At 54.0% G+C, this 71072-nt stretch overlaps 2 protein-coding genes across 2 annotated transcripts; one reads left to right on the top strand and one right to left on the bottom strand.

Annotated features, from left to right (window-relative positions):
• Positions 1-21937: 21937 nt before the first annotated feature.
• Positions 21938-55132, top strand: LOC119104084 (protein FAM102B). Its single transcript, XM_037227761.1, has 11 exons — positions 21938-22149; positions 24737-24941; positions 31874-31994; positions 37455-37645; positions 38737-38864; positions 41777-41969; positions 46004-46191; positions 47064-47168; positions 53265-53958; positions 54397-54560; positions 55122-55132. The coding sequence occupies exons 2-11, from the start codon at positions 24796-24798 to the stop codon at positions 55130-55132; spliced, it is 1941 nt and encodes a 646-aa protein (XP_037083656.1). The 5' UTR covers positions 21938-22149; positions 24737-24795.
• A 2278-nt stretch (positions 55133-57410) lies between these two features.
• Positions 57411-61199, bottom strand: LOC119104080 (histone deacetylase 8). The gene is made up of 6 exons (XM_037227758.1): positions 60987-61199; positions 60315-60456; positions 59776-59882; positions 59184-59273; positions 58502-58604; positions 57411-57429 (listed from the first exon to the last, which is right to left on the bottom strand). The coding sequence occupies exons 1-6, from the start codon at positions 61168-61170 to the stop codon at positions 57426-57428; spliced, it is 630 nt and encodes a 209-aa protein (XP_037083653.1). The 5' UTR covers positions 61171-61199; the 3' UTR covers positions 57411-57425.
• Between the last annotated feature and the right edge of the window lie 9873 nt (positions 61200-71072).

Genomic DNA, 71072 nt, shown 5'->3' with positions numbered 1-71072 from the left:
TGCGTAGATGAAAGATAAGGGGGACATTGCCAATGAGACACAGTACGTAAGAAGCGATAGATAGATTCAAATACCGGCCATTTGCTTAAGCCTAAATCAAACTTGGCATTAGTTAAGGAAAGCGTCCCTTGTGTGCACATCTCCTTTAATGCACAAAGCTGACGCGCGTTGCCAGCATGAGTGGAGCTGGACTGATTAGAATGTTAGTTGGTATGACCGCCGTCAAACCTCCCATACCATTGTTTTACCAATGATTACCGGACAAGGACACGCGAACACCCACCATGCTTTGCTCACGAGCCCTCCGAAGACCAGAGACGCTCAGCCACGGTCTGATGCTCTGTCTCTGGTGTAGCGGGGCGGGTACACAGCGGCACGTCATCCCGTCGGCCGACCGGCCATCCCACGAGGCGGCCGGGCGCGCGCCGACAAAAACAGACGTCCCCCACGGACCGCGGCGGGGCGACATTATTTACAAGGGGCCGCTGGTAATGTTCGCGGCGGGAGCTGCCGTGTTGTTTCTGCGTTTCTTTCCCGGCGTGTTCGCCTCTCGGCGCCCGTGTAGCCGGCCTGGCAAGCGCGGCCGGCGCGGCGGGCGGCGCCGGCCGACAGCCAGAAGCCGCTCCGTGCCCCGCCGCGTTGATTAAGATTCAACATTTCATTGTGCCGTAGCTCATGAGGCCGGGCTGCGTTCAGCGGCAGGGGGCGGGCGGTAGACGGGTGCGGTGCCCCGGCCTCGCCAGCTTCACCTGACACGCGGGGAGGGGGGTGAGGGTGAGGTTCCCATGCCCCCTGGGCGATGTGATGGGCCTTTAAGCTTCCAGCCATCACTTTGTTTTACGAAGCTTCAGCGCCGACCACCTGCCATCCAGCCCAGAACGACGGTCGGACCAATATGGGCGTGCGTATCTATTTCGCGGACGTTAGTGTACTTATGGGATATCCTCGCTGCTCGGACTCGTTCCAGGCAACAGACAAAAGCCGAGAGCGGCCAATATGGCACAGGACTGACACGCTTGCGCCCGGCAATGCCTCTGTATGTGCAATGTGATGCTTTACGCACCTGGCAATCCTATTCTCCCCAAGAATTATATATGATAATAATAGTTTAGATATAATAGTTTAATATAATAGTTTAGATATAATACTTAGGATGTAATAATAGATGCATCCCCTAATAATAATAATTTAGTACTGCAATGGTTAGTGGAAGTAACGTGCAGTTTCTCGTCCCCACATCCTACGCGCACGTGTCCCCATGGAGCTTGAAGTGCGTGCCACTGCTTGTATCTGACAGCGGCTCTGGGAAAACATAGCCAGTCAATCAATGGTGCCACGTACCATTGCCTATGGTGGCCTGCAGGAGCGTCCGGACGGAGACTCAAACCGCATGACGATCAAACAGCGGCTGTGTTCCAGCATCACGCGGTTTCAGAGGAGCCCTGGCGGCCGCGCTCAGCGGCGCCCCCGGGCCCGGCTCCGGTGCCGCGGCCGGCTGGGGCCAGGCGACGTTACAGCGCCTGCGTGCTATCACACCACATTGTCGTTCATGTCTGATTTAGCCTCGGATGGTTACACTTCAGGACATTTGCTGTTGTTAGTAGTGCTTGGCCTTCTGTCGTTCTTATCAAAAATGTGTAAAAAGTAATATTCACAGGCTCCGGCACATCGCAAGGAATGAAATGTTCGGGACGGCGGTACCGGGTGGCGCGGGACATTACCGCGTTATATGAAAGACACCAAGTAAAAGCTGTGGGCCCCCGCAATTTCCTCGGAGCATTCGCCGTCACCAATTAAAACAGAATAACCCAGATATATCGTTTCGTGTTTTAACCATAGAATGCGGTATTGCGATTCACGCTGAAGGTTTGCTCATTCCTAGGGCGGTTTTTTACTAAACGCTTACCAGCACAGATCCACATACACATTCACACATTCACAATTGCACGTTCACACAGTTTCACACAGATTATCTGATGCTGGTCCGCGTCCTGGTGGCACTTAAGCGTAATCCGCGCGTGTCTCCCGAAGCTGGGGCCGAGCGCCCGGTACTCGTCAGCGACTGGCAGTTACTACCCAATTCATTACGCTTAGTGGGACCGCGCCGCCAAGGTTAGCCACGTTATACTTACACGCGCGGCCCCTCTAATCATCGTCGTCTGGCCCGGCGCTGGCAAGAATGCATCACGCCGCTCAATCAATCAGCGGCCGCAAAAACCCTTTGTGTGCTCCCATGCAGCGGCATTCCCGGTAAGCGTCGAACCTTGGAATTATCGGCGGCGTAGCGCGCTACGAACAGACGGCATCCGCCATATATTACCGCCGACGCCGTCCGATTTAGGACGTAATCACGTGCTGTGCGCGGCCCGGACACGTATTCATTAGCGGCCGGCCGAGACACGGACGTGCTCGAGATCGGCGGAGGTGAAGGGTGCCGCGCTTACGGCCGGTGGGGCCGCCCGCAAAGAGACGGAGACGTGCCGCGGCAGAGTGCTCCTCCGTCCACCGAAGTCACGGCGGTTGGAGCGAATCGCTGCTGCTGTTGCTGTAATTCAGTGTGATCCAAACACTGTCGTGCTCGGTTTTCGAGGAAGTAGATGACGTGTAAATGGTGGTCTTGTGAGCATAGCGGGAAGCTACAATTCCAAAGTATTGGGCGGGGGATATGATCATGAATGCATTTATGCCATGCGTGCAGCATGCACTGTGTGATGAAGCAACAGCTTCATCATACAGTGTCCGCCTCACCGCGTCAAGCCACTTGGTGTGCTTCTGTTCCCCGCCCATATCTCGCCCGTTCTTTCACAATACCCGCGTGAGAAACTGCGCCGCTCCCGGCACAGTACCCGGATGCATCGCTGAGCGTTTTGTACCATCACCTCCAGTTCCGCGGTTTCTCGAGACCTCGCCGAACAGCGCGCGCCGGCCGCTAAACAAACCGTCTCGGCCGGCCGGCGGCGTGTCGGCACGATCGCTCATGCCGTGAACGGTCGGCCTAACCACCGGCCGGGGGCGCACTACTCCCGAATAATGAGACGAGCCGCCTTCACTCACAGCCGTCAATTATTGGCGGCCGACTGCGCGCCTTACCTGCCAGGCCCGCCTGAGAACATTCCCGGCATCGCTGACGAGCGCGGGAGGGATGCCCGGTTCGGTGGCGGCAGGAAGCCAAGAGCGCAGGCTGGCCGTGGGCTGTGCTTGGCGGTTTGGGTTTCAGTTCTGGTTAAAATTGGCCTTGATGGACAGATGATTCATCCGAGCTCCATATAAGGTGCTGCGATGCATTGTTCTGTGCCTCCTCTGCACGAGCTACGAACAAGGTTGACACCAGAGGAGGCTATCACCTTTGCTGTCATTTGGCTCGGGTGGAACTGTCCAGTTAAAAAAACACACACACAAACAGAGGAGTTCTGAGTCATTAAGGCATCTGCCTCCAAAGCTAATATTCCAAGTAACACCTGGTTGCAGCTGTCAGAATCTCCAAGTCAAATGTATGGCAACTGTGATCCAAGCTTTATCAAGTGTCTGAGCCTTACCAACAGCTTTTCAAGAGCTTTTAGGGATGGTACGATGAGTTTTTTGCAGCATTTTAAACAGCACAAAAATAGGCAACTTCGAATGCAGCAAACGGTATGCCAGCATGACAGCTTGCCAAAACAGTATGACAGAAACAAGAAAACCATGGTTCCCCTGTAACAAAACAGCCATAGAATGAAGTCTCCCCTTCGTGTTTTTAGTTTCGTGCTTTTATCTGCTAAAGGTATTAGATGTAGCCAGACATTTTAGGACAAAAGCAAGGGGTTTAGTGTGCTGCCGCCACCATTGCCTTATTTGCCTGACTATATGTATATACATATACATATATAGTCATATATATATATATATATATATATGTATATATATATATATACATATGTATATCACATGTTGAGGCATGCAAGTATTTTCCTGAACACTTACTCGGAATTATTCGTGCACTTGAAATGGCTGAGAACCTCATGACCACTGTATGAGGAGCTAGTGTAGTGCTCTGCAATAAGGCGAATCCAAAATGGATAATGCTTGAAGCGTTCACTGTTCTTCCGGCGTTTCATAACGTGTCTCATGTGGACGTATTGATCAGCTGAGTGCATAACTGGGAAGTCGATTCCCAAAGGAGTTAACTATTCAAAACATGTCTAATATGCCCAAAATATATAAATCTCATGTAATTCAAAACTAGTATGAAGTTAGTTTTAGTTTCACTGAAGGTTTACCTGTCACGGTTACTGGATCCACTGGATCCAGTAACCATAACCGACCTGTTGTGGATCTTGATCTGTCGTGTAATGAGACAATAATTTTTTAGACAATTGACTTTTGCATATCGATACCGTTTTTTCTACAGATTTTTTTTCAATTTCGCTCGATGGCTTGCTTCTTGCTGGCATCGATTTGTTGACCACAAGCATTACTAACTTCATATTTCTGGGCATGTTAAATACGCAAAAGCGTTTTCCCATCAGGTTTTACATTTTACTTTTTAAGGCCATTGTTGTACTATATATTGGTTTGTCCGGGCTATCAGGCTCGGCTTCCCTTATCCAATACTCCGAAGAAACTGAAAGTATCAATCATGAATTTTGATATTGGTTCCTGACACCCGGAAAAGTGTGCAAACTCCTATACATCTAAAGTCATACGTAAATCGTTAACCAGGTGGCGTAATAACGGTAAGAAACACCGACAACAAATAAAACGCCCACTTTTTCCTGGCACGCCAAGTTACGCCAAACCTTACAACATATCCTCTAGAACTTAACGAAAATCGTTTCAGGGCAATGCAAGCGGGTAGGTGGAAGAACAGGTCTACGTAAACAGACAGAACGGAAGACTAGGCATTGGAGTAACCTGGATTTTGCCCAAAATATCTCCATGCGCCCGCTGGGCATGACGACATAAGATGCTACCGTTTACAATGGCGCTTTTCACACTGGCATTCATTCAACTGGCACCTAATTTTGTACCGTCACATTCCCTAGGGACCTATTTCTAAAATGCATGGACAATGTGATGAGCAGGGAAGAATGACGCGTTTGTCGTCAAGCCTATCGAAATAACCATAAACCTGCACTCTGTAGGCATTGTTCTTTCGTCATCATGTACCACTACGCCATTTCACGTTCCTTTATTGGTCTCATGGAACTGAAGCATGAAGTACAGCTAACTTTAAACGAATGGTGAATAGGTATGTGATGTCGAAACAAAATGTCTCCGGAGTAAAAATGTTCCGACTATTTTGACAACACTCACGACACATCATGAGCTCTGCTCCTGCTTATCTCATTTTTTCGAGGCGTTTTGAGTTTGCTACCTTGAGTTATAAGTTCAATCATAAATATTCTTGAATTTGGTACGCCGTTTTTGCTATAACAATGCCGAATGTTGGCAAGCCACCGCAATATACCTAACTGTCGCGATGACAGTTAACTTTCTACTTATGTATGTGCCTGCAGGATGGCTGATAATGTTGTCCCTCATGTGCTTACCAGCGTTGTTTGAGTTGTGCATAAGATACACATGTGGAATGTGTCAGGAAATATCTGTCTTCCTTCTCGCCAAAAGCAAAAAGGCCGCCTCGCATTTTCCCACAGTTCTTGCCCGGCTGTGAGAATTCCAAAATCATATTGTAACACGGACGCCAAGCGGTTCACCGCACTATTCTGGCTAATTTCTCACACTGATAGCCCGTCATCAGGCGGTATAAATTGTTGCTTGAGTTACCGTGTCGGCCCGAACTGTACTTATCGTCTACTGCATTGTGAGACAGGCGGCCGATATATTACTCACGGGGGCACCCCTCAATCAGGGCGCCCCGGCCATCAGATGCATGTAAACCGGGACCAGGCTGTAATTAGCAGGTGGTCAGGGCCGGCGGGCGCGGGTGGGGTGGAAGGGGAGTGGGGGGGGGGGGGCGAGCCAGCCTGTAGTGTACACACCGAGCCGGCCCCGGAGCGGAGGGCGGAACCGCCCGTCTCTGGCCGACCCGCCTCCAGTCCTGACTCGGGCATGGTCTCTGTCTGGACCGCCTCCTGACTCTCCTGACCCGGGCACAGTCTGTGCCCGATCCGCTTGCTGACTCCCCTGACCCGGGCACGGTCTCTGTCCGGACCGCCTCCTGACCTTCCTGATCCTGGCACAGTCTCTGTCCGGACGTCCTCCTAACACCCCTGACCCGGGCACGGTCTCTGTCCGGTCCTCCTCCTGTCGCCCCTGACCCGGGCACGGTCTCTGGAGCTTGTGCCGTGTGTCACGGTCTGAGCTTGTTCAAATTCAAAAGAGCAGGTAGACTACCTCATAATGCATGCAGTGCGTGCAGTGCCCTGTGTATAGCTATGGCGACCTTTGCTGTTTCCGCGCATATAGGTGTCTCTCCAACATTTTAAAAGCCATCTTTAGGTCTGTGGCTTCTGCTATTGTTTAGATAAAGGCATCTTATCGAAATGTCAACCCAACTATTTCTTAATTCTCCTGGTTTTTATCCGAGGAATGAGGCTAATATTACTGTATTATCTATGTGAACAATGCTCTTCGCTAATGCACCGCACAACTTACGCAATCTGTGGCGCTGTGTGAAACGAACTGTATCAGAAAACCCAGTTGCCTTATGAACAAATAGTTTACCTTATGATTTCAAGGACATATTAATGTTCACCTCCGGTTGCCCGGGTGTCAATCTGCATTTTTTTGTGAGGGCCCTAGCCCTCTAATGAGTTGCCCCCCCCCCCAGTGTTAGTCTGGGACCCCCATATTTTGGGCTGCAATATTACAAATACGTAGGAAAAAGTTAACCGTTGCACAAAGACGATCCTCTTTGATCCTTTTTCGTAGTGACGTCACCATGGAGGGCGCAGCTGGGTTACTTGGAGCCGCGAACTCAGTGTGATATCCTCAATGGGGGGGGGGGGGGGGTAGCTTTAGACATTGGGGTAAACCATCCTATAGTTTGTCTTCTTGATCTTCGAGTGTAAGCACACACGCTTTTTCCCCGCAACTACACATGATATTGACGTCATTGATTCTGTGTGGTAATATCACGTAAGATAACAAGATCGGGTAACAATTTCTTATTTTGGCGCAGCATCGGCCCGAGCTGCACAGATATACCATATATAGTTTATATAGATATATATAGTACCATATATACCAATACCATAGATAGTTTACATTATGGGTCCTGTTTAGCTACGAAATGGGAAACCATACTGAAACGAATATTTGGTCAAGATAAATTTGTGATCTGATTTTGTGCTAAACATGGTTTATTGCTAGCACTCTTCACCCACCATCCCTTCATTGCTATACATTTTCATCGGATCCACTTTGCCTCGGTACCTTATCCAAACAGCACGAAAGGACCTCTACCGCGTCACGCGACCTAACGACTGTCGGCCGCCCTGTAACCAGGCTACCACCATCAAGCCAAGGCTAAATGGCCCTCGTAACCAAGCCATTTATGAGCACTTTTTTTTAAAGCGAATCTATCACTACGCGTTTCGCCGCATCACCAATGTGGTCAATAGAGCTCCAGCGTCGGACCGAAGTTGGGCTTCCGTCACAACGATTGCTCTCTCCGCGCAGCAATAATTTTTTTCGAAGATTTTACGCATTGTTGGTAGCGGGCTGGTGGAAAGACGATGTCTGTAAATTCCTCTTTACTAGTTATTTGTCTCAAAATGTATCACCTGTGGCTTAAAAAGCAGTTACGCTTAGTTAATGTTTCGGATAAAGGCATAACGCCATTAATTGGAACAGTGGTAGTGTTTTTGGCAGCCTTACGCTTTTTGAGACGATGTTACCAGACAGTTTTAGGCCTCATCTAAAATCGTGTGACGAAATTATTTAAAAATAGGCATCTAGCTGTGTTCTTCTACGATATCAAGGAATTCAAACATTCGGAATTAAATCAGGCATTCAGTTTCAAGGGTTTCAGGTTTCAGGCGGATAGCTGTGCGCAGCGATCCATTAATAATACCATTAAATGGTGCGCAATTTTACACATTTAAAGCAAGCTTATTTTGAAGACTGGTCATTTATCACTTTGCTATGATGAAAAACCAGTTCACGTAAAAATAAATACAAATTACCTTACGAAACATGGCATACAGCAATTGAGCAGAAGTCACTCCGGTATCATTAAATTGTTGTCGAACACCTCAGGTCAGAAATGTGAGTGAGCAGAAATCACTCCGGTATCATAAAATTGTTGTCGAACCCTGTCCTTTAACCATCCTTTAACAATGCGTGTTTATAGCGCATTTTTTGTATCTAATTGAGACAGTTTGGTTTAAGCATTAATCCTACACAACTACTGACCAGTGTGAAATGTTCGTCATGATTTGTTAAGCAAAACTGGTCACTTTTGATTACGATTATGTTGTCAATTAAAATTATTGATGTCATGCATAGTTAAGCTGAAAAATTTGTTACGTCGCCAAATTAAAATACAAATCTTCGCGCAACGCAGGCGATTTACGCAAAAATCTGAATTAAAGAGAGCGATATTTCACGCGGGAGACGCTGTAATCTAAATCCAAGGACAAAGAACAATTGGATTTGATTGGGTAATGCGGCGAAATTGCTTAGCACCAAACCGCTAACTGGATCCGTTAATGTAGCCGGATGTTTACAGCCTCACAGAAACAAGACACACGTGTTTGCCGTATAGTTTGCACATACCAACGCTAGATCACCCCCTACCCTCGCAATATAAAGTCTTGTTCGCTTTCACCGACAGATAACACGTCACAATCGAGTAGATAAAAGATGGGCAGCTTAACACAGCTACGACCATAAGATACACAGAGAGTCCTTCATGACTAGCCCTGTCCCCGTTCACCACAACCAAAAACGCGAACTGCCACCAATGGCCACCATAAAACTGTGCCTTTGGCATCCAAGGGCGGCCTCTAGAGGGCCGCCTGGGCCTTTAGATCAGGAGAGGCACGTACCTCCAGTAACTCCCATCCCCCTCCCCCTGGATGCGTCACTGAAGGACTGCTATGCTGCTTAAAGCGGATATTCCACATTTGTAAGAGTCTTCAACTGAAATAGCCTTCTTGAAGATCATTCGGAGAAGTTCACAGCCCTGCCCTTTAAATAACTAAACCTCTGAAGTTTCTGATCTACACGCTCGCGAAGATGTACAGACTATATCGGAGAGACTGTCCTAAGGTCACCGAGGAATCCATGACGTCATTATAACGCCGTTCAAATCCTTCCATTCACCTGGCCATCTGGCTATCAAGGCCAAGGCAAATTTAATTGTTGAATCATTCATGCCTGTCGTTTGCGGGCACGGTCTCCAGATATAATGGCTGTCAGTTGGCTCTCAATCAATTTTGCGCATGGTGCGATGACGTACTGCGATGATTTCAAAACACCAATGTTTTGAAGAGCATATGTACTGTACAGACAAAATGTGCTTTCTAGAGCAGCCTTTTCCGATTATATGTACGCCAATTGTCATAAGTGAGCTTATTTTATCATACATGATGTTTGCTTATATCTTCAGATGTGGAGCATTACCCCTGAAATCAATGGCTATTTTTAAATTATTCAAAATTTACAACATGAATTGCCTTTCGTCAAAACAAAGTGACCTATATTCGTTGAGAACAAGAAAGGGGGAGAGCAGGTTGTTGGGATCTCAGCTCACCCCCCCCCCCTCCCCCTATTACAAAATTATTTACATATTACATATTATATTATTTACAAAAATTGACACCTCTGCCTGGTTGCGTACCTTGTCAATTGCATGCTGAATTATGAATGAAGGAATCACGATGATACGTTAACCAATGAGCGGTACGTGACAATAGAAGGTGTCTTCGATCAGCAAATAATCTTCCCAGTGGTTTTAATGCATGTATGTAGCACGTTAGACGATGGATAGCAGCACCGCACCCGGGCTAAGGCCTGCCACTGGTACCAATCCCTTCTCGGTAGATGTTCCGAACAGCGCCCAACTGGTCTGGTGATGGCGCCAGTCTCGCCGACCAGCTGGCGCCGGCGCCTGACTGGTCTGGCGCTGGCGCTGGCGCTTAACTGGTCTGGCGCTGGCGCCGGCCTGGCCGACGCTGGCACCGGCCTGGCTGACCAGCTGGCGCGGGCGCCCAACTAGTCTGGAGCTGGGGCTGGCCTGGCAGACCATCTGGCGCTGGCGCCTAACTGGTAACTAACGACTGGTCGAAACGGTTCACTACGAATTCCACACCCACTTTTGCCACACATGTCAGTACTGACAGGCGTGACCGAATCAGAACCCCGACGTACTTGACTTGTTCCTATCTCCAAAGGTGAACCGGCTCAGAAGACGCCTCCGAGCGGATTTGATGACCACACGCTCTTCAAACACCACGCAGCCTATGTAGCGCACATCCCAGTTGGCTGCTTCCTTTGCGTCACCGGCTTTCGCTTGGTTGAGAGGATTGCGTCAGCTTTGGAGGCAATCGAAAAATACAAAGTGTAATTGAGCAGGGCACTGTGGATATGGTCATGCCAGTAGCGCACCGAAGCGGTGTGCGCTCCTCCCCATTATAGCGTCTGAAACTGTTGACGACAGTTCGTTCGACGACAGGCGTCCTTGTTACGAGAAGCCGAAAAATAGGTCGCCATAGAACTCGAGTAGCACAGTAGCCCCGAATTCAAGTGAAATAATGACTCGATGGAAGGGTGCCGCAATATATGTCCTAGCAAAAGCCTTTAGGCAGGAAGGAGTCTCCAAGCCTTAGTGCAGGCGTTCCTCAAGACCTAGCGAAGAAGGCCCCTATTCCAGACAGACGGGCGACCCTAAACGGAGGAAGGGGGCAACGCTGGCATAAGAAGTGGGGCGCCGCAAAATCTTAACAGGGTGACACCGACAAAAGTAAATACTCTAAGCGCATGTGGAGCTTTGTCTCAAGCCCAGGTGGAAGGGTAAAAAAGAAACAAGTAGACGACCCCCCAATCCTAGCCAAGCGTGACTGTTCCATAAATACATGGCAGCCCAAAAACTTAATGTATGATATCATCAAACCCTAGAAAGAGGCGTTCTGTCACCAAGTTTAAGGTCAAGGTCAAGATCAGGCTAGAAAAAGTTTGTAGAAAGGTTCCAGCAAGTTAAGGAAGTAGAGTTCTCCATGCCGAGGTAGAACGTGCTCATAAACCAGGGTGCACTGAGAGTCATAGATGGATTCTTCAAGTCAGAATAGGAGGGTACAGACGCATTCAAATGTTATTTGGCGGCTCCTTAAACCCAGGTAGAGAGAACCTCCCAATCTTAGGACATTCCGAAGCACAAGCACAAAGTGATATATCCTTCACATGCAAAAGTGCACACAGTTGGCCTCTTTGATTGAGAAGACAGAGAACATTGGCCAAGGCCCACTGTATCAGCCTTTCTCAGTTTGCAACTGTCTCTCTGTAAATACTGGTTTTTAGCACCAGATGGCAAAGTTATCCACGTATAAAGGCCGCCTAATAGTCGGTGGCAGACACCCAGGTATATCATCCCATCTATCAACATATTCTATCTATTGCCTACATAGCAAGAAGGAAACACCGAGAACACTCCCCTGGCGCACATCATTCAAGAGCGCAAACCGTTCGCACAGGATTCCACCGACTCGAACGCGACGATTTATCCGCTGCAAATATTGGTAACGCAGTATACCATATGGACAAGTAAGCCACATCGAAGGACTTTGGGCAAAGTGTTCTGGCAGTATCTTGCGGTATCAGATGCACGCCCAGTATCGAAGAATAAGGCAACTGTACGCTGCTTTTGCTTCAACGAGAGACTTACACCAGAACTCGTTTCTAAAATCAGCTGATTAGACTGACCTGGACTGACCTCATACGAAAAAGGAGATGTGCGTGCCTGTGCACTGCTGTTTGTTTTTGCCAATGATGCTGGACGGATAAACTTTTTGTTGATAAGATGTTCAGCTCGATTTCGCCATCCGGAACATGAAATCGCACTCCAAGCGATGAAGTTCAAGCTCGCAACTACCGCAGTCGGAACACAAACATTCATTAACTTATGGCCCTCGCCACTTCTGAATGCCGCGATCCCTGTCAGTGTTTTGTATTAAAAATATCCCAAACAAAGTGCTTTCAATCTCGCGAGGCAAATTGTTGCAGACGATATAATGATAACACTGTGAACATCCCCACGTGTTTTACGATTTTGTGATTTCAGTCCGGTTTCACATAACGACGAAGCAGCACTTTAGGAGGGGGAGGGGGGCAGGTGGGTAAATAACATAGACAGATGCCAGCATCATCATTACAAGACTATTCCGTCCAAAGGTTCGAGGACACTTAGCATAAGGTCTAGGAAGCGGTGTGGGAAGAGACAGATCGAAATTCTTCTGGTCGTTCTCCCTGGACTTTGCAAGTTCCCTGGGTTGTGATCACGATGAACACAAAAATCGATATTTAGCGATTTAAAGTTCAGTAGCTACGTAGCCAAAAAAGGCAGGCGCCATGAGCATTTACGTGGGTCCCCAACTGGTTCACAACAACAGGTCATGAGTGCGTTTTTAATGAAGTTGTGAGGAATACAAAAATCTACCATCTCTCACATGTCATCAGTTGTGCTGTACCGCCTTCGCGCCCTTCAATAATGCTTAGCACCATGCTAATGTCTCTCGCGCATGACTCACGACGAACGGCCGTCCCCTGAACAGGTGTCGACGGTACTGGGGCCATCTCCGCCACACCAGGCGGCGCCACGCGGCGGCCAGGCTCGGCCCGGAGCGGCCGCCGTCTCCGCCGGCGCCATGTGAAGGCCGAGCAGAGCCGAGCCCGGACGAGAGCGGCTCAGATGCCAGCGCCCCGCCGGCGGCGCCGAAAGACAGCGGGGCGCGCGTGCGTGCCGCTGCGCACAGGTCGTGGGAACGCCCCCGCCGCCGCGCGCGTGACCGAACCGGCGCCGGCCGCGTGACCGAACCGGGCCAACCGCGCCAGATCGCGGCAGCACGAGCTGACTGGCGCCGGCGGCGGCGAGCGGGAGTGACAGGAGCCCTGCTGGAGCCGAGGGGCAGGACAGCCCCGGCAGGCTCCGGCCCAGACCGTTGGCAGGGAGCTTGTCAACGTGCTGCACTGCGGTCTGCTGCCGGCCGGCAGGCCGGGGCCTGCTGCTGTTGTTATTGGAGCTTAACGACGCACTCAACTGCTGAGGCTTTATGGCGTCGCCTGCCTCTCACTCTGGCAGGAAGGGTGGGCACCGTGGGGAATCGAACTCCGTACCGCTGGTTTCCAAGATGCGCAGAAGCTAACGCAGACGCGTTTACCACTACACTACCGGCACCCCTGCCCGAGACGCGCTGCCGTGTCTTCTGACGCCGAAGGACTGAGGGTGCTTCTGGAATGACGGCTTGCCAGGAACATGTGCTTGTGTTTGCGCATATCAGAGCACTTTGTTTCATGAAAATGCACCATCTTTAGGGATGGTCGGGCGTGTTGGATGTTTACGGATGGGAAGGCGGCCCATGGTAAAACAGGTCGCGCAAAACTCAGCCAATCCCTGAACTGAGGTCAGCCACGTCATGCCGGTGCACAGAAAGCTTCCCTATGCTTTCAGCGTACAAATACGATTGATTAATGAAAATGGCGGTGGGGACACACCGCTGTGCATCTTTTTTATGCTCAGAAACCGGAGACGTTCGCTGACGCCCCCTGCGATGAACCAACATGACATACAAACTCTGATGTTGCACCGAGCTTGTTTACCGAGAAGAGTTATAATGTTTCATAGGTTTCTGAAGTTAAGTCTTGCCGCACACCTGTAGGTATCTTGCAAAGGTTATGGAAGTACTCGGCAGGTATTCACAGCTGCATCGCCTACTGGCTGATGTGGAAAACAGCCTTCAGCAACATCCAGGGTGCGGGCAGATCTTACAAAAATGCAACGATCCAACTGCAGCTCCGCTTGATCTGATCTCTCTATGTATCTGCAACATCAGCTGTGAGTGTTCAGCTCAGACGATCATGACATCTAAACCCACGTGATGTCCACCAAGACGAACATCCTCACGCAGTCAAGCCGGATCCACGCGATGAGCCTAGTGCACATTTCCGCGAAGTCTGTCATGGAGGCGGCGGTGGCGGAGCCGCCCCCAGCGGCCGGCGGCGCTCCTCCCACCGCTGCCCTCGTCGGTCGCCCGACATCGTAAATCGTCGCCGGCATCGGCACCGTCGGCGCATCAAAGTCTGCCGTCCGGGCCGCGCCGTCGCCCGACCGGTTGGTCCTAAATCAGCGGGCCCCGCTCACGGCCGGCGCCGCCACGGCTCGCCGCTGAGTTACGGCACAAAAATTACATCATAAAACGATGAGTTTGGCGGCCGGGATAAGTCATCAGCGCACCCGATCGTTAGTTGCGTCGGTCGCGTCTGCGGTGGTGTTCCGACCGTCGTATGTCAGCCGGCTGACCACACGCCGAACCACGGCGTGATGACGTCACAGCGGAGCTACCGGCGTACTGACGTCACACCGGAACCTCTGAGAGGCTAACGACACTGCGGAACTACCGGGAGACTGGCGACACGGCAGAACCACCGGGAGACTGGCGACACTGCGGAACCACTGGCAGCCTAACGACACAGCAGAACCATCGGCAGACTGAGGACACAGCAGAACCACCGGCAGACCGATGACACAGCAGAGCCACCGGCAGACTGACGACACAGCAGAACCATCGGCAGACTGGCGACACAGCAGAGCCACCGGCGGACTGGCGACATTGCGGAACCACCGGGAGACTGGGGACACTGTCGAACCGCTGGCAGGCTAATACATAGCGGAACCATCGGCAGACTGACGGCACAGCAGAACCACCGGTAGACTGACGACACAACAGAGCCACCGGCAGACTGGCGACATTGCGAAACCTCCGGAGGACAGGTTTCACAGCAAAACTGCCGGCAGACTGACAACACAGCGGAGCCACCGGGAAACTGGCGGCACTGCCTACACAGCGGAATCACGGCCAGCCTGATGGTACCACAGAACCATCGGCAGGCAGGCGATGCTGCAGAACCACTGGCGAACCAGAGGCATGGCATGATTAATCACTGGGAACACTCAAATCTCTGGCTTCCCGAGTAATCATGCATTAGAAATGTGCGTACATTCACATTGAGCTCAGCGGGTGACAGCGAACCTGCCGGTTTGCTGGCGCGATCTCTCCCCATCGTCGCTGGTTGGCGCGCCGGACGGGTAGCTGTGTCGCCTAGTCCCGGACACCCCCGGCTGAGATCGGCCCGGATGCTGACGCCAGCCAGCGTTCGCAGAACGGTGAATCAGTCCTCGCGCGCGCCCCTGTTTCAGGAACTGCACGCGTAACTCCTGCTCCCCGGCAGCCCGGCGACGCATTCCACCTCTCAGCATTTCCGCCTCTATTCATCGCCTAATTGGCGGTGTTGGGGCTGTGATTAAAGGCTGGCTGATGTCATATTTATCATCAGTCTCTGAGGCTCTCCACGTTACTATTGTGCTTCGTATGTGCTTGCTTCACCGTTGTGCTGCTCGCGATGTCTTACTGCTTCCGTCGCCCACAGCACATTCCAAAGTCATCTAGAGCAAATGTTGTAAAGCATGTCCATTCATTCATTCATTGTAGACACAGTTCCGGATAAAAACTGGGGCATGCCAATGGTTAGATTATTGGGTTCAGCAGGGCGGCAACCCACAATAAACTTAAGAAATTACTTTCAGATAATAGTGACAGCTAATGGCACAGGATTCGCTGATTCATGGCAAGTTCAAAACACTTCTTAAAACGCTACAACGTTATGGCTCGATCCCAAATATGTTGTCATGACGTTTTATGCCTCCTGGACTTATCGCCTCTCGGTGAATAGACCGAGGCGAGGCGAGACCAGAGAGACCAGTGGCGTACGTCTTCAACCAGACGTACGCCACTGCTATCTGATGAGAGATCTCCATAGGTAAGATTTACATGCCCGCACCCACTCTGTATCTACGTAGTCCTCCCGTGCCCGGCCTCTAGCAGTTGCCTGCAAGCCTTATCCGCCCATTACCCGTCGGTTTGCCCTGTTTGCAAATATCTGTACAGAAAGCACGCCAATGCTTAAAAACATTTAGAGGGTCTGAATACGCATTAAGTCTTCCTGCGATGTAAATATTTCATACTTGATCAAAGCACAGGAAGAGGACACAAGCCTCATTATTTGCTTGGAACCAAAAATTTGATTGGACTTAACCGTGTCTTTGAGCTCAGTCACCGCTCAGTCATGGTCATTTCCGCCAGTGTTGCTGCTTACGAAGCCGATCTTATTGTTTATCTGCATTACATTTGCCGTGTACGACTTTAGTTTGAACAAAGTGCAACAGCATGACACTCGATTTCTCCGGATTTTTTTACCCATCAGCATCGACATTATACATTTACTTAAGTCATGAAGGCACTTGATGAAATTCAGAAGTCACTTAGTCATCACTACCAATTTACTTTGGCATATTAACACTCATTTCTTTTCATCATGTTGCCAATGCGTAACAGTCCACAATCTCACAGGGTGAAGTTGACGACTGCGGCAATCTTCAACCTCCGCTGAGTCAGCTGGTGACTACAGCAAAAGTGACTCTGGTCCCATGCCACAGCTTCAAGGAGAGTCCCGTTCTGGAAAATCCAGGGAGGAGACAGCAATGCCGAAAAATGCCTGCCGCCATGCATCCTGACGCGGTGCTTGTACGTGGCACCTGGTCGACATCGCTGTAGTGACGGTCGGTAGTGTCTCTGTAGTGCTGTAGTGACGCGTGCCTGGTGCGCACTCTGGGATCGGGACTTCTGTCGCCATCTTGCAGGACGGCATAGGCCTCGCACGCGGGCTGAAGCGCGTGTCTGTCACACCATGGCGCTCCGCCTCCCGCAGTTGTCAAGGTTGGCCACTGTGCGTCCCGTCTGGGGAGAGAGCGGCAGTCTGCTTGGACACAGGTCGTGGTGGGGTCTCAATGCACCAGCGCAGCTCAGCCTGAGCAGCATTCAGCAGGTGGTGCGCGCTACAAAAACCCACGAGGCCTTTCCTGAGCTCGAGTTAATGCGTGCTCATGATCATACAGCAGTATGTCCCTTCGGCTGCTCTCTTTTATACTTGAATCAGGATATCGTTTATGCCGTAAGGTTGAAGGCCTGATCGAAGAAAGCTGAGAGGCCATTCGGTTGGCTGCATGTAAGCCTTGACCGCGGAATGGCGCACTCGTGCGCGGAGAAATCCCAGCAAAATTCGAAAATCAGATCAGCCCGCCGAAATGCAAAACATTGGAAATCTAAGGCGTCTGATAAGACCAACCGATCAAGGGACGATCGATTGGTGTGTGAATTATTTTATATCCTGGCTTACTCGGGACTTAAGCATACTCCGTCCTACCGCTCCGTGCTGACCGCTTTCCTGGCCAGATATCGATTGTGCCTCGGGCAGGGGGGCATCACCGTGTGACGGAGAGCACTAGTGTGGTGACGGCCGCAACACGACTTGCTGCTCACTGCCAGACGAGACGCTTCATTCGAGCATTGTGCTGCCACCTATGGGAGATATACGAATGTATTACTTAAGGAACGGACACTAACCGACGGTGCGTAGTTGCTGCCATATCACGGTAACGTCTACAGACTTTGTTAGAAGTCTTCAGATCATCAGAGATTTCCGAATGCCTCTGACTCCAGATATAAACAGAGCGTTTGCGGGCGTGGACGAGTTACATTGCGTGCAAGAACCGAGAGCGAAACAAGAACAACAACAAAAAAAAACAAACAAACAAACAAAAAATTTCACAGGTTTTTAATTCTTGGACAGTGGACCCTAAGTGTACGATAAGCAGGGGGAGGAACTTTGAATCAGCAAAGCAGACAAAGCTCATTTATGACAAGCGTTGCAAAATCGAACATTTCCGGAGTGCAGCATAAACGTACCCTCATAGAACAGAAGCACTTGCATCAAGGTCGTCATTCTGCATACTCTCAGGGGGGGGGGGTACCTGAGCCCAATGCTTACTTGACCCCTCCCCCTAATGCTCCTCTGAGCCTTCTCAGTGCATATGAACAAAAAAGGAATACTGGGCCACACAAATGCGGAACAGTTGTGCTAAATATTCGTATGCTGGGTAGTATATGCCTAGACATAGTACTCTTGGTTTCATGCATCATGTATCTCACGGAAGTTGTTAGGTACATTTGTGAAGAGCACTATACATATAACTAAGGCAGTGCTAATAGCCCTATTCGTCGCAGAATGACCGGGGGAACGAGCAAATAGATTCGTTGATATTTTGGCTACATGCCATTATCAAAGCGAATAATAATCAGAGGAGGAGTGCAATGTTTGATATTCGTTTCGATGAAGGCATGAAGCCGAAACATCAATGCGTGTATCTGTTTATTCTCCTGGTTATTCTACGATCAATAAGGCTATTAATACTGTCTTAATTCTGTGTATATTTTGTACCAAATACCAGCCTGCAGGTGACTCATGTTTTTGTGATGCTAACTCATATGTTAAACCGGTCCGCAATTGTATGACAAGATTTTATTCGAATGATAGTGTCTAGATTGGGATAAAGAACAATTAACTGCAAGATGTGACAGCTTTCAAAAGTACAGGGTAACTGATAAAAGTTAACGCGTGTTTTCACCATCGCCAACACTAATGGCAAGTGTATCTGTCGCATAGTCGTGGCTGTGATGGTTATGCCACACGATCAGCAACAGCAGTGGTCATCAGTAATCCCTAATAAAGGTATACAAATATATTTTCGGTGAATTAAATCCCATTCCAAGCTTTCCACTAAAGCAGCTTTCAATAACTAGCAGTGAGAAGCAATCCCTCCGCAGGAAAACAAGTTTGAATCTACGAAATATCAAAAGGGACTTAATGGCGAAATTCACATCGAGGAAGCAAATTCAAGTGGCCAACACTCAGGGATAATTCAGGTTTTTGGAGCGTGTGAGGTCAGCCTTTTCGGCTGAGCCCCCCCCCCCCCAGGAATTTTAGAAAGTGACACCCTGACTGGCATCAAATGACATGACATGTGAGCGCGTGTTTAGCAGGTTAGAACCTGATAGTACCATGAACATTTACTTCGTAATTCATGGGTGTGAAAACATGCATTAAGTACGTTAGGCATTTTGCCTATTTTCAACCCCTTTCCTCCCTTGCTACGAATTGGTTACGTTGGGCGGAAGACCCCTCCCCCTAGTTATAGTGTGTTGCGCGTCATGCTCCATAAAGGCATGGTCCGTTTGACTCCCAATTAAGCGAAACCTGCGCAACAAACACGGGTGCATGGCTTGCCATGAGTGGAAGCTTACAGTATCCGCCTTTAAGAGAACAAATCATTGGGAATGGTGTGGTCATAGTGTGCATGATAATTGAAAATGCACCGTCTTATGCGTAATGTTTGCGATGTGTTGGAAGATGGATGGCAAATTGGGCGATGGTGTTCTAGATATGTTGGCCAGTAAGCCAATGTTCTGTGTTGTGAGGTAAGAAAGAGATCAATGGTATCGGGCTCTGTGTGGTCTTTTTACTTTGATTACGGGAGGACGGGGCAAATATTGGACATGCGGGCAGAGTGCTTGATTTTTAATTTCTCCTGTGATGGCCAAGGCGTACTTTTTGTGTGCTACTGCAAGCCAGTGAAGACCGGCAGCCGAACACATGTGATATACTTTCCTTCACCTCGTGTTGACCATGAGCATAGTTTCACTTTTTGCTAGCTTTAATACTTATTGCAAAACTGCGGTCACAAGTTAAAAAGAAAAGGGTGGCAACTGTAGGAAAATCACAATTTCGAAGTTGCAATTTTTCCGCCTTTCTCAGCATATCTGAAATATACGCTGAGAAAGATTATGATATATGAAAACAACGTACAAATATTATCTGCGCATGCTTATGATATATCCCAAATGTGGCGTAGTGATGCACTGGAGATTCAAGAGAGAGGAAAAAGTAAAGCATGCATGGTGGGTGCAATTTCACATTCAGTTGAAATGAAAAGGAGAGTGGAGACAAAAAAATAGCTATCCAGGAGAAAAGTATGCTAGATTCGGAATGTGCCATTTGTTGGCGACTTTGGTGTAGATGCAACTATTGTATCCTCACTCAGCAGCCAACTTGTTCTGCGGAACTGCACCCCTTACTGGTGGTAACGCTTGCTCGAAGAAATCGTAACATACCATGGTTTCATAAAACCTCTGTCCCCATTCCATGGTCCAAGAGAACAGCGTTAACTCGAGCCTCCAGACCTAGACATTAGCTCGGTCACTTATTTATATGTAAAGTTCTAATCCCGAAAACGGTCACCAGTCGTTTCAGACGGCCCCATCACAGTGTGAAAAGTCCCTGATTATGAAACCCCGATGGTCTGGTATATCCTGGCAGATGATCGTGCTCAGTCACATCATGCTCTGGCCAGCCACGAAATCCTACACGGCGATGCAGATTTCTTCATGGAATATGTTTGGCGGTTTCAGGCGGCTTCAAAAGCGATGACATCGCGAGGTGGTAAGACGTGCATTGTCATATCGTGCTTTGCTTTGTTGTTGAGGAAAATGTCCACAAAGGTATGGCTGCTTGCACGATAACCTTACGGACTCATTCTGCCTAAAGGCAAAAACATGGCGGAATTGAGGTTTGATCTTTACGAAAAATGAGCAAAATCATGCTGACGGCGATGCCATTTCTTGAACTGAAGTTTTAAGTTTTGACACGCCTTGACTTAAATGCAAATACAGGTCTGGGCCAGGTTGTCTTTCTTTGATATGCTCTCTTTGTATCACATTTTGGAATGTGAAAAAGTGGCAAGGAGATAAAAACCAGTTTTTGCTCAGAAAAGTCCGGAATCATTTCGTATTATTTTGCGGCATGGCTCACACATTGTGCTCCCAAATCAACTCCACCAGCTCAAATCTCACATCCATGCAACGCGCCTTACTACATACCTCACGCCCACGCTGTACTTCCAAACGCCTTTCAACCCTTATAAGCTCTGCAATCCCCCAAAGCATTTTGCGCCACAGGCACAGGAAGCCCAATGTTATACGCAGGAATGTAGTTTTCTATTCAGTTGGGAAGGGAGGCTTCAGTCTCCCAACTTTGGCTGCAGCCCCGCCCCCCCCTCTCCCTAACTTTGTTGAGAAAGTGGGCCAAATCTGGGGAAAACATGTCTATTGGCATATTTTGGGGTTGAGCGTAGATCGGGTAATTTTCCACTGCTCAGACTCCCCCAGCTCATTTGTGAAACTGCGCCCCTGGACGAGCGCCAAACACCAACGTCTTCCGCACATGCGTCAACTACGTCGAGTGATAGATTGTCTCCAAACGACCACATCACGCTGTGGTAAACACCACCTGCCACATCGCAATGTGATTGTTCGCTGGAGGACCACACTCGAATAATAAATGCACGTCGTCGCCTCCTAGCATTTTTGCAATGTCTGGATCACGATGAGACTATTTCAAAACGACCATAAGCCGTAATAGTGACGTCACATCGGGGTTTGGAAGTCCATGAGATTGGTCAGATCGCAATGCAACCCAACAAGTGTTTAGTGGCTGGTCCAACAGAAGACCCCGGTAGCACCAAAGTCTATTGGGTCGGACAAGTCCCAAATTTAACGTCATTTTCACGTACATTGAGCACCGTGGTAACAAACTAGGTCCCTCCACCGGCCTTGAAAGGTGCCTGCACCTTTTCGCTCAACGCTCCCTTATACCCTTGGTGTCACCTATCTGTTCAAGGATAGAGGCCCGAAGACGATGCAAAACAAAAGTCTTTAAAAAATGCGCTAGTATTTTCGAGGATATGGTAGCAATCTGACGACTTCTCCCCGAGCTGTTACTGATTTACGGCAACGGCATTATTTCGAGCCGTGAATTTGGTGTTTCGGGGCGATCGCGGTGCGTTTGTGACTGGGTGTGTTGTGCATGACTCGTGTGCACGGGTTTTATTTGAAGATAGCGTTCACCGAGGTGCTGTCCTGTTCTAGCCGTGGTGCTCAGCGACAGGACTGATTTTATCGCTGCGTGGCAAGATCAAGTTGGGATGAGCGTGTCACGCACCGTTCGAGAAGTGCACTGCTGACTTGCTCCTGCGTTTCAGTTATGGTGAGTACGTGTGGATATCAGTGTTGGGTCAGCCGATATCTCTAAATGTCATGTGAATTCCATCCCTGCATAAGTTCTAAAAAGGCTAGCCATTTCAGTGGGTATTGGCACACGGGCAACTTTTGGACCAACCTGTTCTTGAGGTCAATCCTTGCCTTGCACCACCACAGGGTTGGTATGCTGTTAACAGAACATATGTGTTGTATGCAGAAATATTCATGTTCTTGGCAACATGTGCGTCATCATGATTACTTGACCCTGCCAGCAAAAGGCAGATTTGTGCATTTGTACCATCTGCAGGCTAAATGTGTTGGTGCTTTTGAAAACCAGCTGCAAGTTTGATTATTTTGTAGCAAGTTATCCATTTTGAGTGATGTTATATGAAACTGTTAGTATCAAAGTTTTGCTCCCACTATATGAAATGTTTTTAGCAATCTTGATAGAAGTTGTTTACTGTGTTGCACTTGCATCTTAATGTGTGGTGCAATGTCATGCATTTAAAATATTGGTAAACTATGTTTTGCCCAAAAAGTCTAGCTGGATAATGCACACTTTCTTATTATCAAACAAGCAAAGTGTTGGCTGCATCCTTACACCATAGTAGTTTACTTGTAAGCAATGTGTTTTTGTAGCCAGTTGGAGATGGTCATCAGTGGGCAGTGTAATAAATACAGCAGAATGAACTCACTGGTTGTTCTTGAGCATCAGTGTAATCTCTGTAAAGTCATGAGTTAAGACTGATATGTGTGTGAAATAGAATGTGGTGGGATATTTTTATTTAAGAATGAGCCACAGATGTAACAATAATGCTATAGTAGGGTTTGTACCCCATAATATTGAGTTAAATTACAGGGGCTGTTTTTGTTGGTACATGTTCATATGGCACTGCAGTGCTCATTCCAAATACATCATTTGTCTTTTCAGGGGCTCACTTAGTCAGAGTCAAGGGGGTAGGACCAGGGTAACCCTGTAGTGATGCATGCAAAGAATCAACTCCAAAATGTGTATCAGCTTCCCTTCTTTCTGAGACACTCTTTCACATATGGTCAGCACACTGTTTTTGTCGGTTCATCTACCAATGGCAGGATGTGCAGGTTCAAGTTGATTTAGTGTTTGCTTTCTGGCCCTGACCAGACCTGTAACCAGTCGGATGGCCTGCAGCCTGTGGTGATGGTCACACCAAAGGTCAAGTTAGTCACTGCCATTGGGTAGAATAGAGATCAGTAGATTTGGCATACTAAGCTTTTGCTACAGCATACTATTGTTTGTCTGGAATTGAATTTAAGTTCACAATTGGATGGGGCAGGATTTATGCAACATATACTGCCTGTTGTGGTTACTGATCCTAGAAATGCATCCAATGAAAAAATTATGGGTCTCAGACTGAATAACAAAACATGCAGTTGGGTGATCAAGTGTTGAGTCCTTGCTGCCAGTGTATGATGATGTGTTTGTAAATGTGGGGACAGTTAGATGTGTCTTCTGTTGATGTGCCAAATATTCTTTTTCTCACTAATCTCTAGTCCAAGATCAAAATGCATATCTTGGGCATTAATCATCATGCAAGTTTTTGCTCTGATAGGAATACCAATGGTTAATACAAGTATGGTAATTGAGTTGTTGTATTGGCAATATAGATTAATGTAGGAAGCATCAGTTAAAAATGCAACTTTTTGTCCAACTGAAAACATGGCCATTTACTTTTACTGGTAGGATTTGCCTTGGTATAGGCAAAGGCATCCCAGTCTGTCATATTCATTGAAGCCTCTTCACTGTGTGAAGTGGTTATCCCTTTGCCATTCCAGATATACAATTCTTGAATGGTGGGCTATATGGAATGTTTGATGAGCAAACCTGAGAAATCATGGTATATATTTGAAGCCCTTGGTTTATTTAATAATTATATGATAGGTCATCAACACTAAATAGGTCATACATAGATGCTTTTTAAGTGATTAAATCATGATGATCTAACAAGTTAAAGGCAGGTGTTGTAATTTTATTACACTTTGAGTTTTGATACATTAGCCAATAAAACTAGCATGTATTCTGATGTAGATGCCATTTATACATATGCTCACTAAATTGTGTGTGGTTTGATAAAAAACAAATGCACCAAGTTTTCAAGGTTTTGTAGTAACATATATGCTTATATGCATTTTGGCTGCTAATTAATAGCAAGGGATAGAAACATTTTTGTAGTTTGATTTATTAAGTGTTTGCTCAGATTAAACTTTTATGAAATGCATGGATGATGCAATAATGCTCCATGAATATGACCAGGCAATGTTGTGTTACAAAGTGAATAACATTTATGTAAAAGATGTAGGTATGGTGGTTTTTAAGTACATAACTTGACTCATTTTCATCAGTCACGGCCAAGCTGACCGCAATGTAGGCGTTGATGCTCCAGCAATGTCGCCCATTCCCTTTATTTATGACATTGTGGTCCCAAGATCGAAAAAGTTATATTCCAACCATGGTTAGCATGGCACCGTAAGGCACGAAAGTGGCTCACGTCCATGCAACAAGTGCCGCGTGCGCACTGGAGTCACGGGTGCGTAACAACCTGGCGTTCTTATTGCAGGCCGTAGGCGTGGATTAGGCTGCCAGTGTGGACAACTCTCAGCCAAGCAGAGTGACATCATGAATATCATGGTGAAGAAGAAGAAGTACAAGTTCCAGGTGGATCTGGAGCTGGCTGAGCTAACGGCCGTGCCATTTGTGAACGCCGTGCTATTCTGCAAGGTGCACCTGCTGGACGGTGGCAAGTTCGAGGAACTGTCTTCCAGGTCGGTCAGTGGGCCCGCTCGGCCCCAGACACGTCTCGGTCGCGCTCATCGTGCCGTCACAGCTGTCTATGGGTGACCTGGTGTCCGGTGGCAGGTGGGCGGCTAGGCGGATGAACTCTACTCCCTTCTACAGGTCCGCTCGGGCCGCGCTTACTTCCGTTGTTGTTACGTGCTGTCCGCTCGTAGAGGGTCGAAAGCGGTGGCATATGCCATGTTTGTCCCCGCGCAGCGTTTTCCTGCACTTTCGCTGTTTCTCCGACGACCGCGGAGCTGTTTCCGATCGCTATTCTCCATTAATAACGGGATTCATTAAGCACAGATCATCCTCGGTGTGCTGTGTAGAAAACCGAGAGTTGTGTTTCGGTGACCCCGCTTTCTTCTGTCAAGTAACATCTGTCTGTTATGAGTGCTGCAGCTAGATTGGACCACTGATTTGATCAGATTAGATTGGATCACCATCTTGGCCACTGATTTGAAGGACTGTTAGCACCGCCAGCGGTAGACGAGCCCACCAATTGAATGTTATGTAGAATAACAACTCCTGTCAGTAACAGTGACCGCTGCAGAGTGAACGGCTGCCAGCTGTAATGCCATTGTTCTCGCAGGCCTCGATGCTTCCGGTCAAACCTCATGATAACATCGAAATCTCGGGCTGTGCTCTGTGTTGCACAACATTTTCTAACAACTGCAAACAACTGCTGTCAAACTGTCATTATCAAACAACTGCTGTCAATGGGCTGGAGCGGCATTGGCTGCTCAGGGGACATATTCATCTGCTCCGCCCAGTGAGGCAGTATGTCGTCTGAGAGGCTGGTGTCCAGGGTGGGGCGGCATTGGCTCCCCAGCGGACATATTCATCTGCTCCGCCCAGTGAGGCAGTATGTCGTCTGAGAGGCTGGTGTCCAGGGTGGGGCGGCATTGGCTCCTCAGCGGACATATGTGCGCCGCCTTATGCGGCAGTATGTCTTCTGAGAGGCCGTGTTCAGGGCGGGGCGGCATTGGCTGCCCAGTGGACATACTCATTTGGGCCGCCTTATGCGACAGTATGTCGTCTGGGAGGCTGGTGTCCAGGGTGGGCGGCATTGGCTACCCAGCGGACATATTCATCTGCTCCGCCCAGTGAGGCAGTATGTCGTCGGAGAGACTGTGTTCACGGTGGGGCGGCATTGGCTGCCCAGCGGACATGTTCATCTGCGCCGCCCAGTGAGGCGGTATGTCATCCGAGAGGCTGGTGTCCAGGCTGGGGCGTGCGAACGCTTCTCTGTATGGTGCACCAGCCCTGCGCTGAGCTGCCGCCGTCAGCCGCGTGGCGGGGTAGGGCTCGGGGTCCGCTCGGCCTGCATCTGTCAGCGCCCACAGCGCTGAACGTGTTGATGTAGGTGGCCGGGAGTGGTCTGGGACGGTGCTGCAAGCCAGAGCCTGTGCGGTGAATCATGAACGCTGCAGCGGAGTGCCGCGGCTGGATTTCATAACGTGGATTTTTCGTGTGTGGGAAAAGCTGCCGCTCGGTGACGACTCATTTCCCCAGGCTCTTCACGCAGTTCAAAGTGATTGCCGTTGCAAACGCCTCAGTGGCTGACACGCACGTGCGAAGTGCGCGCTCCTGTGCCGTCCGTCGAGTTGGCCCAGCCTGTCCACGTCATCCGGCGTGATCTGTTGGGACGGATCGCCCGCGTGCTTGACACAGCGGCATGTGAGCGAGCAGCCTGTGCGGCGGGCGAGGCTTGCACTTGCACACCCCGTCGGCTGTGGGCGCAAGCCGGCATGATGTGACCTATATTCTCGCCTGCTGCGCCCTCCCCCGCCCCGCCCCGCTGGCACCGCCCGTGAGCCCCGCCCCTCCCCGCCCCGCCCCGCCCCGCCCCGCTCATGCGTACACGTCATGATTTGGTCGGGCCGGCTGAGCTGAATACTGCGGGCGAGCCGCCGTGAACGCGGCACTCGCATGCATCGGCGCTGGTGTGCCGTAAGGGCGTCCGGCCCGGCCGGCACCCTCCGGGACCGGCCGCCGGGTCACAGTGGTCTGGTCGGGCTCCGCTGCATACTGTGCGGTGCTCGGCCGGCCCGGGCTGGCTAAACCGGCGCCGACGGCGGGGCCGGCGCCTGAGGCGGGCCGCGCCTGGGGCCCGGCGCTGTGCCGGCCTCCGCAGCCGTGGGCGGCCGGACAGTGGCGTCAGGCGGGCGGCGTCACACGTCACCACCGCGCCGGCAGTTGGCTCGCGCCCCCAGCAAGGCTCCGGGCCGGCCCAGCCCGGCACCGCCGGGGACGGAGGCCCGCTGGTGGGGCCCGCGCACCGCCGTCGCGCTCGGCTGCGGCGCAGACAGGACGGGGGTAGCCACCGGTTTTGAGCTGTGGTGGCCGTATTTTTGGGTTGCGGTGGCAGCGTTGTGGCGACAGACAGGGGAAAAGCTACAACTATCCCACTTAACTACGGAACGAAGCGTTGCGTTTACAGTTATGTGTACGCCACGGAATGGCTTGGCTTCTCTCCTCTTTCTGGGAATTTCACGGGTTGTATGAAGCCTGGGAGAATGGGATGACCTTGGCTGTGATTCAGTACACCACTGCTCAGCTCTGTCAGCTTTGCAGGCCGTGGTGATAGTCGAGCCCAGCTCGAATTAATCCTACGGTGCGTGCACTACTGATAGGATTGTCAGGCATCGAAGGATCGACTGCGAGGTTCCATTTGCGATGTGGCTTTTGTAACGATTCGGATGGCGTCTATTCTGGGTGTCCCTTTGAACTTAATGCCAGTGGTGGTGCCAGGTCTAAATTGCCCATTCTGCACAGGCTTAAGAAGACTTACGCGAAATCGTTCGTAACCATTGCGAGGACGCGCGGTTTATTTTGTTGAGGGGTGAGCGGGTGCTGTTATTCTGTTTGCTGGAAGTGTTACCTCATCTCGCAGTGGACTGCCGCGCACCAGGTGGCCAAAATTGTCGCCATCTGCTGCGGATGAACACTTTCGCCCTCGTCTCCGCCGGTGTCGGCAGCTGGCCCGTTTCCTTCGCTTTCAGAGACGCTGACGATCGCTGCGCCTGGCTTGTCGTGGATGGCTTGTTTGTCGAGTCTAGCGCGGTGCAAGTTGCTACAGCCACCAAGGGCGCGCGCTGGGCGGCTTATACATTGATCTGACGGCGTTACCAAAGCTGCCGCCTTAATACACTGACGCCCACTCCCCTCCCCGCCCCGCCCCCTCCGCGGGTGAAAGGCTCGTGTCGCGGCGCCCTGCGACGGTCGAAAGGTCAGGCGGGCCAACCGGGGCGCCGACCGTGCCATTAGCCCGAGGCCGAGTTGTGCATGGTGACATGTATGGGCCAACAACCCGTTGTTTATGCTTGGACGCCGAGTTGAGTTAAGTATGATATAATCGCTCACGTCGTTATTTTACTGCCAGAGATCGCAGCGGTTGGCTACCTTTGTTCCCACAAACCAGTTGCGCTCACCTGGCTGACCGCTACAACGCGGGGGAAAATAACCAACCGCGACAAACTTTGCTTGTTCCGTCAAATGGGGTCGCTCCGCACGGTGCAAAACTGCGGCCGGTCCAACTGAGCCACGTGGAGGTATCGATCACACATGGCTATGCAATAATATGCCGGGGGAGGCGTCTTGCATGCACTAGGAGGCGCGTGATTTTCTTGAGGCCCTGCCGAGCCACAGTCTGCTTTACGGACATGCCGCACTTGTGTTCACCGGCGAAGCAGACAGCTGCGGGCCAGGATGTGACCCACGACATTTGCCACATCAACGGCGAACAGGCGGTCTGTTTCGTTCGCGACACGAACCCGCCCGCCTCCCTCCCTCGGCGTTGCAAATAGCCTTACAAACGCGTGTTTGTCCCTCTTAGCGTTTGACAACGGCGTGCGTTGTCCTGTCTGCAAGCTGCGCCGCTCTGCAGGATGTTTGCGCCGGCAGACGGTACGGGGTCGCTGGCCGCCGGGAGGGGCCGAAGAGCCGAGACCCAGCGCTGGGTCAGGTCAGGGATGGAGCTCGCTTGGAGCCATGTCCAGGGGTGGCTCTCCTCCGGCGATTGTATGTTCCATTGCGAGCGCTTAAACACGGGTGCCACCAAAATGATGAGAGCAATTTTTGGGTTGCCGTAGCCTCGCGCCGGTCTGCCTGACGCCTCAGTTCCCCTGTTTGAGCGGACCGTTTCACAGCGGGCACCGTCGCTGACGCCGGCGCGCCCCGCTGAGAGCACTCTCGCGTCGTCCGCTGTGAGCGATCGCGACAGTGACGAGCGCGGGTGTCACGTCCGCCCACAGCGACTGCACGGCTGGACGTGTCCGTTGAGGCGTGGAGGCGCCGCCGTCGTGTGAACGGTGCGGCGCCTCGTCCGCGGCCCGAATGCCGACGCGGTGCTGATGGCGGCCGGGCCTGGCCTGACCGGCATCGGCACCTCGCAGCCGGGCGCGTGGCGGGCGGCGCCGCTGTTTCCGGCGCGGCGGCGCGGCCGGTCGCATCCGGTTCAGCTGCGGCCGCCGGCGGCGCCGCCAGACGCCCGGCCGGCGCTGGTCTGATGGTCGGCCGGCGGCACCTAACGGCCCCGGCTGTTCCGCCCCGGCTCCTCAATACCCTCCAGCTGTCGGCAGCAGCAGCCGGTGGCGCGGTCGGCAGCCCCCGGCCCCTCCCCCCGCCCTCGTCCGGTCAGAAACGGCTGACGCCGACCGGCGCGCGATCACGTCCCGCCGCCGCCGCCGCCGCCTCTGCTGCTGATGTTTACAGGGGCGTGCGCCGAGCGCGGCGGTGGGACCGGCCGCGTCCCGGCAGCCGGTGACGGCCGCAGTGCCCGGGGCGTGGCGCCAGCGCTCTTCCCACGGACCGGGCTCGGGAAGAGCCGCAGCCGGCGGAGCGCGGGTCAAGGCCGTCGCCCGGGCCGTCCCGGGCGCCTCGCTCTCGTTCCGTGAGCGGGGAGGGGGGGGGGGGGTGACACGGCGGCCGGGACCAGGCACTGTCCCTCCGCGTCAGGTGACGAAAACAACTTGACAGGGCAGTGCCCGTGCCGTGAAAGGATACTGTGTGGAGCTTACGGCCGTTTTGCCCTGCACCGGTCACAGCGTTTTCGTGTTTTGTCCATGCTCAGCGCTGTTCGTTCTCGCGCCTGTGGGGTGAGATCTGAGCGATTCAGTCTTGGGGAGTGTGGGCTCGTCAGGCGGAAGTGATCAGCTGAGCAACCCCGGACAGGTTGATTATTATGGACGACGGGCTGATTATGATCATCATCTCTTCTTCGCGCTGGTCTCATGCTAATGGTATTGCCCGCTGCTATCGCAACGCCGCGCCTTTCCCGAGCGACGTTTAACGTCGTGGGTGTTGTCGCCATCTGAGGCCAGTGGTGCGGCTTCTGTCGGTGGGCGTGCGGCTGCCGCTTCCTGGTCTGACCGGGCCGAACGAACATTCTCGCTCCGGGAACGAGGATGGACGAACGTGGCTCATCCCATTGTGTGCGGCGTCTGCATTCGGTAGGGCAGCAGCCGAGTCCCATTGTCCGCGGCCTTGTGTGGCCTGTTGTCATCCATCCCGTGGCGGCTCCCGCGGATGGAGCGGACACGCTGACCCTGACCCCGGCCGAGTGCGAGCGCTGCGCCCCGCCCCGCCCCGCCCCGCCCGGCGCGATCCTGGCCGTCGGTACGACCCCGGATCCGCACCGGTCGGTGTCGGGATCAGTGAGACGACCCACGCCGCCGTAAGCCAGCCAGAATTCTCCGAAGCGCGGCGCCGCGAGCTCAGGCGGCCGTCTCCCGGAACGCACGAGCTTCGACGATTACCTACCCACGCAGAGCGGCCTCTGTCGGCCGGCCGCGACCTTGGCGGCGGTGCAAGGTCAGCCGGCCGTCGGAGACAACCGGTCCGGTCCGGCGGAGGCGGCCGCCGTCGCCGGCAGACAGACAGACAGACAGACAGGACAGACAGTGTCATAGCGTCTCAGAGCAGAGTATCTCCCGGTGATCAGATGCGGTGCAGCCTCCCACGAGTGTCGCGCACGCTGCGTGCAGCCACTGCAGCGCCGGTGCGACGGGCGCGGGCGTGGCGCTCCCCGCACGGGGGTGTGCCTATCTGCTGGCACCACTCAGCCGCTGTATACACGGCATTATTGAACGCCTGATACTGCTGGTGCAGCGTGACAGATAGCGCGGGCGATGGGCTCGAGGTGTGCGAGCAAGGGCACGCCGCCAGCGCGCCCCGTGAACTGGCCGCCACAGGGGCCGCCGTGGTCGGCGTCTGTGGGCGGTGTTCGCAGACGCACGGAGGAGTGGAGCGAGACGAGAGGGAGAACAGAAAGGGCGTAGCAGGGCAGGCTACGTCGCAGAACGGAACCATATGCATGGCGTGGACTGGAGAGATGCCATTGCGCGGGTGGGGGGGAGGAGGCGGAAGTCTGCACGTGTATGGAAGGATGTGACAGGCGCGCTCCCCTCACCTTCTGGGAACTTCAGCGTTTGGGCTGGCTGCGGAGTTTTCTCGCGGTGAACTCGGTGCCGACTTTGGCCGAGCGATAGCTGCCGGTAACATTGGGGCTGTTATTGTCACAGCGGCCTTTGTAGCCGACAGCCGCAATCTAAACTGGCCTTCGAACATCGACCAATGAAAGAACATCGATGCGTGCAGGAAAGCGGGCGACCTCTGACGAAACGCTCGTTTATCCGGTGCCCTGTCCCCGCGACCTCTGAGAGTTTTAGCCCCTGTCCCTTCCCCAGGCCCCTGTCGCCCCCGCCGATGACGTGTCGACCAGCGTCAGGCCTGTCCAGCTCGGTGGATTGACGCACGTGGTGTGCAAACCTCCCCAGCCCCGATGGTGTGCGTTGGCGTGTTTGTGTCGGGTTTGTGACCATCGACGTGAGAGAGCTGACCCAGCGGTGGCGCCTGGCCGCCACCGCCACCGCTCGCCCCGGCCCTGAAGCCGCTGACGCCGGCGCCATGTCCCCAGGGAGGAGGTGCGGGACCACACGGTCAAGTGGAACGCGCGCATGTCGTTCAGCGCCAAGCTGTCGGCGCCGAGCACCACCGGCGTGCTGGACCCGTGCCTGCTGCGCATCTCGGTCAGGAAGGTGAGTCGGCCGCCGCGCCACCCGGCCGGCGACGCCGTGGCGGCGGGCGGCCACCGGACGGCGAGGCCGGCACCCCGCTGGCTGGTGGATCGGCGACGCCGGGCGCACCACGCTGCCGCCCCCACGTGCCGGCCGGACCCGGTGGGCGCCTCCCGAGCAAGGTGACGGGGAGGGCCGTTGGCATGGTCGGCGGTCGGTGCGACATCGGTGTGGTTTGGGGCCGGGTCTGGACACCCGCGCCGGCCGGCCCCGTGATGTATCGCGTCACGCCGGCGTCACACGTGACCTGCCGCCGTGCTCGGAGGCCGCCGGCGAGTGTGGCAACCGGCGCGTCCCGGGCGTGCGACGGGTTTCGCTTGCGTGACGGGCGGCCCAGGCGGGCCGTCGGGACGGGCGCAATGTCCCGTGGCCAGTCTGGGCTGGAGGCGCGGGTGTTCCGCGTAAATTCGCAGTGCAGCTCTCAGTATCTTAGAGGTGCCTGCCTCTCACAGACGGGGTGGTCCGCGCGCCACCCCTCGTCATGATGTGCTGTCATCGACCGTGGCGTCTGCGTCCTCTAAATCGTTATTTCCGTCACCGTCGGAGGCACGGCAAATATGTTTTCCCTGAAATCAAGCCGGGGGTCGTCGGTGGGCGCCATGCTGACCGCGGGGCGGGCGCCAGCGGCGATATTGGGCTATCACGCGGCGATTGGGCTGCACACCAGCGCCCTGTTGCGACCGCGCCATTGGCCCGCGAGGAGGGAACAGGACGGGACACGGCGTCCCTACAGAGGGAACGACCAGACGACAGTGTCCCTGAGGAGCGAACAGGACGGACGACGGTGTCCCTGACAGGACACAGACCGACGACGATGTCCCTGACGAGGGCACAGGATGGATACTGGTCCCTGGCGCGGACGTAGGTGGGACCGGGCGTCCCTGAGGTGGGTGGCGTGGTAGGCGTTGGGAGGAAGGGGGGGGGGGGGGACAAACGTCACCGCGTCACCATCGTTGTCTCGGTGCGCCGGTCGGCCGTCCGTCCATGGGCGACGCGGACGCCTCAAATGGTGGCTAGGACTCGGGCCGAGCCGCCTGGCACGGCCATATAGCGCCGTCTGTGTTACACCCGCCGGCCGAGCCGGCACGCCGGCTGCCTGTGGCCATGCGCTGACGGCCTTGGCGGCATTGGGAGCATGGCTGATGGCTGCCTGCCATGCGAGCAGTCGGTCAGTGCCTGCGGTCCCGGCGCTCGCCAGTAAACTGGCGATGTGACGGGAAGGAATGATACCAGACGACACACACTCCCGCCTATTGATCTACGAAAATGTCGGTGGGCTGCGGTATTGGATGATCAGTAGCCGTGTTTGGCTTTTGGATCCGTTTTAAGCAGGAGTCCTGCATTCGGTGCGAACATGAAAGTGCTGCTAACGCGAAGCGTAGTCGGCTGGTAGCGGGTTAGGCGCTTTGTTTTCGTGCATAGGTATTTATTCCTTTGACCTACCCATGCTATCGAAGTCATAACACTTTTAGACGGGAAAGCATGTCGAAGGAAGAAAACGCGTCGCTGACAACTAAAACCAGCCGTTTAACTTATGTGAGTGTTCTTAATGTACGGCACGTGAATGTTCTCACGAAAGCCATGCCGGACCGACACCCGAACCCGGGCGCACCGCTGCTAGCGCAGCGGGTAGGACTCAGGCGCTTTCACTGTATGACGTGTGCGAAAGCGCCGGCATGAAAGGCCGCGCTCCGTGCATTGGTCAGGCACCATCGCGACATGCACTGGCGTGGGTGGGGGGTGGGGGGGGGAGGGGGCGGGGGTGAGCGGCACTTGCCCGCCGCTGACGGCCGGAGCGTTATTTGTCAGGCCCGACGGGCCTCTGCGGACTAGCGTCGCGTCACGTGCTGGCCGCCGCCGGTCCGACTGAGGCCGCGTCACTTGCCACGCCGCGGGAGTGCCGCTGCGCGCCGCCGGCTCTCGCCACGGCCGCCGGACAGGCGCCGCGTCCTGCCGCCTCCTCCCCGCACGCGGCGTTCGCAGCTGCGCGTCGCCGCTCCAGCCGCCGCCGGTCTGCTGCGGACCGGTGGGGACGCCCTGTGCCGCCGGCTGGCCGGTGCCCTGTGACCTCGCCGGGCCGTCGGACGCGCCGCGGTGACGGGCGGCCGCCGCAGCCAGCCGGCCCGACCATGTGACGCCGCCCGGCGCACGTGGCGCCGAAAGCGAAACCGCTCGCCGACGCATACGCCGCCGCCGAGAGAGAAACCCGTGCGCGAGCGGCGCCGGCCCGGACGAAATCCCGGCGCGCCCGGACCGGCTGGGCTGGACCTCGCCAGTTTCACATGCATATGTGGCTGTTTTGAAATAGTCCGAGGGTGCGTGTGCTGTCACCCCGCATGACGTACGGCAGGGCCGGGGAAACTCGGGATCTGATACGGATGGCATTCCGTCTGCGCTCGACTCGCATCGGTCCGGTGTGAAGGCTGGCTGGGACCGGCGGCCCGCTGCCACACGCTGTCAATCTGCACCCGGTGTTGTCAGCCTCGTGCCCGTTTCCCGCCGCCCCCGCCGGCCCGAATCGTCCATCACGTTGTCATGCTGATGGGGCCGAACATTACGTGACTGCCGTTCGTTTGATTGGCGGCGGTTTGTGCCGGGCGTCACGTCCCGGGCGATCCTTGTCTGGAAATGGAGGCCGTCCTGCGGCGGGGCCGCGAGGACTGCGGAGGCCGTCTCGCCGGCCGTCGCTCTGGGTCGTCCGGCCCCGTCCGGGGCCGGCCACGCTCTGGGCCGTCCGGGGTCAGCCACGCGCCGGGCTGTCTGACCCCGTCCAGGGCCGGCCACGGTCCGGGCCGTCCGGGGCCGTCCGGAGCTGGTCACGCTCCGGGCGGTCCGGGGCCAGCCACGCTCCGGGCCGTCCGGGGCCAGCCACGCTCTTGGTTGGACGTGTCAACAGGCTGTCGGCCTTCTCACGAGTTGGCCGTGGTGTCCGATGTCAGGTCATCGAACGGCACGAACAGGACGCTCCCGCCTGGTGCCGGCTGTCCGGCTCCAGCCACAGCCCTTCGCCGTTGTCATGCGGCATCCTGTGTTCATGCTTTATTGAAATGGACGATTTCGGGCTTCACGAATTTATATGATTAGAGTGAGCATATGCGAGGCATTCAGAATCCACATTTAGACAGCATGAAACACGGCAATCTCGGTGTCCTCACTGCGATGTAATCCTTTTGTACACTGCGTCATGTGTAAATCTCGCTTCTATGGGGCTCCGGTAACAAAGAACGCTGGCGGTCCTTGTCCCGGTTTCCCCACGTGGGGCAGGTGACCTTGCCTGCTACCTGCAGCACGACTCCCTGGGGACCTCATTACCGAGACCCCACCGGAAGCGATCGGCAGCGTGACTCCGTGCCCGCGTGGGGAGGCGTCCTCATGACATGTCACGCCACCCACGCCAGCGTGACCCGGCCGCTGTGTGGGGCGGGCCCGCGCGCCCGAGCAGCGGGCCCGGTCTGCACCAGACTTTGACAATAAGCATGCCTCAGCCGACGCGTCTGGCTGTAGCCGGGCGGTGGTCGGTCGGCCGGCCCAGTCTGATGGCCCGTTGTGCCGATCTCCGCTGATCGTGGCGGCAATGGCCGGTCAATGGCGTCGCAGTCGAGCCGGGATGCTCACTTGCCCGCCGAGCGATGTCGGCTCGGCGAACGTTGTGGGCGTCCGTGTCCAGGGCCGATGCCCACCGGAGGCTCGGCCGCGCCGCTGCCGCCGGACCGGCCGGTATGCGCGGCCTTGGTTCCGCCAGCCGCGTATTTATGCGCTCTGGTCGGCTGGCCGCCAGCGTGTGAGGCGGCTCCAAGACTCGGACCAGGTGGCGTGCGCGGCTGACAGGAGGCTGGGAGCCTGCCCGCTGCCAGAGGTGCGGTGGCCGGATAATCACGGGACGCACTGCCCGGGGAACACACTTGCCCCTTCCGCCGTGAAGGTGGTAGGTTCTAGGAGGTGTAATATTCCATCGCGCACCCGCCTGTGTTTTGGCTCGCAGGAGGTAAACTAGATGTTGCGGTGGTCATTACGTTTGATTTGCTCAGCTCCCAAGATGTTGTCGATTGGTAAGAGGTGTGTGACTTGTATGTCTTAATCACTCCTTCGAAGTAGCAACATTGTATTGAATGGTTTTGGCAATGGCAGCGGTTCTGGTCTTGTTGTCATTGTCGCTTTAAAAGAAATTTGCCTGGTCAAATTAAGACCTTTAACTGTTCACGTCGGGTGGCAGGGAATTGCAAATGAAAATTTCGGTGTCATTTGTTTTTCCCAATTCGCTTTCACTGATTAGATATTGTCACAGACCCCAACTTTTGTTTGGTTCGTATTTAAAAACGAGGTTATGGGGTAGGCCCCGAGCAAAATTCACCACTAAACGCATCGGCATCATTGAGAAGGCATCGTTAGCTCTAGCCAGTGAGTTTTCGAGGATTTCGCTTGGCAGAGCTGGCAGCAGCTTGCGGACGTGGCGATGGCGGCGGCCATGACGTTGATGTTTCGGTTACATTCAGTTGAGTACTGCGGGTGTATGGCGTTGCATAATAGTAAGACTGGTCAGCTGGTATGCGCCGCGATTAATTCATGCCGGCCTACATATACTGAGATGAGGAACAATAAATTTGTCGTATTAATCGGCTGCACCAGGCTCTAAGGAAATGTGATTGCTCTACGTTGCTTAGCAACCAAAACAATGGCCATATCCCTAGCGCGCAGTTTCTCGCCACATATAAGCCAGTACAGTTCGCGCTCTCCTGCCCGCTGAGTGGTTAATGTCTTATGATTGTATTTGTTCACGCACAGCCATCGATGGGATCGATAAGAATAATTAAACCAAAGCTGTTGCAAGATCCAAATGCAGAAAGCCGAAAACATTAAGCATGCTCCCTTTAAAGCGTGTTCCAATACTGCACCAGGTGCACCACAACTGAGGAGCAAACTCCAACGCTATCGCGGCACGTTGTGAGAGGCCTTGGCTTGACTCCGCGTATTTCCCCTGACACTGAAGTATGGGCTACCGCCAGGGAATGTCGTGTTGCAAAACACTGTTTGCAGCGATGCAATCCACTCGGTTGCAGCACTCGGTCGTTATCTGCGTTTCGCGCTTGTTTACGTGCAGTGCGGAATGCATCCCGGTGATTTGCGGCGGCTTCCTCCCGCTGCTTGTCCGGCGTCCCCTTACTCTGTTGTCCGCCCGACGGGCCGCGTCACCTCACCGTCCTGTGGCGCTCTGATACTGGCGCTCGGGCGCTCTGGCTCTCCGACGGTCTGACACTCTGGCGCTCTGACGCTCTGACACTCTGGCGCTCTGACGCACTGGCGCTCTGGCGCTCTGACGCTCTGGCGCTCCGCTCTGACACTCTGACGCTCTGTGCTCTGGCGCTCTGACGCTCTGATGCTCTGACGCTCCGGCGCTCTGACGTACCGTTCTGCCCAACCCAGGAGGCGAAGGGCGGCCGCTCCTACCAGAAGCTCGGCTTCGCCACCATCAACCTGGCCGAGTTCGCCGGCGGCGTGGGCCAGTGCCGGCGCTACCTGCTGGAGGAGCACGACCTGCGCCACCGCCAGGACAACTCCATGCTCAAGGTGGTGCTGTCTACGACCCTGCTGAGCGGCGACCCTTGCTTCCGCACGTGAGTACGCCGCCGACCCGGCGCACGCTGATCCGCGCGCGGACGGAGTCGGCGGGACAGCGTGCCGGCAGCCCAGCGCGGCCCGGACGGGGGAACCGAGCGTCGCCCGCACGGCGCGGTTGGCTGGGAAGAAAGGTGCGCCTTGGCGCGTGAGGAAAACGGAACTCGCCATGTGTCAGCACGCATTTGCACGCTTTGCTCGCATAGTTCTGCCCTTCAGTGCGCACGATCGTGCCGCCAGATGTACGATGTGCGGTTGCATTTCTGGCCGTAGATCTGGGTTGTTAGAAAATGTGTATAGTGCGCACCGCCATTGACTGTGTCATTCATTCGCCCCGTTCCAGTATTTTTCAATTTCGCTAACGCGCCTTCGATCCACACCAGTTTCATTCGCGCGGCTTGAGTGCTGGACGTGCGCGCCGATCCAGCCGCGGCAGCAGCCAGGTGGAGTGTTGGACTTGCGCGCCGATCCAGCCGCGGCAGCAGCCAGGTTGAGTGCTGGACTTGCGCGCCGATCCAGCCGCGGCAGCAGCCGGTTTGAGTGCTGGAGCTGCGCCGTAGAGAACACGGCCACGCCTACGCTGGGCGTGGGTTCGCTTTGGACGGCGAATTGCCCCGGTGCAGATCCTTATCGTTGTCAAACGTGCGTTGCCCGAATGGTCGGTTTCATATTCTTTCTCAGTGGACCGCACTGGGCCACAAATTGTCCTGTTTGATAAAACGTTTCTAGCGAAGTCCAGTAGCACACGTTGTCCCCGTTCCATGCCACCGATGCTCCCAATGGTTCGCTGGACTGGCGGGATAGCCAACACAGTTACAGGCTGATGTGGCAGATGAGGCGCCTCAATGACTCATCCTCTGAGCCGTCATCGGCAGCTGGCGGCCTGCTGTGCCTGACCCGGCCGGCGCCGCGCGAGCCGGAGCTCCTCTCCGCCGCCCTGGCCTCCGCGATCGCCCTGGCCCCGTCCGGAGGTCGGCCCGGGGTGTTGCGTCTCCGCCGGCGGCGATGGTGACTCCACGCGCTGCGGCCGGTCTGCCGCCGGCCGGCCACTGACCTCGGCCGGGCTGAGCGGGTGTGGCCGTGTCCGCAGGCCGAACCCGCGCTCTGCTCACCTGCCGAGCGAGCCGCCCGAGCCCGGCGGACCGGCGGCGGCCGCCGTCGAGACGGTACGCGCCGGCACCGGCGGTCTCCAGCTGAAGGACGTCACCAAGGGCAGAGGTCAGTGCCGCCGGACGGGGCTTCAGGGGGGCGAATCTCACCTCACCCGGGGCAGAGGTCAGTGCTGCCAGATGGGGCTTCAGGCGGCGAACCTCACCTCATCAAGGGCAGAGGTCGGTGCCGCCAGACGAGGGTTTCAGGGGGGGGGGGGGGGGAATCTCCCGTCACCAAGGGCAGAGGTCGGCGCCGCCAGATGGGGCTTCATGGGGCGAGACGCAGAGGCTGGCGCGTTTCGTTGGATTGGTGGTGCTCTTGAACTTAATGTGTTATTATGTGTTGATGCGGTGACTTATTACATTTTGAGATGAATGCATGACAACGGGCCTTGCTGAGCTGTGAGAAGAGTCTGTTGGAAGCAGACACCGAGCAGATGCGTCGGGAAGTATGATCGAGGGGAAGGGAGGCGGCAGTCACAGTCGCCATGATAGTCCCATGATGATTGTCGGAACATGATGGTCCGTGATGGAGCCCCGTCGTGGATACGGCATCGGGCTATGCTCGGCCGGGCACAGAAATAACCCAGTAAAGCCCCGGGCAGGGCTGGGCCGATCAGTGCGATGTCGGTAGATGACGTCACGGCGGCTGGGAGAGCAGTCGGGACGTCGCCACCTGACCTAGTGGTCAGTGAGACCTCCTATGGCGTCACTGGCCAACATCGCCGTTGCTGAGGAGGGTTCGCTGTGGCGTCGTCCCCGCATCACATGCGGCTGTCTTGTCGGCGTCCGTGGTGTCACTGACAGCGTCCCTGGAGGGTGTAGACGGGGTCATCGGTGCCGTCACCTGACAGCGTCTCGGGGGAGTGTAGGCGGACGTCGTCGGTGACGTCACCTGACAGCGTCCCGCGTGAGTTTGACGTCATCGGCGGGCTTGACCGGGTTTCGAGCTGAGATGGCGTCACGCCCGGCTGACGAGGCTGCAGCTCCACACGGCTACGACGGCGGCCGTCGGACGACCCCTGACCCTGCCGTCTCGAATACACGGTCCGGCTGGCCTGGGTATGAGGGGGCGGGGGTGACGTCGTCGGGCGGGGGCCGGCGGACGCTGGACCCACTCCCACGCGCTCAGAGTGCAGTGGACCCGTGCACGAGAGGTACTCGGCGGCCGCGGACGCACAGGGCTGGCCGGGAGCTGGTCCCAAGCCGCCGGTCTCTGCCGACGTGCCGCGCCGTGCTGGGCCGTGCCGGGCTCCAGGGTCTTGTTGCGGAGCGGCATAGCCTGTGTCGCAGTTAAGCTGATGGTAAAGGCTGGCTCAGTCGCCACGGGCTGAGTTATAGCGGGTCTGGCATCGTGTTGGAGGGGATCTCATTATTTGGACAACCATATTGCCAGTGGGCGGCAACGGCGGCTATCAGTGATGGCGTGCCCATGGGTGACATCGGCCAAGTAGAAAGTTCCATGAACAGTCTGGGGATGGTGGCCTATCGCGGTGACTGTACGTGTGTACATAACACGGCTTATTAGGTAAGAAGTGGAAGTGTTGGCGGTCGTTACCTGGGGCGAACGTTTTGGTCTAGCAATGACGCGATATGATGAGTGCCAATGTTGAGATAGATGATAGAAGTATGATGATAGAAGTATACAGTCAAAACGGTCTTCAAAGGAGACGAAATTTACATTAAGAGAGACGCGGCCTTAGAGACGGAAGCGACTGGTTAGTGAGATTCAACGATACGGTGAACGAAAATGGAAAAAATTGCGACGCCCTGGGAGATTAAAGACAGTTGTAAGCGAAACAATACAGCAGTCATTTACTATGGCCTGCCAGAGAGTTTGCCAACTGATGTAAAAGGAGGCAGCGTAATGTAGCCGTATTGAATTCGATCTCGTAACGAGGTATACAAAGATATTAAGCCACAAAAGGAATTGGATACAGATGGAGCACTGAAAGGTCTAGCAGGCACCGTGAAATACTTAAAGAGAATGCTCCAAATTTGAAGGCAATGAAGCAAGCATGATATATGATGAAATAAGCGTACTTAGAACTACTGGTGTACTTTAAAGTGAAAAACTGCTCCAGACAACACAATTTCTCTATTCGCTAAGTATGTTCCTTGTTACGTAATTGTTTGATTGCGTCATTGCACCTTGCACAACATTGTTTGAGAGCTAATTAACGTTCATTACATCTGGAAATCATGCTCACGATCGCCAGATATGAACGGCTCACCAATTCCATTTTTCTTGACCTTGATCGCCACATGGTGATGGAATGTCAGGATTTGAAGGACGACGAACCCCTTGTCTAACACTCCCAAGTCTCTCGCCGAGCTGCTTCCTATACATACTGCAATCAGCTTGTATAGGAAGTAGCATTTGGTGGGCAGTCGATGGACGAGGTTGGTTAACGTAGATTGAGATTGGCACAGTTGTTAATCGGTGTTCTTAAGCTGTTTCTCAATCGCCACAAACACTTCCAAGCGAGTTAGCGCCGTCATAAGGTTCGCGAATAATGCCAAAACCCATAGGGTTAATCACTTGGCAGTGACTGAGTGTGTTACGCATATGGGGTTCGTAATGTATTGATGTCTACAAAGCGACAGCCGCAAAGTGACGGTGCAGAACTGCAGTGTATGGAGGGCAGTGCACAAGCTAAAATGTGAACAGGAATACAAATAACGGGTGTGGAAAAGGGACGAAATCCGGGTTCTGGTGGCGAACAGTCGCCGTGTCCCAGATCAGGGACCTCCGAGCTCAGAGTAGCAGCTGGTCAGGCCGCACGCCGCGACTCAGTGTGACCTTCGCGACCCCGTGCTGATGAACGGCCAACAATGGCCGCCCCGCTCCAGATCTCATTCCATTCCCACCCACCCCCCTCCCGGGCGGGTGTCAGCCAGCCCGCCGGTGGCCGTGAGATGACGTGACCCCCAGCGCCGCCGGCGCCGGCCTTGCTGACCTGGCGGCCTCTGCGGCAGGTGACTGCGCCACGTGCGGCGTGGTGCCGGGCGAGGCGGCCGAGGGCGCGCCGCCTCCGGACGAGACGGCAGAGCTGCCCGGGCACTCACGCAACTCCAGCAGCCAGTCGGGCTACGGCAGCCTCAAGTCACAGAGCCAGTCGGAGCCGTCCCACAGCCGGCAGAGCAGCAGCTCCGAGTCGGGCCACCTCAGGTACGGCGCAGAGTCAGGCGCGACAGGCCACCTCAGATATGGCGCAGAGTCAGGCGCGACAGGCCACCTCAGATATGGCGCAGAGTCAGGCGCGACAGGCCACGTCAGGTACGGTGCAGAGGCAGGCGCGACAGGCCACTTCGGATACAGCGCAGAGTCAGGCGCGACAGGCCACCTCGGGTACGGCGCAGAGGCAGGCGCAACAGCTCCGTGTGAGGCCACCTCAGGTACGGCGCAGGGTCAGGCGCGACAGGCCACGCCGGGTACGGCGCAGAGGCAGGCGCGACAGGTCTGAGTCTAACCACATGGAATACGGTACAGAGCCAGTTACCACGACAGTGGGTCAGAACACCTCAGGTACGCACAGAGTCAGGCGCAACAGCTCCGAGTGATTCCACTTCAGGTACGGCTCCGGGCGGCAGCCCCGGGCGGCACGGGGTCAGGGTGTTGTGGGGCGGCTGGTGACACTTGTCAGGTGTGATGGCATGGAAGGAACGGCAGGTGACCCAGGGCTGCATCAGCCGCCACGATGTAAGCTGGCAGGTGACCCTTGTCAGGTAGGATGCTGTAAAAACTGGATTACTCACAGCAGGTGCAACACGGTGGCAAGGCAGCTGACCCACCCAAAACGCCACACCACCGGCGTGTGACCCACAGCTGAACCGACCGAAACCGACACGAACGGGGGGGGGGGGGGGATGAGGCACCTGGAGCAGGCAGGCGAACGAAGCTGGCTTCGGTTTCAGTGTTGACTGGGCGAAGCTGCGATCTTTATCCAATGGTTTTGCATGACGCTTTGGCTTGAGCCATTTTCCACGACTGGCTTCGGCTTTGGCTTCAGCGTTGTGCCATTTGAAACGGCTGGCCACAGCTTCGGGGTGATGACATTTTTGAAAGCTGCTTAGGCTTCGGCTTCTAACAGATTTTGAATGGAGGTTCCGGTTTTGGCTCCATGGAATTTTGAATCGCTAGCTTCGGCCGTTTGGCAATTTTCACTGTAGTTTCGCTTTTCCTTCTCAAAATAGTAATCCCGTGGTGTAGCTGAAATAGAGCTTCCCATTCTTTTTGAGGCTGTGACGCATACATGGATGAAAGCCTGACCAACCGGTCAACTTCAGGACCAATCATCACCTAACAATGTCCGGATAGCTAACTGCTTGAAACGTCGAGTGCATACTGGCACAACACAAACACATCAGTCTGAATAATCTCCCATCCGCGATGTTACCACTACGTCTCAATGAATCTGTTAGCACCCCTTCTCAATGAATCTGCAAAACTCGTGTATTTTCCGATCCAAACAGTTATAGCAGGCGTGGAAATGGTTTTGGTTTCGCAAAACGACTTTGCACCCAAGATTCGGCTTCGGCTTGGGCGTTGTGGCTGCGAACTCGTGGATCTTGCTTCAAGTTTCCTAAGTTCAAGGCCGCTGGCTTCTGTTTCGGCTACGCGCGTACAGAGCTCGGAGCGACTGGCTTCATTTTGCTGCGCGTTTTAAGAATGCAAGGCTACTGGCTTCACAGTTCCCAACTTCAAAGCCGCCGGCCTCTGCTTCGGCTCCACGTCATTGGTGTGAAGACGGTGTGAACCTGCAGGATGATGGTAGCGATACACGCACTCCCAAGGAAGCGCCGCAGCGGCGAGACGGCGCTGGCGTCGAGTTATTGACAGCTTATTCGTGTACCCGCGTGTCGGCGCATGTAAACGCCGCGTCGCGTGCCGGCGCAAGCACTGGCGTCTCACGCCTCGCCAACCTCCGCTCCGCGTCCCAAAGGTGCAAGGCTGATTCCTCGCACGTCCCCCCCCCCCCCCTCCCCCCGTCGCCGTCTGTGGCTGTTGCCGGGCTCGCGGCCGGTCCCAGCTGTTCCAGTGCGGTGGTGCGGCGTGACCGTGCCTGAAACAGCTCCTCAGAATTAATTTGCCATGAATCATGCGCGGGACTTTTCCAATTAGAGTAAGAGCAGTGGCGCCCTTGCAGTCGACTCGAGCCTTGCCGCGGCGCAGGGGGGCACTCAGACGCGAGCCTCCGGGGGCCCGTCCCTCGTCCGCGTGCCACGTAAGCAATGGCTAGCTGTCGTCATGAGACACGTGCATTATTTGGCACGGATGGTCGACGACAGAGTCCTGAGTGCAGCCCCAGGTTCTGCGGTGCTAGGTGTCCGTATCCAACGGACCACTCTGGCTCCGAATGAACGATTAGCCCGAGCTGAGCACTGGACTGGGAAGCACTAAGCAGCAGGGGTGGCCGCTGCCCGTCGGGTTGGCTCCCGAGGCGTGCCCGGCGCAGGCGGGCGGTCTCAGCCGCTGCCCGTCGGGTCGGCTCCCGAGGCGTGACCGGCGCAGGCGGGCGGTCTCAGCCGCTGCCCGTCGGGCCAGCTCCCGAGGCGTCACCGACGCAGGCGGGCGGTCTCAGTCGCTTGCCCGTCGGGCCGGCTCCCGAGGCGTCATCGACGCAGGCGGGCGGTCTCAGCCGCTGCCCATCGGGTCGGCGCTCGAGGCGTGGCCGACGCAGGCGGGCGGTCTCAGCCGCTGCCCGTCGGGCCGGCTCCCGAGGCGTCACCGACGCAGGCGGGCGGTCTCAGCCGCTGCCCATCGGGCCGGCTCCCGAGGCGTGCCCGGCGCAGGCGGGCGGTCTCAGTCGCTGCCCGTCGGGCCGGCCCCCTAGGCGTCACCGACGCAGGCGGGCGGTCTCAGCCGCTGCCCGTCGGGCTGGCTCCCGAGGCGTGCCCGGCGCAGGCGGGCGGTTTCAGCCGCTGTCGCCGACACCGCCGTGACAATCAGATCGTTGACCGCCGCGCGCAGCCGTGTGACTGGACGCAGTCGACGAGAGATGCGGGAGAAGCCGGCGAGGCTACCTGCGCTTATGCACGCTGATAGCTCCATTCGCCGTACTGATCCATCAAGTTGTGCCATCATAGTACCTTCACTGGCGTTCCGTAGGTTTGCGTGGTGATTTTAGGCCACGTGAAGCGACAGGTGCAAATAAGTCCCTTTCTCATGCGGCCCGCTTGGAAGCCTGAGAATTGTGGATTGCACCGCCCTTTCTGTTCAGTCAACTCCTCACGCCAAAGCTCAAAGCAAACACCACCCCAGCGCGGATCGGTGCGCGTCCGATTGTGTCGTGGAATCAGCTGTGTTCACAGAGCAGCCGCCCACAATCAAAAGATTGCCGCGGGCTCAGTATCGCGTCGAACGTCCCATCCGGGCACCTCTTGGCGAGTGTTTAGAGGGACGCTAGCCGCGGTCATTCAGTGAGCTCACCAATCCTTTCGGGCGGTTTTGTTCGATCTCAGCTTCACACAGGCGTCTGTACCCTGGCGGCCAGCTCGGAGACCGGGCAGGTGAGAGGCTTCGACGTGATGATTAACGGCGCCGCTCCGCCCTGCAGGTCTTCCCGGGAGGCCGAGCACGCCGCGCCGTCCCCAGTCGCAGTGTGAGAGAGCCACCCTAGGCTGCTGCGACAGCCCCGCGTCGCCGTCGTATGGCTGGCTTTAGCATGCGTGTCGGAAAAACAGCACTCTGGATTAAATTCTGGGGTTCTGGTGTCGGCAGTCGAATTTCTAACATCACTTAGGCCAGGACTACGGACCACCACCGTGACCATACCGGTGTTTCATCCTAGCTGGAGCGTAGCGTAGCTGTGCAATCTTCCTCTTTTCATAGTGCTTTTAGAACAAAATTAGAACACCGCCCATGTCTCGTTCGATGGCACCTTTCGGTCATGTGCTTTGTTGTTTTGGTAAGATGGTTGACTGATCGGTTGACCGAGTGCTTGATGAAAGGATGGATTGACTGCTGGTTGCTTGTCTCGCTGTTTTTTTTTCTTGATTTATCCATTGCCTGGTAGGCTGGTTAGTTGTGTGGTTGATGGGCTTGTTGACAGGTCTGTTCGTTGGTTGGATAGTTGTTTGTTTCGTTGGTCGCTCAGCTGACTGGGTGGCTGGTTGTGTGTCTGTCGGTCCGGGGCGATTGCGTGTGTGGGTGACTTGGTGACTGGTCGTGTGCCGGCACTCTGACGTCGGCCGCGTCGCCAGGACCACCAGCAGCGGCTCGGGCCTCTCGGACTACAACTCGATGGAGCGCGCCGCCGCCGGCGACAAGCGCAAGAAGGAGGCGTCGGCCTGCTCGCGGTTCGACGCCACGCGGGTCGATCCGGAGGACGTCATCAACGACCTGCTGCAGAACGCCGAGCTCAGCACGGACCCGGACGAGTCGGCCGAGAGTGAGTCGCCGCCAAACCCCCACGCCCAAACGTCAAAACATCAAAAGGTAGCCTTTAAGCCGGTTTTGCTGTTAGACATTCCTACGAGCGTCCTGAACTGCCAATGCCTCGGAGGGGAGGCAAGGCCCGATTAATCCCCCCCCCCCCTCTGGCTACGTCACGGATCATGATTGCTCGGGGCCGCCGTGGCCGCGATGGTGGCGAGGCCGTCGTGTGACGCCTGAATGGCGACTTGTTTTTGTGTATCCATCAGCGGTACTCGGCGCGTTTGAAGCCTTTGATCTGGAAACCACATGTAATGTGCGGGTTAAGCTGGCGCGATAAAAGGAGGAAACCCCTTAGGGGACAGGACCATTCCTCTCGCTTTGCTCCCGCACGCGGTGTGATGAGGGCCTGCTCGGCGGGGCCCGGCGGTGGTTCTGGATTATGTGCGGCCGGGCGGCTGCCGACCGTCCGCTGACGCCGCTCGGCCGTGTGCTGCGCTCAGCGCCGCGTTAGCGCGCGCCGGGCGGAGACCCGCTGGTGACATATGCATGCGTCACCAGCTGCCCTGGCGAAGCACGTATCTGTGGCTGGTATCGATGCCGGCTCCGGGTTGATGTCCTTGCTGAGTACTGGGTGAATTCGCATTGGCGCTATTGGCTGGAGTTGTTGGCCTCGTTCCAGGTCGTGCTGTGACATGCCGTATTTGTGTCTCTCCTGGTCCGCTCCTGACCCCCTCCGCTCGTGTTGTGCCGTGCCGCACCTGTGTCGCCAGGTTCGCTCCTGCTCTCTCTCACGCCCCCCCCCCCCCCTCCGCTCGTGCTCTGCTGTACTGTGCCGTACCACCGTCTCGCCAGGCCCGCTGCTCACTGCCGTCCCTCGTGCCGCAGCATCCGGCCTGCAGCTGTTCGTGGCCAGGGACGGCAGCACGGCCTTCACGTCCTGGTGCCCACGCTGCCAGCTACCAGCCGGTGGTGATCAGCAAGCGGTAGTGGGTGGGCTGGCCGGCTGGGCCGCCCCGCGCCCCCGGCGTCCGGCGGAGGGCGCCTCTAGTCCTGCGGCGCGGGGCGGCCGCCGGCCCGCCGGCCCGACACCACCGCAGCGGTGTGTTCAGTAACCAGCCACAGCGCCGCCGGCCCGGGTGTGTTCTTTGGTTTTTTGGCGTGCCGCGTGGACGGAGCATGCTGTCGCGCGCGGCGTCTGGGCAGAACGGGACGACTATTGTCCCTGCTTCGGCCACTGCTTGTGCATGCCAATGCCGGTCATTATGTGTTGTGTGTGGCCGGCCCCGGGCCTCCCGCGCGTCCGCCGGCCGCGGCGTGGCGGCACCCGCTTGGCGCTCCGACAGCGAGGAGGAAAGACGTGTTTTCTAGTCCAGCGCAGCTGGTGGTTGCTATTCCTCGCAATATGATTACACTGTGTCTCGCCGTCTCTTTTCTACGTGGTCTTTGTGGGCGATTTACGTCTGAGTTGTTCGTATTATTCGTGGAGCTCGATATGAATGCGACTTCCGCTGATGTTTTATCATTGACGACTTCATGAATGGCTGCGCTTGCCTTTGATATCGTGCTTGTCTTGAAGCTGTTAATGGTGCTTTGACCCGGGCAGGATTTCGTTCGAACAGACGTGATTGTCAAGCTCCGGTGCCAAATGGATGTTTTTTGCGTTTCGTGGAACAGTTTGTAATGCTTTATCCGTCTCCGACTTTCAAATTTTTACGAATCGTGTTGACTGCATAGAAAAGAATAAAGTCTACTTAATTCGGTATAGTCGATTTCTGGCGGCGTATGTGCTCGTGGGCGGTGGCTTGCCTCGGTTGTGAGCCTAAGCCTGTGCTGGCGTGCTCTCGCCCGCCTGCTCCCATGGTCTCACATGTTTGGCACTTCTGGCGTCAAATCATGGGTGACTATGACACCGGGAACACAGAGAACATGCAACCGGTCTGCCGTTTAATCATGGTGGAGTGCGCGTCAGTTTGCATTACGTTATTCCTTACAAAAGCAAGGCATTCCACGTGCTTACGAGCATCCCGTTAAGGAGCGCTGCCTTTTTAAGTGCGTAGGCAGCTGTGCGCCCTCATGATCATTTGGTACATTTTACTCAGACAGTTTTCCCGCGAGTAGTATTTTGCGAAGTTTTGTCCCCAGCATGGGCAAAACAAAGCAGAACTTCCGGTCCATGTGAGGCGAGTACGGTGGAGACTGTGTCAGGCGAGCACAGTGGAGCCTGTGTCAGGCGAGCACAGTGGAGCCTGTGTCAGGCGAGTTCGTTGGAGCCTGTGTGGGGCAAGTATGGCGGAGTCTGTGTGAGGTGAGCACAGTGGAGCCTGTGTGAGGCGAGTACGTTGGAGCCTGTGTGGGGCGAGTACGGTGGAGTCTGTGTGAGGTGAGCACAGTGGAGCCTGTGTGAGGCGAGGCGGTGTAGGCCACTGGAGGTGAGTACGGTGCAGCCTATGTGAGGATTATGGTGGAGCCTGTGTGCAGTCAGTACGGTGACGTCTTTAGAAGGCAAATACGATGGAGCTTATTAGATGCATGTTCGTCCTACGGCAGTATGTTGGGTACTGTACGTATCTTAGCAAGCCCAGGGCAGGTAGGTAAGATACGGTACGTATCTTGGCAAGCCCAGGGCGGTAGGTAAAGTACCTACGTATCTTGGTAAGCCCAGGGTAATGGAACATTGGGTACTCGAAAGTGTAGCCTAGCAGTACCAAACACACAAGATACAGGATCGGGGTTAAGACCAGATTCGTGATGTACTAAAAGTTAGCAGCGCTGAGCTAGCGGCATCTTCGTGGTGTGGTTGTGGCGACTAAATGTCGTCTCGTCTATCAATCATAATGCGCATGAATTTCGGTGTAGCAGTCGGGTTGGGGAATTCAGCGACTTACTCAGCAATGAGTTCCGATTTTCCCGAAAACGCGTCTGATGGTCAAATTTGGCACGAGAACATAAAATTACGTTTTTATCGTGTGACCTTCAAGGTTGGCATGAAGGTCAAAGGACGAGGGACTCCGTGATAACGAAAAATTACTGGCCGATTTCAAGTTTTCGAGCATCATGATATTCACCACAAAAGAAACGCGTCCATCACAGCATCCTTGCGTCTTGAGATCATCTTTTAAGGTCAAATTTACGCTCAAAGGACGGTGAATTCCACATCACGAATAATGTCGGCTGATTTTAACTTTTCAAGCGTCAAAATATTCACCCCCGCATAAACTAGTATCCGTCAAAAAGTCCTAGCCTTTCAAGGCCCTTTTTGAGGTCAAATTCAGGCTAAAGGACGCCCATGCAGCATGTCTTACTGGGACCTATGTGAGTTCGAGATGGACAGCCATATGGGGCCATCTGGTCTGTCCAATGCAGATCCACGTGGGCGTATTTAGCTGGGTTCCATATAGGTATTTCTAGCTTGAACCCATATAAACAGCCCGGATGGGACCCAAACGACCAACCCCGACGGGTCCCAGTTGGGCTTCACCAATCTGCTCTTTCTCAAATCTCAAATGTCAAATTCCATCTGATTGCTGGAGCGCCGTCATTCTAGGCAGACAGCTATACATCATCAATAATGAGCCAGGTCAATATTTATTCACCTTGTCTTTGTCCGAAATTGCCTCGGCAACAACACCGTTGCACAAAGCGTACACTTTTCTGTGGTCATATCCGATGCGATGACCACTAAATTATTCAACGTATACTATGCGTTGATGTTGCTGTCATTGTCGGCGCGGTGTTTCCTGGCGTCGTCGCAGTCCCTCCCGCCGGAGCCATTTTCCTGCTACCTTCTCTGTTTCGTTGCGGGAGACACCGTGGCTCACTGTGCCGCGCAGCAATATTTGGCTGAAATTTACCCCTGAAAAAGCAATATTTAGTATATCGGGTCACCATCCCACGTCCTGGGTGTAAATGATAGCTCATGTGCACAGTTTTTTTTTTTACTGAAACAACTGATTTTATGTCAAGTCGTTTACCGCGGTCGATTAATATGAGGGCATCTGCGCCGAATAATAGTGCAGAAATGTGAATGGAAGAACATGTCAGCGGCTGCAGGCAGCGATATAACTTGATGCCACGGCCTTTTTGAGAGACGCATCCCGGTATAAATCTTTTTTTGTGACTTTGTGCGAGCTTGGAAGCGATTTTTGCCGGGATGTGGCGCAGACAGTGGACTGTGGACAATGCAATCTCTGCATGCACTCTCTTCGAGTAATTGCATGAAGGACTTCACATCAGGCTTCTTACATAGAGTATGTGCATGAAAGCCGGCTTGAGTCGGTTTTGCCTGTGACCACAATGATAACACCATCAGAATATCAACGGTGCCATTTCTGAGCGTAATCAAGCAAAACGTTTATATTTCGTGAGAAAAAAAGTGGAGCGCTTTTTTTATTTTGGCAGGACAATGCTAATAATAAAATTAAATCACGGTCATCATTAGATAGGCTGGAGCTTAGCAAGACAGCTGCCGGCTGTCTGTGAGGGAATACGATATTACGTCGATACATTATTTTGTATAGAGCTGTTTTTTGTTTTTTTATGTTTTTTTTGCTGTTTATTACGCACTCGCAATTTGCCCCTGCACTGGTTGGCCTGCGGTTGATGGCAACAAAAGCTGCTCTTAATATGGCAAACCCTGTCAGTCTCAGTTTTAAAAAGAATGCAGCCATTTCTTTCTCCTGCCACGATTCCAAAACTTAATTTGCTAGTGTTTGTCCGCAAGTGTTCAGAGAAATGAATTCCGGTAAAACGGGCTTGTTTTCGCCGTATGTTTACCACGGAATTAGCAACAACCGTGGCAAAGGAAACTCCCGCTGTAAATTTTGGCAGAACTTAAGGTGAAGTGTGAGTCGAATAGCACGAACCCATATGGTACAATGCCTGTTTTCCTAAGCATGACGATTCTGGAGCAGCACCAGCTGTTTTTGTTGGAAGCCTCTGATTGCTGTGCCAGCCTCATGGCATACATGACACTTCCGAGGGACCAGGACCAGTCCTCCACCTGTCTGTCCTCCAGAACAGAGCAGCCGCAGTTCTCAGCAGCCGTTCAGCAGGTTAACAGCAGTTCATGTATCCAGCTAGCCAAGAGCTGGCGTTGATGCCCCCCCCCCCCCCCCCCCATCGAAGTCCGCCACAGCGAACGGTATATTACCGTAAAAATACGCGATAAACGTGATGTGGACTGACAAAACCACTAGCACCACGCCTGCATATTGCGAGCGTATTAAGACAAACAGGCAAAGCGATTTCACAAATGTATTGTCGGTGATGTGCGAAGTCACAGAGGCGCAAGGCCTCGTCTAAGAAATTTTCCCTGAGGAGGGTTAAGGTGGTGTTAATTGTGTTTTTGCCTTGGAAACTATCTCAGAGATGTATGGCATAATGTCAAATACGTTGCATTAGATTGAACGATTCCCTAGATGTTGCCTTCGCTGACAGCCATGGTCTGACTTTGATCTGCCAGGACAGCGCCAACGTCATCGAATAGCTGGAGCAGGTGTTCCGTGAGAGAGGAGCACCGACGGAACTGTTGACCGATAACGCGACAGTTTTCCGCAGCCACGCTTTTGGAAGCTTTGCGGAGCGGTGGGGCGTCGTGGTGCGGTTCCGAAATGCGGATCAGCCATCAGGAAACGGCGTAGTGGAGCGCTGTCACCGTACGGTGAAGCGAATGATGGCCCGCACCAGCTGCCCCGTGCTGGACGCCGTGTACTGGTATAGCGTTACGCCTAAGGACGACGTGAGCGCCGGTACGGCACCGGCGAACGTTCTCTACGCATATGAGGCGAGAGTTCGCGGCATTGACAAGAACGAGCACGATCCCGGGGCTGTGACATGTCTATTCCAGTGTCGGCGATCAGGTGTGGATTCGCGACCCAAGTCGCAGATGTGACGCCCCTAGCGCGACTGGAACCGTGACCCGCGTAGTATCGCCTCAAACTGTAGGAGTAGACGGGGTGCCACGTCACGTGCGTGACCTGCGAGCAGGCAGCGCCCCGACGCGTGAAACGCCAGCTAAGGAGACCGGACCAAGTACTTAGGTAGGCGATGAAGACGCCGACGACTGCGGCTGCTGGCCGGTACGGCGGGAAGATGACGGCCAAGTCGAAGCGCCGCCAGCTGTGGCGGACAGAGCAGTCCGCGACGTGACGCAGGAGGAGGCAGCGGGCGGTCCCCCGAGGAAGAAGAGGGGATCTACAGGGGAGAGGAGAGGGCACTCCCGCCGGAGAGCCCAGGAGGAGTCGCAGTCTGGTCAGACCACACGTCTGCGACATGTGCGACGAGCATTGATTCACTCTGCGGCGTTCGCACAGGATCTGGCGGGAGTGTGACCTGCTGATTGAGTTTGTGGTCGTTGGATCTGGGGGGAATGTTAAGGGAAACCTTCATCTGGTGCGCGGCGGAAGCGGCGAAGTGGGTGCAAGGGGCGAGGAACAGCGGAGAAGGAAACGTTTTTGCGACAGCAGTGTTGGGCAGGGAAAATGCCGAGGGGACGCGTAGCTTGGAGGGCAGGGTACCGAGCTGTGTACGCTGTTGGAAGCCAGCCGGAGTGACGTGCTGCATGGCTCAAATACATAGCATTTTTGAGATCCGCTAGCTGCTTCTTATACATGTAATCAAGCGTGCAGCGATTAGTTCTGCAGAATTTCCAAGACATTGGTTCCTGTTCTCCTATACTTGGGCCTTCAGCAGCAAAGGATGACAAATCACCCGATCAATCCACCAGTACAAGCGTCTTCGGACGCCACCGGCTCCCATTAGCCGACCTGGCCTTTCGGTGATGGTCAGTAGGCTACTATACTTCACCATGTGAAGTATAACACATGTGGCGGTTCACCAACATCCGTGGTATCGACCTCCGCTGGACCGTCGCGCTCCATTCAAGCAACCACTGCAATCGCTAGACAGCGGCATATTTCAGCAAGAGTGTCGCAGATCAATGCCGGGGGATAGCATACCGCGGGCGGGCTGATAAGACCCCTGGGAGGGTCTTCAGTGCCGCTTCAGTGACCAAGATGGGTGCTGGTGCACGCGGGTGCCGGTGGGGCGGCGACGTCCGCATCCTTCTGCGGTGGACGACCCGCACAGCGCTGCTGCTGCTGCTGCTGGCCCTAGTGTGGACGCAGGTGCTGGAGTACCGTGCTGAGCCGGTCAGCTCCACCACGGTAAGGCGGGTGGCTCCGTTCCCGCGGCTCACTCTCTGCCCCGGCCATCGACTCGCGGAGGGCCTGATCATCGACCTGTACCACCAACTGGCAAACGGCTCGCTCTCGATCGCCGCGTTCTACAACCGTACCACACTGGAGATACTGCCCAATAGCCATGGCCAGCTGGAGATTATCAGAGATCACCGAGAAATCAGCAGCATACCCCTGGCGGGGCCGCTCGGCATCTGGCGGCAGCGTTTCTTTCTGCATCTGGGCGAGCGGAGGTGGCGGCCGATGCGCTGCTTGACGTTCGAGCCAAGCGCGGCACTGCACCAGAGCGCCCACAGCCCATTCTCGGCCCGACTGCACGTGCACGTGCCCATCCTCTTCACCGGCAGCAGCGACAAGGTGGCCTACCGGCTGTACGTGCACGGGCCGGAGGAACCGAGCGTGGGTGACCTTCCGGCGCCGCGGCTCGACATGCCCGTGCCGGTGACACCGACCCGCGAGCTGCGGGCTGGCAGGGCCACCGGCTACCGTGTGACAGCGCGCCTGCGGCGGCTGGTCAACGTGCGCCGGCAGCCCTGTCGCGAGGAGCCGGGCTACTCGGTGGCCCGCTGTCTGAAGGAGTGCCAGTGGCGGCGGCTGGCGGCACGTATCGGCTGTCGGCTGCCGCACATGGTGTCTCAAGACGCGTTTCTGCCCGAGATGCGGGGCCCCCTCGACCACCTGCCCGTGTGCTCAAGGCTCGTGCAGTCAGAACGAGGGAAGAAACGAGCGGCCCTTCCCTACCAATTAAAGGACCCGGCCTGCCAACGACAGGCTTCCTCATGGAGCCGGCCCCGACTGGAGGACCTCTCATACGCGACGGCAGCGATCGGGAGGCAGGCCGCGAACAAAGCCCGCGGTGACCGTCGGCGACGTACCGCCTCTTCACGGAGCAGAGGCGCTATACCGCCGCCGCCCCTACCTTTGGCGACCATACCGGCAGTGGCGCAGTGCGTGCCCAATAGCCTGGCAGAAGACTTGCGCGGCTGCGACTGCCCCAGCGCATGCCGCGGGGTCGCCTATAGCCTACACCAGGAGAGCCTGACGGGAGGATATGACAGCATCAACGTTACCTTGTCTCGGTGCCTTACGGAGGTGTTCTTGACGCTGGACCTGGCTGCCGACGAGGTCCAGGAGGCGCTCGCCTTCACGCAGAGCACGCTTTTGGCCAACATAGGCGGCATCCTCGGTCTGGTCACCGGGTTTTCGCTACTCACGTTGACAGAGTCTGCGGAGGCTTTGGTATGGGGCGTCGGCAAAAGAGAGCAGTGCAGCTACATGGGGAAATCGAAGCGTCAGAACCCTCGTGCGATCTCAGCAGGGACAACAGCATGGCCTGAGAAAGCGGTCGCAGATGCTACCATTCTGGAGATAAGCACGGAATAGCCGTTTTGGTTGTGTGGAGAAGAGAAAATGGAGACGGAGACGGCCTAAAGCTGTCTCCGTCTTGTTGCGTTTTGTTCTGATTGCGTCGAAAACTAAGCACGACGGCGAGCTGTAGGGAGAGCGGGCCAAACCATTGAGTTAAAGATGGCGAAACAAGCACCGGAACTGCGATATTGAAGCTCACCTTGACACTCTCCCTTGGTCCCCTGCTCTTCACGAAAAGTTTCTCATTTTTGAACGTCGCTCCAAGCGAGCAAGTACAGCAGCCACGTGCTGGCGGTGCACGGTTTTGGACCACCTCGGTTCCAAGCTCTGGTCAAGCACTCGCAGTGCCGAACCTGTTGTGAGGATCGGTTTCCGACAGATTGTCTCTAGCATTATACCGCGTCTTACTTCGTGCTGCCCTCCCGTCCCGTTCATCCTGTCCTTTCCAAGACTCTCTGTCTCTTCATTCGCAGAACTCTACAAAGGACGCACCAACGGAAGACGTCTGAACCCAGCTAAGCAAAGGCGCAAGCAAGCATTACAAACAGCAGATAAAGCGGAATGCACCGAATGCGTTTCCCTTGGCTATTAAGAGTCTCTGCGGGAATGCTGATATATCTGCCTGAGAAGCGCCTTTCCCGCAGTTACCCTCACGCCAACTCACGCGTTCCAACTAGTACAGAAGCAATACTGCACACCTCGTCGCAAAAAAAGGAAATCACGCACCCTCCGGGAAACGTGTCATTTTCACCCCAACATTGGTGGGGAAGGCTTTACGAGATGGGACGGGGGATGGGATGGGATGGAGGAGGGTAGGCAAACTCGATATGTGCCCCACTTTCTTCCCATGCACCGCCACGTGTTTAATGAAATGTTAATCGGAGTAGTGTGGGGGAGGAGCAGCTTTCCTTGTTCCCTCATCCGCCACCCTTCCTTTCCACGCTTGCGCCGTAGCCAATGCATCGAACCAGCCTTCGCTGATGATGTCAGGCGTTTCGCCGCGGCGCGCGTTCGAGACCCCTAGACACGGGCATTCCTACACCGTTTTAGCGAGCCTGGTTAAAAGGCATTTCTTCCAGTCCTGGCAAGAATACACCACTTTTTCTTTGCATCAGTTGGCACGGAGGCACCCACTTGTTCACGCTCTTGGCAGATGTCGTGGTCACCTGCCCGGGCCGTGTGCTGGAAATGTGGGGTCCAAATCCGCAAAGAAAACATTACATTGCAGTGGGCCCGAATCTGCAGTCGGAAACTTAACAGAAATCGAAAACAAACTTGCGACCGGGAGGGCGAACAGAGTTGGCGATTTTTAAATTGTCTGGCAACACCCATCAGCCTTCATCGTCCCGATCCCTCGAAAAAAACAGAATATTGAAAGGATTTAGAAAACAACGCCGTGAGCAGTGAAATCTTTCGCTTTTACGGTGGAAACAGAATCTAGGTGGATAGAATCTATTGCATACGTACACAGGCATACCCTGGTGTTGTATATGCCCACACCAAATACACGGACGTCAATAATGAATACAATTATCTCCAACGATTCCATGGTATATTTCTGGCCCTGATCACCGCGCGTGCATATCATGTTTCGCAGCATCACCAGGGATGACTCGACGTTGTTTGCGCGGTGAAGAACGATAAGCATGCACCTGAATGCCTGCGGCGCTCTGACCCGAAAAGGAACAGAACGGCACAAGCGGATAGAGGCTGGCAAATTTGGATGGCAAGCATGATATGGGCATCACAGTCTTGTACCGAGCGGCGCACTGCAGGCTGCCTCGTTACATGGGTAGCCGTCACCCCGCTGCCTCGCTTCTGACGCCCCAATGCTCAGGACTTCGGCTTCTTCCACGTTCTGCATGTTCTCTGGAGGAGGTGAACATCACATGACGTGAAGGACTAGATAGCGCTTTGGTTGCTCGTACATTTGGTACAGGTGTCAGTTATTAGCAAGCCAAACCAAACATTGGCGGGAAAACTGGTCATTTTCATGATAAATATTTGCTTGGAGCTTTAAACCGGTACTATTGGTGTGCTGATCCGTGGGCACTACGACTATCTTAACGCTATGACCGGTTTGCGGGATGAATTAATTGACATAACATCATAAAACACGGTGCCACGAAAAAATATGGATTCAGCTGAAACCAAGAACGACAGAACCATAGCAAAAAAGAAAAGGAATATAGTTGGTCTGCTTAACCCCCGAGAGCAATCTTTCACATCCATATGGTGCATCTCACCACTGACTCTCCGGCGGATAGTCTGGATATCTTCGGCAGTATTGTAGTCCTTTCTTAAGCCTGGACTTACAGCCAGATCATAGCTGGGTCCGTAGTTCATGAAGAACTGAAGAAGGTAGCACATGTCTTGGAACGGACCTTTGGACATGTTGTCACGTGTCTTTTCACCGGTACAGAGTACTAAAAAACAATAGCATATCAAAATGTTCAATTAAAATCGCATACGCTGTGCAATGTGCGTTGGTCGCTGCTGGTACTATCGCAAGTGGCTGACGCCTCCCCTGGTGTTCCGAGATCACGAATCCCGCCTCCCCTGGTCGTCCGGAGGCACGGCTGCCGCCTGACCTGGTGTTCCGGGAGCAGGGCTGCCGCCTCACCTGGTGTTCCGGGAGCACGGCTGCCGCCTCACCTGGTGTTCCGGGAGCACGGCTGCCGCCTCACCTGGTGTTCCGGGATATCGTCAGGCAGCCGGCGGCTCAGCACCAGCGCCGTCAGCTGCGCCCAGCAGCGTGCCGCGTTCGCTGGGTGGTAGCCGCCGCCGCCCAGCAGCAGGATCGGCCGGTGGGCGGCCAGCAGGCGTGCCACGCAGCGGGCCAGCGCGGCCGGCGTCAGGCTGAACGTGCCCAGCGGGTCGCCGGCCAGGCCGTCGGCGCCGCACTGGCACACCAGCGCGTCCGGCCGAAAGGCGGTCAGCACCGGCGTCACCGCACTGCCCGCAGCGGGGCCGACCGTCACCTAACGACGCCGGATCGGCGGAGGGACGCCGGGTCGTGACCCGGGGACGAGGCGACGACAGTGGACTGGTGAACCGGCGGCGAGGCCGAGACCGGAGGGGCGTGGCGGGACGGCCGGCGCCGCCGAGTCACAGCCCGTCCCCGTCAGTGGAGTAACGTCACAGCCATCTGGCGCGGCCACCAGGGTGACGCGATCGCGCTGAGGTCCAGCTAACAAAACACGTGACGACAACCCAGCTGGGCGAGGGAGAGAGGGGGATGGGGCATAATGACTTGACGCGAACACAATCCATCGTGTCACCCGAGCACGTAAGGACTGGGAATCGGAGACATTGGTTGGCTACGACAAAGTGCCCAGCCACTGTGAGGATTGAACGTAAGGGCTGCAGCGGGGAGTACAAGTTTTCCTCGCTGCACGGATAAGATTGTGAAATATTTTATGTCGCATTTATATTGGGTATAAATAACATCTACGAACGAACAAAAACAACAGGAGGAAGCGGATAACTCGGCGTGATCACAAACATCCCGGAAGAAAATTGACCGAACCGAGATGTCAGTCAAAGATCATCAGGACAATCTCCGTCACGACATTTCCGGCCCGTACGTCCGGTGACGATGGACAAAGTGACGTTTACTTGCATCAGTTAATGCGGCTTAGATCGTCGCATGTAGCCCCGGGAGTTTTGAGATTAAACACATTTGGACACACGCATGTGTTCACACAAGGAACTGAAGGAACCAGGCGTAACCACTGCAGGGAAACGAAGTAAGCTTACCTGTCAAACGCCGTGTAGAACGTATCGTCGGTGGCGCCCTCCTTCAGCGGAACATTGAAACAGAAGTATCGGCCACGACCGTATCCGACGTCATCCATGCTTCCTGGAAAAATACGATGGACAGGGTGAAATCATCGCATTTAAAGCTGTCCCTGGGCAGGTGACGTGTTTTCAAAAATAGCTTTGGTGAGTGCTGTGCGACGCAAGTTATCTGTTGAAAAAGCGCGGGTTTTCTACACCGATTACAACCGACGGTGCCAGCCATCGTTCGAATGGCCACGAAGCCAATGCATGATGTCTATGGCCGTCAACATCATCGTTAATGTCGCGATCTAAGCTGCTGCTACGTCCCGGTAAACAAGCATCGCTCGCTGATGTACCGCCCACGAAACTAGGCCTGGTCGCGCGCTGAGGTGCGGGAGGCTGCAGGGCCGGGTGGTTCAGGGGGCCGGAAGAGGCCCGACCCCGCCCCCAGGTCAGGACAGCCAGATGGACTCGCGCCGGGAGGCAGAGGTGTTGCGACCATCTGCCCAAACATCTGTCGTAGGGCCGCGGGCCACTGCTGGGCCGAACACAGAACTGAGGCAGTCTGGGCGTGTTTGGTTTTCAAACTTACTACGGCGCGTGGCAGTGGCCACTGAGGTACGACCGCATACATATATCGCTCGCTTGCCGCGTTTACCTGTGCCAGGAAAGTAGCCATCTTCGTAATGGTGGATGGACAGCGTGAATACCTTCGAAGAATACATAAACGCATTTTCCACCCCATCGCCTGCCAAATGTACAAATAATTAGGCAAAATGGATGTGAAGACCAAGGGAGATACATTGGGAAGGAGTAACTGGAACACAGGCGACATGTTGCCACAAATAAAACATGCGGCAAACGAACGAAGTACATCGCAACCACCATGGCCTAAAGACCAGAACCTTTGACTGGGGAAAATGGCTTTAAATGGAATAAAGAGTGACAGATGGCCCCACAAGGTGAAAGAGTCAATGGTGTCCAGACTTCGCGGCTTTGTGTACAGCATAGCACAAAACAGCAGACTGCCTCTACTTTCAAAAACGCATAAGCAATGCTCACTTTGAGATAACGACGAAGGAAGCCCGGCAACCACAACACTAGCATACACATACCACCTCTGCTACACCGTAGCGCAAATGCTAAGCAGCGCTGGTCTCCAATCTCGTCAGAGACAAAGCCCACACCAGCCACACGCATACCTCACCTCCCCCGCCACAGCCCAACAGACGGATCCCTGCCAGCCGTACCGTGATGTATGTCCAAGTCGACGTACATAACTCTGGCGAATGTTCCTCGAAGTTCGTTGATCGCCAACACGATGTCGTTCACGTAACAAAAGCCGCTGGCCGCGTCCCTGCGACGCGTGCCTGCCATCAACCGACTGCCCGATGGCACCTCCCAGCAGTTGGTTCATCGCCATTTGTTTGCATCATGCCAGCAGTTCTGCCCCTCGACTAGAAGGGTGGACCCCAGGTATCATGGAAGCATTGCAATATTGGATGCCAATCTAGGGTTAAGCATCTAGACACATGTCTGAATGCGATCGTTTAAGCCCACCGTGATACACCTGCGCGAGAGCATATTCAGTGCTGTAACACCAATTCTCCAAAACACAAACGCTGTGACGTCCAGCCAGCTTAACGGGCAAATCTCCATGCTATATTAATGCTACCCAAAATAATCACTACAGTGCAATGCAACATACGGGCTTGGTGAGTGCGTTTGCAAGCCAGCGGTTTGCTAGCCAGTTCGCAGCTCGTACACCAGCCGGTGACCAGTCGCTGACCTCTGGGCGTGGTGCCAGCCACCGTTCCAGTTGACTGCCACGTCCACCTCACCCCGACAGAGGGCGCGGGCGGCGCACAACGAGCCACCAGCCAGGTGCAGGGCTAGGTCCAGAATGCCGGTCACCAGCGGGCAGTCGAACCCTGGTGGTGACACGGTGAACCTATACCGTCGCGCCTGCCGACAGAGCGACGCTGTGCACTGGTGCACTGGCCTGAGGTGAGCACACGAGGCCTTCTACGACCGAACAGACAACGCAACACAGGCGTCAGGAGCGAACATTGTTCGGCTCCCTGCAATCACCGTGCAAATTGTCCGGAACATTAGGACTCGCCGCAAAAATCCCAACGACCAATCCTGGGGCTGCACATTGTGTGTGTCACTGGGGCTTTATGTATTATGTCATTATATACTACGGGTTTTACGCCAAGCATGATAACTTATAGGAAAAATCTGGGCTGCTGAGGCAAAAGCCTGAGATTGCTGTGCGGTTCGAAACATACACGTCCAACATAGTCACGCACATTCCACCAAGCGTATGGCTAAAAAAGTCGGTACTAGAACTGCACACGTGTTTGGTCTCTTCAAACTGCATTCTCGAGGATCAGATCTTTGAGAATAGTTCTAGATTCACACTAGATTGTAGCGTCAGTACTAATCCATACATTCTCACCCAGACCATATTCGTCTAAATCATCTTCATACTGATCGAGATCCTTGCTCTTGTCAACTGACTCCAAGAAATCCACATAGTCGCTGGAATGAAAGTTTCGTAGATCATCCACTTGGGCCACCTCGCAGCCGAGCGGTACCATGGCATCAATCAGACCAAACGCGCTGAGAAGCGCGTGCACCATAGACGCCTGCAAACAGGAGCATCGTAAGTGCATGTGCACGTGTAGTGCATTGTGAGCGCCCGATGACACAACGCCGGCACTTCCTTGAGGTAAATGAGGAATGAGAAAATCGTATTGACGCGAGTTACGTAGACAGCTACAGGAATTTTTACTTTGCACTGTTATCATTTTATAAAGCTTTAGACACGCCACGGTCCTTACGTGAGGTTAAAATGTGATAGTGGTGCTTCGTTATCGCTGTCTTTTAATCCGAAACATCATTATCGAGGACGAGATGCAGAGGTGGCAAAATGTATGTAGGTGTAGGTTCGGAAAAGATTGAAGCCTGCTCTTTTTTCGGAATTTTCTAGTGTTTCAGAACAATGAGACCAGGATAATTCTTTTAGGGGCTAAGTGCCCTTAATTTTTGGTGAATAGGTGTCTTTAAAAAACACACTGCCAAGAGCGGGAAAGACAATATAATTGTATGCATGTTGTAATAGCTGGTAACGTCAGCTAGCCAGATAGAGCGCGTCGAAACGTCGTAATAGCAAACAAGTAATTCACGGAACAATACAAACAACTGCATTTCAATGCAAGAAACCCATTACTTGCCCGATGCTGAAGGTTCTGGATCCGGTCAGCCTGCTGTAGAAGTTCTCTGCTATACACATAACCAACTTGCAACGGGCCATGTTTTTTCTCCTGTAGGCTCATCTACAAAAGAACAACAAAAGCATACAGATAAAACACACCACAGCCAAGCTCAGCACCTGAACACAACCATGGGTGAGATAACAAGTGCACCAAACAATGAAGGCAGGTTGGTGGCTTATTCATCTAACCACATTGCTATGTAGCTGTGGGAGGGGCTGAGGCTGGTCTGGTTTAATGCACACCTGGGTGTCAGGTTGAACCACAGATACCATATGTGCCATTCCTAGTAAATGGATGGGTGTCATACAGAGCACGCTCAGCTGGCTGCAGTGTCTTGTTGCACAGGGATCAGATTTTTTAAGCATTCTACTGATGCTTACCACAAACTGCACCACACTGACCAAACACAGAACTAAACTCACATGTTGAAGTTAACTGTAGATTAATGCACATTGTGCATGGAGTGCAAATTACACATGTAATTACTTAAATAATTGCAATTGGAGGAGGTGATCTAGTATGGTTATGACAGTGTGTCATTACTACTATTGATTAATTGACCTATATAAAACACCACCATTCTCTGAAGTACCACCCTTCCTTGGTACCCAAATGACCTGCCATACTAGCAGCAGCAGTCTCAAATTGGCAGCTTGTTGCTCATTTTGGGCAGGATTTGGGCTTACACAAAACATCTTTCAAGCACATACCATGCTTTGAAAGCTGGCAAATGGTCTTGCAACAGAGTGAATGGGCTCCCATTTCAATTTGCTAGTGAAGAACAGGACTATGGTAAACATAAGTATTTAAGCATCTAGTTCCCAGAGGCAATACCGCAGACTGTTGGATGAATTATGCTGAGGGCCCAACAGCCCGTTCTTTGACAGCTGTGTTGATGATGCAGCACATACTTAAAAATGTGCTTCAGCAGAATAATGTCCATGACCATTAAATGATGGTGGGCGAGGGTAAACTTTGTATTACATCTGCCTTTACACCCATTTTGCAATATCATAGCTGGAACAATGGGGGCTAAAACCAGCATTTGGGGTGAAGTCAACATCAAATGGGGAGGACATAGCCCTCATAGATCAGTACAAATAAATATCCTTTTCAGCATCTATCTTCTCTCCCGCCTAACAGTACAAAATCAGAGTAACATGTGTTACTGATGACAGCTTCGCTGACACAACAATCGTCCTTACGGATATCGCCTCAGAAACTTCACTGCAGAATAGTGCAGATCGCTGTGGTTCAACCTCGACGTTGCCTTTAGGATCTATTTTCCTTGCACATTCTGAGGTCTGAGTCTTACTGTCCCAACATTTATCACCTTGCCGACGATTTCTTTTGTTCTGAAGCGCAGCACCCCACCCAATTGCCCGAATGCTCCGCTCTCGGGCCTCGGATGTAACCCTCTCTGTTTGGTTCCCGCTAAACCATGCACCACAAACGCCTTGAGTGCGTCAGCCTAGGCGTCTCTCCAAAGGCTGCATGCAGCTAAATTATCTATCTGTGGAATGGATATCGCTGTGCCAGGAATTGTACAATAAAATGTTCGTACGTATTGCCTGTGAAATGTATTTATTTATTCATATTAAGCCAGTCAATTGTATCTTACCTATTTTTAGCCGTTAAGACTCAACATGCCATCAATTGTAAACTTAAACATCATGGGGAGTCGGAGCAGATGTACGGGAGATGGTGAATACATCGACCCATTGGGCCAAATAAACTATTGCCTGAATTTGCCGCTTTGCATAGGGCGTATTGATGGGCGGGGGGTGATACAACCCCCTTGCCGTTTTCAAATTAATAAAGACAGGGCTTAGCGGAAACACCAGTGGATTGATCTTAATGACATCTCGCGATTGGTGATATTTGTATGTTGGTACGTCAATAATTGGCCCCATTATGTCAGGTCAAAAGTAAAATGTTCCCGAACATCGAGCTATTCTAGCTTTGTATGCTTATATCTATTAGACCATGCCTTGTAGCAATACAATTTCTAAACAAGCGTGTTTCTTGTTCAATTCTGAGTAGAACGGTGCGTAGTTTTATGTGTTTTGACCGGCGATATCTGTTATTTATATTGAATGGCTTCGTATACGTAGCAATGTCGGTCCGCCGCGCCCGTCCCGCGGCACCGGCTGCCACCCGTTGTTCGCAGCAAGCTGTAGATCGCCGTGCAGTGCTCCTCAAAAATCACCATCCAAAGGTCATGACCTGGTAATTCCAAATTTTAACATCAAGTGGGTTCGCATATAGGCCTTCCTACCTATGTGGATTTGATGACTCTAGGTTTATCACTTTTTGAGATATCAGGGGGTGAAATTGGCCACTACGTCGCTCGAGCACGTCGTATTCGACCGGCCGCCTGAGCGCGTGTTAGCACGCGCTTGGATGGAGAATCAAGTTAACCCTCCCGGAGGGTTTTCAAAAATAATTTCTGAACACCGTGATATAGCCGCACCAAAATTGGAGAACTAATAGGCATTTTAACAGCGGATCTTTTGATGTATAAAGATAACGCTTACCTTGCAAGATGGCCGACCTTGCCTCCTCAGACGTCGCCACACGGCGAACCTTGACGGTCCGCAATCGACGATCGTCAGACAGTGCACGACGCCGACGTTAGTTATATCCATACTTAGACGGCGCCAGTCGTCACTCACTGCCAGCCCGCCCCGCTCCCACCGTACGGGGACGGGGTCGACAGATTGACACTGCTGACAGACCCGCACTAGATCGCGCACCACTCGCTTCGTCGCACTCAGTCCGGCTCGGCGACAAAAGTACAGAGTGCGCCGCACACCCGAGTGCCCAGCAGCCTCGTGAACTTTGCAAATCTTCTCGTCACTGACCCCGGCTGACCCGTCGTCGCCGACGACTACGTCGCCCGCAGCGGCGGTCGCCGGAAGCGCCAGTAGCGCCATCTGCTGTTCCCGTAGCCGCCGCGGCAGCGCCGTCACCGTCGCCGTCGGCCGACACTCTCGTGAGTGCGTCCGCTTTGTTGGCCGCGGACGGGACTGCCCGTACGCTCAATTGTGTGCCGCATTCCTCCGCCAGGGCTTTTAACGTGCCTAGTCTTCGTCTGATAAGCATTTCCGACGCAGCTTTCGCGCGCACGCGTGCCTTGCCGCTGAGGTGATCCGTTATCCAGTGACACACATTCCGGGAGTCCGTCCGAGGGTGACTTTCGTCACTCACCACTGGATGGCCCACGTTCACCCATTTCGGGGCAGCATCTAGCTCTGCGATATTGATATGGGTCCATTCATCTCGGCGGAGCCAGGAGGCGTCCTCTACCCCATCCCCTCCGATTTTGACGGCTGCGCCCACCGCCACCGAACTGGCTCGACCAGCCGAAGGATCTCCTGCACCACCTGGCGCACGCGCGGGTCGGTGATTTCTTCTTCCCACGACGACGTTGCCTCGTTCGCGAGCCGCTTCCTAAACGAGGCAGCTGGCCGCAGCCGTACCCTGCCCCCCAAGCTACGCGCCCCCTCGCCGCTTTCCCTGCCCAACACTGCTCTTGCTAAAAACGTTTGTTCTTCCGCTGTTCCTCGCCCCTTGCGCTCACTTCGCCGCTTCCGGCGCGCACCAGATGAAGGTTTCTCTTCACATGTTTACATGTTAACATGATTGCATGCTTTCTTATATTACATGACATGCATCGACCTTAAAGGGATTGTCCCACCTTTGGGGTATACTTCAGAAACATAACCTAGTGAAACCTCAGGACCAGTTACGTCAAAAAGAATAGGAAGCCAAAGTTCAAGAGTACAGCTTGTAGTGTTCTTATCATCCAAAACCGCAACATCCAGCGTTAATAGCAACTAGCAAGCATCGAACTCCGTGCCCATTTGGAGCGTTTATAGCATCCAAACGCGTAATATCCGAAGTCGGAACATACAGTGTTCATGGCACCCAGCTTTCGCACTGGGCTTAGTTTTAATTCTTGCCGCTAGGCAAAAACACTGCACTAGCATACTTTTCGACTCCTGTTGGTATTTTTCCCTTTTGTCAACAGATGGACCTATCCAGCCTGGCACTCTACCGATGATCACGTAAATAAGTACAGTTGAACATGGTCACTATGAATTACCAAGAACGCCTGGCGGCCGTGTTCGGCCTGGCGCGCTGCGCCCAGGGGCTCGACGGCCGACTGAGCGTAGGCGCGCCGCACTACACACCGCGGCTGGAGACGTGGTGGCCGGTGCGGGCTCGGCAAAGAACGCCGCGACCGCAGGGCAGGCGGACTCTCCCGCCGCCGCCTCTGCTGCCGGCCTGGCTTCATGCAGGGGCATGTTGGCGTGACGGGTGAGGCTGGCGGCGCCGGCAAGTGCTTCACGTCCAAGGGTAACGAGCTCATTCTCAAACGTTTCGGAGTGTGAGATAGGCGTTGCGGTGACGGCGCGGAGGCCTGCCGGCACCGCCTCATGTGCGGCGGCTGTGGCGGCTGGCGACAGAGAAGGAGGAGGTGTGAGGCCGTGGCCTCTCCCCTCGAGCCCCCAAGGCGCCCATAGGCTTCAAAGAGGGTCCAGAGGCGGCCTATCAGGCGTAATTTGTAATACAAAACATGACGGAATTGGAGCTCTTTGGGCTCTCAAGGCGAACAAGGACAAACGCAAGCGGAAGTGAAGGTCCCACAAGCAGACGAACGTAATTATTCATTGATCGAAGGGCTAGTGATTGAGAGATTTTAAGGCTCATTACGCTGTGCGGAGGGCCTTCGTTGTAACTGGGGCCAGTTATGTCCCATTTGCAGGGTGAATCCAATCACTAAGGAGCCTTCCACGCTGCCCTTGATTTCTTTACATTTGCTCTTAGACCTCCGCGCTGTTGTCAGGATCATGGGCGGCGTATCTAAAGTTTGGATGGGAAGCAAGGACTCTACGAAGGGACGGACCCACAAGGCGATGAGCCCCAATATTTCAGTACAGGTGCGCATTCAGAGCCTTGGCAAGGGAGCGGCACGGGATTGACAAACGGCCTCCTGATAAGTAAAATGTTCCCCAAAACCGAATATCACCAAACATGGCCAATTTGTTGATGAGAACATGCTTTGTACATTTTTGTTTTACCTTCTATAAATAGAGTAGAAGCTAGCAGGCACCACGGGATCAAATTTGCCCTAATTTTGTAGACAATCAACAGAAGAGGTCATGCGCTAAACGACTGCATGAAATAAATCACTGGTGCTCTTGGTTTTACAATAACTCAGCGCAGGGGCGCACCAAGAGCTTTGGTAAGGGGGTAGTCAGAGGGTTGACAAAGGGCCTCCTGATAGTAAAAGGCCGTCAAATATGGCCGTATATGGCCCATTTATTATTGAGGACATGCTTACATATATATATATATATATATATATATATATATATATATATATATATATATATATATATACGGGGGGGGGGTGTGTGGGTGTGTGTGTGTGTGTTTGCTAGCATGTGCCGATTATTTATGTGATCTGTAGCCAGTCTCTCGGGTCGTTATGCCTACTGACCGTTATTTAAGGGTCCGTCTTTGCAGGTCGAGGCCCCTGGATAAGAATCCGACAAGCCCATGATGCCATTGAGCCCTGCAATCGGGGCCTTGATCGTCGGACCCGTGGGCTTCGTGGGCTCTTCAGGCATTCCCGAACACTGCCTCTGGGCAACTCGAGACCCGTGGACAACGCAGGGCCCCTTCCAGACGCTGTGGGCGCCCGAACAATGTAAATGACTGGTTCCGGCTTTGTTCCTGCTTGGGAGATGGGCCCTCAGGCCCACGCCGCCATGGAGCCGACTGTGCATTACTGATGGAGCCTGACCAAAATATAGGCCTTATCGACAGGAACTCTTTTTCGGGCAGTTAATCGCAGGATTCCAAGAGGCCTCAAGGATCGCTCGGAATTTGAGGGGGCACGTTCCCCCTGTCCCCCCCCCCACGCGCACGTGTTCCCCACGTGTACCCCCTGTTCCCAGCACAATACCTTATGCCGACAAGCGACGTCATGGGGTATAGTGCTGCTTAGTTAACACGCGCTCGGATGGGGTCAATTTGACCTCCGAAGGTCTTTCCAGAATGGTTTCCGAAAAACCCGGCGTAGCCGCACTTAATTTAGAAAACCTGTAGAAAATTGAATGGCAGATTGTTAGGTGAAGAACATTTAGATATACCTTGTAAGGTCGCTGACCAATGTCGGGTCAAATTCAGCCCATGGTTTCAGCGAAGTCAATTTCTATGGAAGCGTTCAATCTGAGGCAACAGCGGAATGTTAGACGAAGCCATACATCTCTGAAATGCTTCTTAGACAACACAACTATTGAATGAGCAAATTAAACTAACGTAAGGTCGGATACTAAGGTCAGACAAATGTCTAACCGACCTGTTTTATTGCTCTAGGGCTTGCTGTATGGAATAGTTTCTGGTGCTCTTTTCAAATGTATTGATAGCAAGAACCGCATTCTACATTTTCCATGGACCTCTTAGAGGTTGAATACGTCATTGACGTAAAATGAACCAGGTCAACATTTGGTTTTTAGGAGCATGCCGTCTAGCGTAATTTTTGTCGCTTATTCAAATGCAAAACTCAGAGCAGCCCTGTATCACTTTGGTCACTATGACCTTCAAAAGGTCAAACAAGGTCAGTGACATCAAATGAGCATGCGACATTTGGCTTAGAAACAGCTATCCAGGTTCTGAGGGCGCATTGGAGACCAGCCTAGAATTTGACCTTGTTTGACCTTGTTTGACCCAAAGTCCATGAACTAAAAACCTCAAATTTGACCTATGTGAGTTCACGTACAGGTCAACATACCCTGTGAATTTGGTGTCTCTAGCTCTCATAGTTCTTGAGATCTCAGGAAGGGGGGGGGTCAAATTGCCCCCCCCCCCCCCCCCGCCGAAGGAAGGGAATTCAGCCGGTCACCCGGGAGCGTGTTAAATCTCTGTGCATGATTATGGACAACGTTTTGTTTATGCACGTAAACTATGCCGCGTCAACACGCCCTTAGCAACAAGCGATTTCAAGGATTCAAAGCTTTCATCTCTGGCCCGTGGCATCGCAGATGGCTCGTAACTCGACAGTAGCTGTACGGTGGTCGTGGAAGGCACTTGTCGTGGTGCCTGCTAATTGGTATTGCGTGGTATGGATAAAATTAGACGCGGTATTTAGCTCCGTTATTTACTGTATGCATTGGTGATGCTTAACACTTTTTTTAGGGATTTGATGGCTGATATGTAAAACTGATTGACCTGATGGCTACCCCAATTGGGTGTGCATGCTGATCTTCAGCTGCTGGCGCGCTCACCTATATTGTCCGTGATTTTATTTGGTTGTTCCTCCTCCCTCTTCCTTTGCAAATTTCCCCCATACGCTCCAGAAAACGGGAATTGTCCCAAGCTCCGCATGTCTTTACTCTCAAGTGTGGGGGGAGGGGGGAATGTCTCATCAGCTGAATCTGGAAACTATTCTGGTTAGACGCACCCAATGGCCAACCCTACGAACAATTAGTTCCTTCAGTTACATACGTTTGAAGCGGGAGCGTAGTTTTGCGAAAAAAGTCGGTTCGGAGAGCGGTAAGAAAACAACAAGAACTGCTCCCATAATATGCCAACATAAAGGTTCTGTCCTAATTTGGCTCACTTTTTCTCAAATCTGCAGCCTAGAGCCCAAGTTGGGGCGGGGGATAGATAGCTCACGTGACACTGAACAGTGACCTGCACTCCTTGTTGCAAGGAAACTGGAAGTAAAAAGCAAACGTTGACTGCGTATGTAATTTAACTGTCTATCAACTGGCATGCAAAATATTTTAAAAAAGGTTGCCTAATGAAGTCTTTGAACTGCACGAATTGGTTTTGAAAGATATTTAGAAACACTATTTTACGATGGTCATTGTCGCGCGCACTGCGCCAGACCCTGGCGTTGATTGCAGTAGCCAACGCCGTTCGGGTTTACGAAAACTGCGACCCAAGCCATCGCTCTCCTTGCTCATCGAGATTATGGTTGTGTCATTGGGGCACGCACTCGGCCGCTGGGACTTCACGGCGCCGCTTGTCTCCCACCCTGGCGGGACAGGCGGGCTCCGTGGGGAGTTGAGCCCCGTACCTGCAGGTTCCCAGACGCGCAGTAAGTTACCCACTACGCTATCGGCACCCGGCGCGCAGTCTCAAACTTTTTGATGGTGTTTGTTTCATTGGTCGACTCTGCAAAAAGGAATATTCCCAGGGAAACATGGGATGGCCTTGTACGTTTTTAACTCACTTCGACCCATTCCATTCAACACTAATGAAGCACCTTATTTCCGGTAAAGGGTACAACATTACCGGGCACATTGTTGTTCCCAGTCAAGGGCCATTCTGTCCCACCTCGATGTGCTTTCCGGTGGCCATTCTGGCCTCTCGCGACGGCATCCCCCGACCGATCCGGCGGCCCTTAGAGTAATACATCACATCACATTGGTCCGTTTCCTGACCCGGAAGACCTCTTAACCCGTGCAGTTGACCCAGGATCGAGGCATGCACCGCTAGTACCGCAAACATGCTTGTTCGCCGTAGGTGGTCAATCAATTGGCACTCAGACTCCAGTAGGGCTTAACGGGCCCATCCTGGAATACGATTGGTGAGCCCACCGTTCGGGTACTCATGAGGGCCCTAATATTATATTTCCCATTCTTGGTATTTTGTTTTTAAAGACACTTGGATACCAAAAATTAAGGGGACTTAGCCGCAAAAAGAATTATACTGTTCTCGACGTTCCGAAGCACTGCAAAATTACGACACAAAATAAGGCTTCATTCTTTTCGAACTTACAACTACTTACATTTTGCCACTTCCTGCATCTCGTTCTCGATCATAATGCTACGGATTAAAAGACAGCGAAAACGAAACACTACTACAACATTTTAACCTCAGGTAAGGCGCGCCTTCTGACTGCACACCGGCCGATCCTGCTGCTGGACGGCGGCGGCTACTACCCAGCGAACGCGACACGCTGCTGGGCGCAGTTGACGGCGCTGGTGCTGGGCCGCCGTCTGCCTGATGATATCCCGGACCACCAGGTGAGGCGACAGCCGTGTTCCCGGAACACCAGGTGAGGCGGCAGCCGTGCCCCCGGACGACCAGGGGAGGCGGGTTTTGTGTCCTCGGAACACCAGGGGAGGCGGCAGCCACTTCCAGTAGTACCAGCACCGACCAACGCGTATTGTACAGTGTATGAGCGTATTGCACAGCGTATTGCACAGTGCACTTGAACATTTTGATATGCTATTTTTTTTAGT

The sequence above is a fragment of the Pollicipes pollicipes genome, unplaced genomic scaffold (assembly GCF_011947565.3).
Source record: "Pollicipes pollicipes isolate AB1234 unplaced genomic scaffold, Ppol_2.1 Scaffold_5780;HRSCAF=6845_pilon_pilon_pilon, whole genome shotgun sequence".
In the NCBI taxonomy this organism is placed as follows: Eukaryota; Metazoa; Arthropoda; class Thecostraca; order Pollicipedomorpha; family Pollicipedidae; genus Pollicipes; species Pollicipes pollicipes.
The sequence above is the reverse complement of the archived record's forward strand: the minus strand, read 5'-3'. Positions and strand labels throughout refer to the sequence as shown.

Coding starts and splice junctions, on each gene's coding strand:
- LOC119104084 (XM_037227761.1), top strand. CDS start 24,796: ATGAATATCATGGTGAAGAAGAAGAAGTACAAGTTCCAGGTGGATCTG. Junction 38,865..41,776: donor GGACGTCACCAAGGGCAGAG/GTCAGTGCCGCC, acceptor CCTCTGCGGCAG/GTGACTGCGCCACGTGCGGC. Junction 47,169..53,264: donor TGATCAGCAAGCGGTAGTGG/GTGGGCTGGCCG, acceptor CGACCCGCACAG/CGCTGCTGCTGCTGCTGCTG.
- LOC119104080 (XM_037227758.1), bottom strand. CDS start 61,170: ATGGTGCACGCGCTTCTCAGCGCGTTTGGTCTGATTGATGCCATGGTA. Junction 60,457..60,986: donor TTTAGACGAATATGGTCTGG/GTGAGAATGTAT, acceptor TGTCACCACCAG/GGTTCGACTGCCCGCTGGTG. Junction 58,605..59,183: donor TGGCTACTTTCCTGGCACAG/GTAAACGCGGCA, acceptor GTATTTTTCCAG/GAAGCATGGATGACGTCGGA.